We start from the raw sequence: 60,948 nt of genomic DNA on the forward strand, positions 1-60,948 counted from the left end.
ACTTGGATGTTAGACCACAAACTATCTTTTACTTAGAGGAAAATACTGGCAAAACTCTTTTACCCATAAATTTAAAAGACATCTTCAATGAAATGAATCCAATTACAAAGAAGACTAAGACAAGCATAAACCTATAGGACTACATCAAATTAAAAAGCTTCTGCACAGCTAAAGAAACTACTACCCAAACCAAGAGACCCCTCACAGAATGGGAGAAGATCTCTACATGCCATACATCAAACAAGAGGCTAATAACCAGAATATATAAATAACTTATAAATCTCAACAACAAGACAACAAATAACCCCATCCAAAAATGGGGGAAGGACATGGACAGAATACTCACCACAGAAGAGATCCAAAAGACCAAGAAACACATGAAAAAATGCTCCAAGTCTCCAAGATTGTCAGAGGAATGCAAATAAAGACAACAATGAGATACCACTTCACTCCTGTGAGAATATTATACATCAGAAAAGGCAACAGCAGCAAATGCTGGAGAGGTTGTAGGGTCAAAGGAACCCTCCTACACTGCTGGTGGGAATTGGTCCCACCTCTGTGGAGAACAGTCTGGAGAACTCTCAGAAGGCTAGAAATGGAGCTACCCTATGATCCTGCAATTCCTCTCCTGTGTATATATCCTAAGGAGCCCAACACATCCATACAAAAAGATCTGTGTACACATATGTTCTTGGCAGCACAATATGTGATAGCCAAAAACTGGAAGAAATCCAGGTGTCCAACAACAGATAAGTGACTGAGCAAGTTGTGGTATATATATACAATGGAATACTACTCAGCTATATATAATGGTGACATCACCGTTTTTAGCCGATCTTGGATGGACCTTGAAAAATTCATGTTGAGTGAAATAAGTCAGAAACAGAAGGATCAATATGGGATGATCTACTCTCCGGGAGAAGTTGAAAAACAAGATCAGAAAAGAAAACACAAGTAGAACCTGAACCGGAGTTGGTGTATTGCACCATAGTAAAAGACTCTGGGGTGCGTGGGTGGGGAGAATACAGATCCAAGAAGGATGACAGAGGACCTAGTGGGGGTTATATGGAAAACTGGGAAATGTTATGCATGTACAAACTTGTATTTACTGTTTAATGTAAAACATTAACTCCCCAATAAAGAAATTAAAAAAAAAAAAAAGGACAAAGAGCCAGTTTCCAGGCACTGCTACTGGTTAAAATTGGGGACAGTACAAACATCAAAAAGTGGCAGTGGGACTAGAGATGGTTCACCCAACAGGGCACACACCTTACCTAGCGTGAAGGCCTAGACTTAAAGCCTAGCACCCCGCAGGAACACCATAGCACCAGGGGGAGCTCCATAGATGATGGAGCAGTGCAGTGGTATCTTCTCCCTTTGTCTCTATCTGAAACAGAAAGACTGAAAAATAATATCGACTCAGGGGCAGTGGAATCACATATGTCTGAGACCCTGAACTCTCTCTCTCTTACACACACACACACACACACACACACACACACACACACACCAACAGTAAAGATTATATATCGATATATAAAGTGTCAAAAACTAAGCTTGTCAGATAAAGAAGGGACTACAAAAGCTAGAAAAGGGCAAGAGACTGGCTCACTTAATGGTGTCCTATTTGGTCACGACAAGGCCACCCCATCACCTGGGGCCTGAGTCTGAGTATCCTAGGATTCCCCCATAGATACGATAGGCCTAGACCTGTAACAGACCCCACTCTTTCATCACTGGTTACTTCTATGAGAAATGCCATCATAAGCCCTCCTGTGGGCCTGTCCAGGACCTTGTCTTCACTATAAAGTAGCAATGGTAGGGACTGCCCCACTCTCTGAAGGGAGGCTGGGTCAGCCTACTCTGCCACTCAAGGAAGACTGGTCCTGAAATGAGTGCAGCCTAGAGTGTTCCCAGCTGTGACCAGACTGCAAGCTCAGATTGACAGGGACTCAGAAGTTATGCTGAATCCTGTGCTAAATATGAATATACATGGGCCCTGAGTCAGACTGATGTGTTAAACAGTTAATTGTACTTATGCATTTTCTTCAAATTTGGGAGCTACTCTCTACCCTAATCCAACTTTCTACTTCTATTCTCAACTCTGATGACATCTTCCCAGACAATATTTTTAGCCTACCTCCACATTAATTATCAAGCTCAGGCAAAAATCACTTAAGTCATGAACACACCTAAAGTAGCCTTCTGAGCTTCTTACCACCTAAAAATCTCTATTCTCACTTGTTCTGCTCCTACTTTCTGGTTCCTATTCATTAAACATTTTGTCCTGCTTCATAAATTACTGCCGTTCAGACAAGTTGCAGATCCTGAACTCCATGGGCAAACAATCTCACCAATGTGCCCCAGAACTTGACCTCCCCTGAGCCCTACCACAGTATGGGGAAAAGATAGAAATAGGCTGAAAGTATGTATCAGCCTGCCAATGCCCATGTCCATAGAGAAACAATTACAGAAGCTGGAACTCCTACTTTCTGTACCCCAAAATCAATTTTCATCCATATTTTCATCTCCCAGAGGGGAGAAGTATTAGGGGAAGGTGACTAGAGGACTCTGAAACCCAGTTCCATCAGGACCCAGCGAGAGAAGAGGAGAAAAGGCAGGGCATACAGAAGTAGTAGCAGTATAGGTGTGACTTAGAAAGGAAGAAAAGGCAGGGCATACAGAAGTAGTAGCAGTATAGGTGTGACTTAGAAAGGAAGAAAAGGCAGGGCATACAGAAGTAGTAGCAGTATAGGTGTGACTTAGAAAGGAAGAAAAGGCAGGGCATACAGAAGTATTAGCAGTATAGGTGTGACTTAGAAAGGAAGAAAAGGCAAGGGCATAGAAAAAAAATGGATACAGATGGAGGGGGAAAGAGAGAGAGTTATAGAAATAAAAGTCTAAGCGCACGTGGCGCAAAGCGCAAGGACTGGCATAAGGATCCCGGTTCAAGCCCCCGGCTCCCCACCTGTGGGGGCGTCCCTTCACAGGCGGTGAAGCTGGTCTGCAGGTGTCTGTCTTTCTCTCCCCGTCTTTCCCTCCTCTCGATTTCTCTCTGTCCTATCCAACAACATCAATAATAACTGCAACAATAAAACAACAAGGGCAACAAAAGGGAATAAATAAATAAATAAATAAATAAATAAATAAATGTCAACACATATCTGTGACCTTAGGAGAGCCACAGCAGTTTCCAATGGAGGGAAAGAGGTCACAGAACTCTAGTGGTGGGAATGGTATGGAATTGTACCCATTATTTTATAATTCACTAATAAAAAAGTACCAAATAAAATAATTCACTGAGAGAGAAAATAAAACAAGAAGTAAGCTTCTCCTTTTGCAGGCTAATAAGTATAGAAAGGATGATTTGGGGCGCTGAGCAGTAGTGCATCCAGTTAAACACACTCTTTAACAAGCTCAAGGATCCAGGTTCAAACCCCTACCCCATCCAGAGGGGGGAAGTTAAACAAGTGGTGAAGCGGTTTTGCAAGTGTATCTCTTGCCCTCCCTTTTTGTCTCCCCCAGTCCTCTCAAATTCTCTCTGTCCTGTCAAATGAAGTCATAAAATAGAAAGAAAAAAGAAAAAGATGATGATATATTTCAAGAATCACTATTTTGCAATCTCCATGAAATATAAGGCAAAGGTCATAAACAGATGTCAAAACATCTGTGGATGGGTTTCAGAGTCACAAAGTCTCTCCAGATGACTATTTACTCAGGGGAACATGCACAGCTCTGGAACAGTGGCAGCCTACACTTGGCAAATGGTCCCATTGAGCAATGGCAGTGGGTCTCCCCAACACACATTCCTGAGTGAAGCCCTCTGCACACATCACTGTTTATGTGGGATCCTGCCCAGATGCGTCTGTTCATTCCTTGGGAATCTAATCATGAAGAAATGGTGACAAATTCAGATTTTGGAACATCCCCCAAACAACTGGCCTAGCCAGACTTCTATAAAATCAATGTCATGAAAAGTGACAAAGAGGTCAGGGTCTGTTGAAAAAACTGAACAAAAATAATTATGTGACCAATCATTCAAGCCTAGGGGGAGAAACATCAAAATTTAAAGGTCTGAGATTTGGGAAATTGGGGCCAAGCAGTGGCACAACCAGTTGAGTGCACATCTTATCTTGTGTGAGGACCCAGGTTCAAAGCCCCCAGTCCCCACTTACAGGGGGACCCTTCACAGGAGGTGAAGTAGTACCACAGGTTTCTCTGTCTACTCCTTCCTTTTCATTCTCTGTTGCTACCCAAAAATAAATAACTGGGGAAATGAAATGACAACTATGAGCTGAGGGGGCCAGGTGTGGCCCACCCAGTAGGGTTCACGTAACCAGGTTTGAGTCCCATGTCCCCACTGACTAGGGGCAGCTTCACAAGCTGTGAAGCAGTGCTGTAGGCATCTCTCTTTCTCCCACTCTATCCCCGTTTCCCTATCAATTTCTGTCTCTATCAAAAAAATGATAAAAAAAAATTGGTCACCAGAAGCGGTAGGCACTGGAGCCCAGAGGTAACTCTATTGGCAATTAAAAAAAGGATAATTTATTAGAAATATTTGGAAACTCTTCCTTTTCTCAGATGTGATGAGATTTACATGAATCTCTTTTTCACATGCCTGTAGGACAGTGGAGTAAAGGCTTCCTGGGAAAGCATTCAAGTGGTTCAGTGAAATCAGAACATAAGGAGAAAAATGTGTAGTAGCCAGACATTCACAATTGGTGATTCTAAGCAGAGTCTGGGAGTACTCATCAAACCTTTCCTTTTGCTTTTCTGTGTGCTTGCCAGTTCTTTGAATTGAAGGAAGAGAAGATAAATACTGAGTTGATGGGAGTCTGGGCGGTAGCGCAGTGGGTTAAGTGCACGTGGCGCAAAGCACAAAGACCAGCACAAGGACCAGCGTAAGGATCGCAGTTCGAGCCCCCCCCCCCCCCCCGCTCCCCACCTGCAGAGGAGTCATTTCACAGGTGGTGAAGCAGGTCTGCAGGTGTCTTTTTCTCGCCCTCTCTGTCTTCTCCTCCTCTCTCCATTTCTCTCTGTCCTATCCAACAATGACGACATCAATAACAACAATAACTAAAACAAGGGCAACAAAAGGGAAAATAAATATACATAAAAATATTTTTAAATAAGCAAAAGAAAACCAGTTGAATCCTTTTGGCCATAATGTAAACTGAACTAGTGCTGTCAGAGAGTGAGGTGTGAGTCTTTTTTTCTTAATAGCTCATGTAGGTGATTCTGAAACAAAGCAGAGAATCACTGGTCTATGCTTCTGGCTTCTGCTACCTCCCAGAGAGGGGAGAAAAGAGAGGCTAAAAATTGCTCAAGCACAACTAACTAGCTCTGTTGGTGGTCCAAGAGTCCACCCAGTGATTCCTCAAGCCAATTATGCCATACTTGGTCTGACTAGCCTCAGAGGGTATTAAGATGGGATTCCCCATGGAGGAAAAAAAGGATGAGTCCTCCCTTTATGTATCATGGCTGCTCTAAGAAACCACTAAACTAGATCTTTTCAGGAACACAAAACTTCAGTGCACTAAACAAGCTGGAAGGGTAGAAGCAGGGAGCAGCCCAAGGAGCCACAGTGAGCACAAGGGGACTGACTCCAGGGAGCGGGGTACTCATCAACATCTTGTGACGTCAGCTACATGCCTGAGTCTGAGGTAACCAGATTCTGCCCCATATGGGAAGATGTCATTCACTCCTACAAAGCTGTCTGCTCAATGTTTATCCTAGGAAATCTGAGGAACATAAAAGCCAGACTGTGGGAAAACCATAACAAACGGGAGAACATTTCAACTGAAGAGCAGAAAGAATAGGCTAGAATGCCATACCGGTAACTATGAATCATTTTTATTGAAGGAAAAAAAAAAACTTTTCACTAGCAAAGATACTCATGAGTCCCTCTCCCTTATTATAGTGCTGGAGAGAAGAAGAGGAACAGAGTTGAAAATGGGAGAAAATGGGAGAAAGCCTGGACAATCCCCCAGGAATAGGGGAGAGAGCTGTAATCAGGTTTTCTGGGTTCCAAGTGGGTGGGCTAGTCAGGAAGAGAGCTCTATCTCTCAGGGACATAGAGAAGTTAGAGGGAACACCTAGTGACTGTGTTGTTCTGTCCACGTTCCCATTGGTTAACTCTCTTGGCAGTGGTGATCCCTTAGTAGATCTATAACCAGGCAGCAAGAACTCTGCTGAAAAACTCGATTGGATTCCTGGAGAGACAGTCCCTTCACCACAAGTGTATGTCAGTCTCTTCACCCACCAGCAGTGTACACTGCACCACCTCGCTTAGCCACAACCCTCTCCAGAATCTAGAAAACCTGTCAGTTGGTTCTCCAGGAAGTGGAAACTTAGAGCCTGACCCCCCGCCCCCATTTCTTGGTCAAAAAATAAACTCTCCTTCGTTATCTATACTGGTGTTTGTCTAGTCTTAGTCCTAAGAGGGGGAAGCACCCTGCAGGGTCTGCAGCAACTGCTGTAGACAGACCTTCACCTGTCTACTGCTGAAAAGAGCACTGACCAACACACCTCCAGCCACTCCGCTGACCACACCAAGTGCCAAGGTTAAAGCCACCTTTTTCTTCCACAGGGGGCGGTGAGGCCTGGAATAGTTGACCACATTCACCTCCAGGCCCTCATCTATTAACTTCTGCTCCTCAGTCAGGGACTGCTGGAAATTCAGATTCACCAGCTTTGGAGGAAGGACCCTCAGCCCAAAGTAGAGTCTCTTGACACGTCTCAAATTTTTCAGCAGTTGCACATCACAGCGGTAGGTCCCAGAGTCGGACTCCTGAGCAGACTCGAACTTCACAAAGTGGGAGCTGGCTCTGAAGGGCTTGAACACCTCATCATCGGTTGATATGATGCCCCGAGCGAGTCTCCAGGTGAAGCGGAAAGCCTCGCGGCCAACCTCCAGGATGTCTGTGCTCAGACAACTCAGCTCAAACTCCTGCCCTATGACGGTGGTGAAGTGCAACATCCCGCAGATCCAGTTGGTCAGACACTCCAAGCGCTGCGACAAACACTTCCTCCTCACTCCATCAGGGCCCACCTCACAGACGGTCTCCATCTTGTAGCCGAGACCACAGGTGACTGTGCAGGTTGTGGCATTGACAATGACTCTCCCCACAGCTTCCTGCAGCTTCTCAGGGATGGCCAGGGTTTGGGGTAAAGTCAACACTGGAGGCAGACAGAGCACCAGTGTCAGGCTCCAGAAGAAGAAATTTGAGGCCCAAGTCTTCATGTCTCAGAGACATGCCAGCACCCCAAGGTATTCCAGCTGAACCCTCTACGAAACCATTAACTCAAGTCCTGAACATGAGACAGTCTTCAAAGTTGAGAGGTATAATGCATGCATTGTAACAGTGCAACTTAATGAACAAAAGTTCCATCCGTATTAACAGGGGAGGACTCAAAGCAGAAAAATCTGAGTCACACCGGTTATTGTTCTATGTCTGCTTGTTAATGACCACTTAATCCATCTTCATTTTTTTTACCATGCCTTGACATTAAACCCACTTCTTGGGAAAAGATAAAGACTTCTCAAGTGAATTTACCTCACACAATGAAACTATCCTCTATTTCATCCTCTCTCCTCCCCTCCAAATTGAGGAACAAATCTAGAAGTTTCAAGACCCCAGTTACACCTGACCAAGTAGAAACTAATTACTACATTTTCTAAAGAAAAAAAAGGATGAACTTGAATTGTTACTCACTTTAAATACTCCTAAATTTCCATTAAAAGGTTATGAACTCTGGCCAGGGAAGCAGTGACTTCTTGCTCAACTTCTACTCCCTCTTCCATAAGTGAAGGATGCTCTGCCTATTTTGGGAAGGTCACTTTGAGCATCAGGCGATAAATTGTACATGCAAACATTTTGTAAAGTGTGAAATGCTGCTCCATGTGTAAGGAACTTAAAATAGAAATGAAAATGCATGAAAAGGGCCAAAAGTCTTTTTTAGAGTATGAATGTCTATCCAAGACAGGCAGCTCCTCTCCCCCTTCTAGGCACTCTGCATTCCCAAGGTCACAAACAGTATTTTTAGGGGGAGACAATGGGTAACCCTCTGTGCCTCTCAGCCTACCCCCTTTATCATGAAGAACAGAGATGCTCAACATTCACTTGGGTCAGGTTGCTAGGGAACAGCTATGATGTCAAAGGTGGACTGTCAGGCACAGAAAAGATTAATAAGCAAAGACATTTTGTGGTGATTAAAATCAAAGACTTGACTTTCTGAACCATTCTTTGGAAGGCAATGGGTATTCAGTGGACTTTTAATGCTATTCTAGGAGGGAAAAAAGGCAAAGAGGAAGTGGAGAGGGCAACTGCATTTATACTTTAAGACCCTCAGAAGGCAGGAAATATCCTCACATGTGCCTTTACAATCTCCAGGGTGCTGGCAGCACTGGGCTTTCTGCAGAGCAGTTACACTGATACTAAAATACTTTGAAGAGAAATACTTTGAAGAGAGTTCATTCCTGGGTGATCTTTTTGATTTAACAAAAACCTTTTGAAAATTATTATTACTATCATTATTTATGAAAGCGAAATAGAGAGAGACCAGAGCACTGCTCAGCTCTGGCTTATGGTGGTCCTGAGGATTAAGTCTGAGACATTGGAACCTCAGGCATGAATGTTTTGCATTAACACCAATTTTTTGCTTTAATCATTTATTGTCTACAGGCAGACATGTGAACTACCTGATGATAACCCTTACACACACCTTCCAGCTCTGCATTTTCAGACAGGATAAAGACTTAACATCAGCACAGGAAGTTGCATTTTTTTTTTCAGAGTCAAGAGGTTGGTGGGCTTCAGAAGTGGTTAGTGTCTATGAACAAACACATCATTTTTTTTTTTTTAATAAACATCCGATTTTATTTACAAAGCATTAAAGCTTCAGCAAGAAATACCCAAGGCTAAGTCTTGTCTCATACAAAACTACAGAACATTCAAAAACAAAACAGTGGAGGCAGAGGGTAATCCAAAAAAAAAAAAAAAATGAATGTGCATATACTGTACAATCTGAGAGATTTGAACTGAGATGAATAGGTTTTAGGAGAAGAGCTGAAAAATATACCAAGAGCATAAATACTTATTAGGAGCTGCTGCCAGAGACAATCTGACAGGACTTGATTTCCTCAGTTGCCAATTTAGAAGACAGACACACACATAGACCTCTGAACACCAAACCATGTACACATGGAAATTTGTGTACCAGCCTGCACAGCATTGCAGTGCATGGTCCAGAGAGATGGAATGGAAATAATCTCTGGAAAACAAAAATTAGTAAATTACCTACGTAGAACCATAGTCATTGGTCTGCTCTGAAAAATGAAATGAGCCCCAAGAAATAAGCACTTGAGGAAAGAGGAGGGGTATCTAGGATTAATTAGAGACAGTTTGTAAGTTTCTTGGGAAGTACTGGGTATGCTGGCTCTTATACATATGGGAGAAACAGGCTCTTGGTGATATGTTTTTTTTTAATGTTTATCCAAAAGGTAATCAACTGGTTTGTCTACCTATAGAAGCACCTCCTGCTGACAGATTTTTACCATCAGCACAGAGCTTAAACTCTCCTGTGAGAAAAGGTGCCCCAGACCAAGCACTTCCAGTGAGCTTAGTGCTCCCTGTGGAGAGGCCAGTCAAGCCCTTTCCAGACCTGGCTTTTTTATTTTGGATTTTCAGAGAATTTCAAACACCTAATATGCACAGCCATCCAATCTGCTATTTTATATAGAAAGAACAGTAAAGACAAAAAATTTTAAAAAAGAATTAAAAGCTAAGCAACCTTTCACAGAAAGGAAGTGAGTGAAAACATGGGAGTGAGGAGAAGGAGCACAGACACAAGACTGAGGGCATCTACAGCAATGATCTTTTTTTTTCATTTTCTTTTTCTTTTTTTTTCTTCTTTATCTTTGAACTATGTTGTTACAGCTTTGATTTTTGGACAGTTTTACTTCAGTCCTTGCATAGATTCCCCCACCCCAATAAAAAGGAAGCTTGCTGCGAGACACCTTGGTTTGTTTCCATCTCTGGAAGTCAGCACAGGTAAACCCATAGAAACCACTGATGATTCTTTGCTGGAGACAGATGAAATGCACTATCTTCAAAAACCATGATTAATGAGGCTGAACCACACTGGAGGGAAACGTACAGTGAAAAGCAAACAAGGACAATCCCTGATCTCTCACAGCCCAGCTTCTTGAGCACAATGTGGTTGTGTTAGGAGGAACAGGCTTTCCTTATCTTCCTTTTCTGAAAACTGGAAATCTTTCACACACTTTCTTTTCTGCCCACCCTTTGAAAACAATGTGGAAAATATAGGCACTATCTCATGAGAGGGTAAATCTAAAAATAGAAGGAAATGCAACCAGTTTTTCTAGGATATGAGTAGCAAATTTTCAGATTAAGAACCGATCACTCAAGGATACACAATGAAGACGGAAGACAAATAGGAGACGGGAAAAGGCAAGTCAAAATGGCACCGGGTACAATCGTTTGATGAGCAAAACAGGTATCTTTTCTCCAGCAATGTAAGTAAGCATTAAAATTCAAGTGAGTCAAAACTCCCATTCAATGTCTTCACAAGTCCTCATTCCTGAGAGCCTATTTGAACTTATGCTTGAAAGGAAAGGGATGTGTATTCTTCTTCCATAATTCACTTCTTCATTCAAACATAAAATTCTGTCCTTAAATTAAAGTCAATCTCAAATGACTGACCACAGTGTCCAGAAGCCACATGATGGCAAAGTAGGGAAAGAACGAAGAAACTTCAAGAGTCTTCATAACAGTTCTGAGATCGCTCCCCCTGCTAAGATTAGAAACAAAAAGACTTCTGTTAGCGTCAGCTTACATTTAGAAGGTCAGAAATACTGATGGATGCTGGATGATGCTACAAGCATACATGGGCTTTAAAATTCTCCCCTTTAAGTTATAACCAAAATCAACTCCCACCTATTCTGTGTTGAAGAAACAATCTAATCTCAAATTCCCACCCTAGTATTTTTCTTAGTATTGCCCCGAAGAGGTGATGGGCTGGGAATGGGGTGTGAAAAATGATCAGAGTCCCTCACACTTTCTAGGTTGCTCACCTTCTCCAAGATGGAATCTAAAAAAGTGCATTAAGTAGAGAAAAGCAAATTCTAGAGTACTGCACTCTCAAACTTCATATATTAGACTAATGAGTCACTCAGTGATTAACAGTGAACAACAAACCCTTTCCCAGAACCCCTGTTTTTAAGTGATATTCTTATCACTGCAAAATCCCAAATATGATGAAATGTTAATGAGAATTGTCCACATTTCTATGTGGCAACTGATGGGTAAATAAAACCCTAAAGAGTAAAATCAAATGAACACTTCCCTGATGTGTTCCATAGAAGCTGTTCAACCTCTGAGGGGCATCCTTAAATGGGCTGCTGTGAAATATTAACTAGGAGGTGTAAAAAGAGAACAAAGTGAAGAAAATCCTCCGAAATATCACTTGGAATGGAGGAGAACATGCCACTTGAAGGTAAAATGGTTTAAAAAAAAAAAAAACTGCCCAAGTTATGAAAAAAAAAAAGGACCCCCACTTATAAACTTTGCTTTTAAACTGACTTTTTAGTTAAAAGTTCACAGATGAAAATTGGAAATAAAAGTATATTCTGAGAACTGATTGAAATTATGAGGTACAAACACTCCTGGAATGCTACACCATTAAAAATCAAATTTAAACTTTAGTTTAAATTTAAGTTTAGTAGAATGTAGTTAGCAGCAAATTTGCTTAGCATCTGTTTCACTCTTGAATTTTTTCAAAAGTTTTGAGATAGATGAATCCACTCCATAAGTCCCAATTTCACCTTTAAGGCAAATTTCCGTGATTCTCCCCACAGTATATAAATAGACCATATAGTATATAAATAGACCAGTCTAGCTGAGGGGAGGGGAGGGAAGGGGATGGGAGGGAGAGGGAAGGGGATGGGAGGGAAGGAAAAAAATCCCCAGTACTAAAAACATCAGAAACAGCTCCCAATGAACAGCTTGTTGTTGGTCTTACCAACAGCTGCCCGGCCAGGGTGGCCTGAGGAAACGCCAGGTCTAGCTGGGATGGAGCTCAGTGGTGGAACAGCACATGCTTTGCATGTATTAAGTCTTGAGTTCAACCCCAGCACCAAAACCAAGCAATCAACAACCATACACTGGTTTTTAAGCATCACCTTAGTCAGCTAACAAGATCATACAGACTGAGAAGGAATATTCAACCAGCCAAGTGAATTTAGCAGGAACTCATAAATTAGTTTTTCAAAGAAAGGTACATCATCAAAGAAGTTGAAGAAACAGCCACGTGGGGGGGGGGATGGAGGGGAGGGGTCAGGGTGGGCAGAAGGTGAAGTCCTCACTATCAAGCACTTACAGCAATTGGATTCAGGTCCGGCTAGTGGGCTGTGCAGCAGACAGACAGCAGTGCAGCCAGACAAAGGCAACTGTGGTGCACATGCACCCCTGGAAGGGGTAACTGCCCTCCTGGGCCTCTGTCACCCTCAGCAGACCCAGGTGCACACTAGCTTCTTCATGCCCAATACCTCACAAGGCCTTTAGACCAGGTATGTGGCAGATCACAGTCTTTTCATCTTTACTGAAGCTTACAGCCAGGGAGACCCCTAGCTCTTGGGAAATCTCAAGCAGTCACAGGGCAACAAGGACACAGGTGGTCTGCTCCTCTCAAGTTCATTTCTGAGGGCCAGTGCCTGGAGATGATTCCAATAAGAGGCCTCTGATAGGCACGGCGAACTAGGTCAACCTGGCTTTTCCCAAGCTCTGGGTTCCTCTCACCAAGTGGCAGTGATGGGTCCTCACTCTCTTAGCAAACAGTCTTCGTGAAAGTGGGTCTACTGGCAACACCCAATACTAATCAGCTGTCTGACAAGGAAGAATTTTCTGTAGTCTGATTCCAGATGGCCAGACATTTCTAAAGTAATTTGTAACTCACACAGTCCTTCCCTGAAATGCATGCTCTCTGTTGCATTCACTAAGGCTACCTGGGGATTATTAACAGCTTCTTCAGGAACCAAATGTATATATTAACAGCTGTCATTCTATCTTGAATAGTAATGATCTATACCTAGAATCCTGCATAAAAAAATGTGGCTCTCACACGAAAATTTTGGGCAGAGTCCATAAAGCCTTAAGTCTACATATCTCAGCCTCAAGCACTCTAGATCAGGTTTTATTTCTTAATATTTGGAAAGAAAATCTGCAGCGATGGCATAATGCTTCTTATTGAAAATCTCCAAAATGGGAGAAAACACAAGACTGTCAAATTCCAAAGAGCTTAAATGAGCGGCCTCTGGGATCATGTGGAAATCTGCAGCAGATGCCAGGCTGCCTCAGCCTGCTCCGGGACACTCCAGCTAACCACAGGAGTCGATGAAACCCCATCCTCACCCAAAGAACCCTGCGCAAAAGACAGATACTATCTAAAATGGAGGTTTCTGATGGGCTCTCTGACACCCAGTTCCACCACTCTTCCCAGGCTGGCAGCCCTCACAAAGAGCCATACCACAGCACAGCTGGGATACAAATCTGATCCAGGCCTTCTGAGACGCCTTGGGACAAAGTCACAACACCCCTGCTAAAATCTAGTCCTGTTCTTTGGCACACTCTGAAGTATCTTATGATTTCAATTTTACTCGGGAAAAGGATAAGAAAATAAGCCAGAGAAGAAAAGAGAAAATGGGAAGAGAGATGTTTAGATTAAGTGGGGGATATGCAATGCGATGCAAGTAGTCACAAGAAGGCAGAGCAATCCACCTCATTGCTCTGTGTGTTGTCAGAAAATGTATCGGTCGGGCCTTAGTTTAACAGTCTCTGGGAGGCCATTTTTCCCATTTTTATTGCCCTTATTGTTATTGTGGTCATTGCTGTTGTTACCAGATAGGACAGAAAGAAATCGAAGGAGGAGGGGAAGAGAGAGGGGAAGAAAGTTAGACACCTGCAGACCTGCTTCACCACTCATAAAGCAAACTCCCCCCTTGCTGGTGGGAAGCCAGGGTCTCAAACCAGGATCCTTATGCCTATCCTTGGGGGTTTGCACCACGTGTTCTTAACCTGCTGCACTACCGCCTGGCCCCCATCTCTGGTCCTAAAGGATGAAGACTACAAAGGTTGCCTCTGAGACTGACCAGCTCAAGTATCTAAAAGAAATAATACAAAAACTAGCAATCTACCTTGAAGCTGTAAAGATACCAATTCCAGCCTCTGGTTAAGATTGGTAGTTTGTAGACAGAGAGGATGTGGAAAAAAACTCATAGGCTCTCGATATCCCTTCTTGTTTTGAAATGCTGACATGCTGAAATGCTAAAATATCTTCACAGAGCTCAAAATTTCACTGCCAAGAGTAGTCAGTATTTTGAGAATTTTAGGGAACGAAAGTTCCATTCCATTAGGAATGAGTAAACTTAACATTTTTATTCTGACTTTCATTTAGACATTGATGAAGACATATTCTCATTGACATGAGAAATACCTCTGCTGGACTCTGAGCTGTACTACCTAACAGTTCTTCACAAAAGCCCAAAGTGGGAAGTACTAGAGATACTCAGTTCCTATTGGTAACTACTTCAACTAAAAGCTTTTTTTTTTTTTAAAGAATTTATTTATTTATTCATGAAAAGATAGGTGTGTGGGGGGGGGGGACGGGACCAGACATCACTCTGGTACATGTGCTGCTGACCTTATGGTCGAGAATCCATTACTTTATCCACTGCTCCATCTCCCAGACCACCCTCAACTATAATTAAAAGTTGGAACAGGGAGTCGGGCTGTAGCGCAGCGGGTTAAGTGCAGGTGGCGCTAAGCACAAGGACCCGCATAAGGATCCTGGTTCAAGCCCTGGCTCCCCACCTGCAGGGGTGTTGCTTCACAAGCGGTGAAACAGGTCTGCAGGTGTCTATCTTTCTCTCCTCCTCTGTCTTCCCCTCCTCTCTCCATTTCTCTTTGTCCTATCCAACAACAATGACAACAATAATAACTACAACAATAAAACAACAAGGGCAACAAAAGGGAATAGATAAATAAAAATAAAGATAAAAAATATTTTTAAAAAAAGTTGGAATCACTGCATCAGAGAAAAGAAATAAAAATAAATTTTTTAAATGCACAACTGATGCACCACCAAACTCAAATTATTTTTTTATTCTATATATCTAGAGTCAAAGAAGAGAGAGGGACCAAAGTACCACTGCACCAAGGAGAATAAGAAGACAGACACCATTCATGGGGTTTCCTTCGGTGCTGTCCATGGTCATGGGAATTAAACCCATGAACTCACGTACAGTAAAGTGTGTGCTCTAGCCACTGAACTATCTCTTGGTCCCAGAAAATGTAAAATAATAAGAAAAGAAAACCCATTTTTAAAATTATATACTCACTAGCAAAAAAGAAATAACTATGTACTGTTGAATGTAAAACATTAATTCCCTAATAAAAAAAAAAGAAAAGAAATAACTATACATTATGAAGAAGCTGAGAGACTACAGTATGTAAATGGTTTCAGTATGTTTGGCCACATTTTAAATAACCCTGAAGCAATTCAGCACACTGAGCCAGGGAAATCTATTTAAACTTTAAATTATGTATCTTCTATCGTGGCATCAACTTGCATAAGAGTGGGTTATGGAAGGACTATTTCTATTTACAAATAGTTATTGAGCTACAATTTTCATTGGCAATGCTTGTGTAACTCTTTTGGGCTATTTAAAAATATATACAAGTATAGCCTTAGGTGAACTGAACGTAGAAGTGATAAGTAAGTATCAGTCAGACCATGAATATTGATGGTAAAAAATGCTAGTGCTCAGCAGTATGGTGTTGAACTGTGAAAAAAAGTCTAAACCTAGCAAACTGAAGTCAGAATACTCAAAATGATGAGAACTGAGTCTGCTTTAGCTTCATATCACCCCCTTGGATTAACAAATTTCAATTAAAATTTATAAGAAGGGGGAAAACTATGCACATCAATGATATTCATTAGTACTGACCCTGAGTCTACTTGCCTAGTCACAGAAAAGTACGAGCATTTAGGAGGGCTGGGCAGTGCACACCCAATTGAGCACACAAGTTACCATGTGCAAGGACCCCAATTCACTCCCCATCTGCATGGAGAAAGTGAGTTAAATAGGTCCGTAGGTATCTTTCTCTTTCCTCTCCTCTCAATTTCTCTCTGGAAAAAAATGGCCACCAGAAGCACTGGATGCACAGTTCTGACACCAAGTCCCAATGATAACCCTGGTGGCAAAAAAAAAAAAAAAAAAAAAGTTAAAGAATAAGAGCATTTGATGAACTAAAGTAGCACTTGTATATGAAGCAAAAAAAGTTTCCAAAACTCAACGTTTTAATACAAATGGACTCCAATTTGATTACTTTATTTTCTAAGATAACATTTTTCCTTTTTTAAAAATATTTTTATTTATTAGATAGAGATAGCCAGAAATTGAAGAGGGAAGGGGGTTCATAGAGAAGAAGAGAGACAGAGAGACACCTGCAACACTGCTTTACCACTCACAAAGCTTTCCTCCTGCAGGTGGGGACTAGGGGCTCAAACCCAGGTCCTTGCACATAGTAACATGTGCACTCAGCCAAGTGTACCACTATCTGGACCCTTGACTACTATATTTTCTAATTAAGGGATCGCTTAGCAATGACTCAAGTATTTATTTGGTAAGAAACTAAAATTATTTTTCATCTTCCAATAAACATCCTTCAACTACATACAAATGGGGAAAACCAATGTATTTCAAAAAGTGTCAACAAAATACATACAGATTAGTTTGCATCTTTATGGTAATCTTGTTTCAAAAAAATGAGATACCTCATCTTTTTCCTTAACATAATAGTACTGCTAACAAGTTCACTGCTGCTTTTAGACTACTAGGCAAGAGAAAAACACCTCTAAGGATTTGAACAGTTTGAAAAAGAAAGAAGAAATATAAAGTTAAATAGAGATGATATAAAGCAAACATATTTCTGGTCACCAGTCTGGCTCTTGCATTTAAGGCAAACAAAACAACAAGTCCAAGAGCATATACAAATGAAGAAATGAATTAAACCAGAGGTCCTTACCCTTTTTTGGGTCATGGGTTTTTCTGCCTCACAAAAGCATTTACATTATATTTGCATATGGCATCAGGGGAACACAGATTCCTTAAAACCAATTATGGACCCAAGGTTAAGAGCCACTGTATTAACTCAGATCTCACTAAGCCTGCCATTGACAGCAGCTTAAAGCTCAGAGAATATGTTACTAGAAGAATGGAAGGAAGAAAAAGTGCTGCAGTTAGTTGGCGTCAGGGGCTCTACAAAGCAAGGCCACGAAGCAAGCCAGACACTGCTTCCAATGTGTCCTTACCTGTCAAGGGCTGGCTGAGTTCCGCCTGCACTTTACCCTTCGCTGATCCTTCCAGAGGTAAACCTCTGTCCCCTTTGTAGAGTTTCGGTTTAAATGGAGAATCTTTCTCTTTACCTTTTGATCCTTTAGGCCGGCCTGCTTGCTTCTTCTTGGATTTGCCATCCCCCTTCACACCCAGTAGTGGATGGACTTCTGTAAAAGGACAGACAGGCATGGAAAGGAATCTACATACCCACAGTCTCATCACCCCAGCTCAAAAGCAGAGCACTTCTCTTATACCCCATATCCACTAGTACAAGGAGGAAAGTCTACTTAGTTTGTTGATTATAATAAAACTATGCAAGTGGTCACAAGATGAGAAAGAGTTGCTTGACCAAACGGGACACATGGCCCATAGGCTTACATCAAGCCACATAACCTCCAAATTTATAAGGCCCAAGCGATCATTGACACTTTATCACATCAAACCAGAACAGGAATGCTCACAAGTGAGAGCAGAAATGAACTGGGCTCGAGAATTAGACAGACCAGGGTAGGACTCTTAACTCCACTTCCCAAGACATTGAGCAAATAACACAACCTGTGAGAATCTCAATTTTCTCTGTAAAGCAAAGATAGTAAAATAACTTGTGGAACTGATGTAAAAGTCACCAGTGTAAAATAAACCACAAAACAGTGCCTGCAATAGAGTAATCACACAACTGATGGCATCAGGGAAATGTCCAGTGTAAACAACTGAGCTGTAATTCACTGACCAAGAAGGATGTCCATTAACACATATACATGCACAGCCCTACCCATCCTAAAATTTGCTGATAAAGGCTCCCATAGTCAAGCCGGAAAAGATGGGGGGAAAAAGTTTTCCAGGCCTAGCCATCAAATACATCAAATACAGCCACTTCTGTCACGTATTTCTCCTCTTACAGAGAAATTCCTATCACCCGCCCAAGCTGGTTTCCGCCCAGGAAGATCTACCTGCGAACAAGCCCTGGCCCTCTCAACTTACATTGAAAATGGATTCCAGAAGAATTTAAAGATGGGTGCTGTCTTTGTTGATCTCACAGCAGCCTATGACATGGTCTGGCACTGTGGTCTCCTATCAAGATCTCAAGATGCCTGCCTCCATGGGTGGCCAACACTATATCGTTTCTTCTCCAAAACAGAAGATTCTGGGTGCATCTGGGTGACAAGTCTAGCAGATGGAGACTTGTCTCAAGTGGTCTCCCCCAGGGCTCTGTTCTGGCTCCTACGCTATTTAATATTTACATCAATGACCTCCCAGAAACTTCTTCAAGGAAGTTCATCTACGCTGATGACATCTGCTGTGCAACTCAGGCATCCAAGTTCGACATCCTCGAGGAAACACTCACGAAAGTCATGTCTCTGATATCTGATTACTGTAAAAAATGGCGACTAATCCCTAGCACTGCAAAAACGGTATCATCTGTTTTCCATCTACACCATGCCTCGGCCTCACGTGAGCTTAATGTGCAGCTTGGCGATACGAGAATCCGGCATGAAGCCCAGCCAGTCTATCTTGGCGTTACTCTCGATCGCACTCTGTCATTTCACGAACATCTCATAAAAAACTGCAGCAAAGGTGGGCGCGAGGAATAACATCATTGCAAGACTGGCCAGCTCCTCATGGGGCAAGAGCGCTTCCACATTACGATCATCATCTCTGGCATTATGCTATTCTACTGCAGAATACTGTGCCCCAGTATGGTTCTGTAGCCCCCATGTCCACTTGGTCGATTCCAAATTATATTCCTCCATGAGGATAATTTCTGGAACCATCCATTCCACCCCGGTTCCATGGCTGCCAGTTCTTAGCAACATCGCCCCGCCAGATATTCGTCGGGATGCGGCATCATCTAAGTTCATTTCCCACATCTACGCTCGACCGGACCTGCCAATATACGCGGGTATCTTCGCCCACCCTGTCCAACGCTTGACATCTCGTCACCCAATCTGGTCCCCTACACCTACACTGAACTTCTCTGTTCCAGACTCTTGGAAACAGAGTTGGCAGTCAGCTGAGGTAAAGAACAAACACCTCATCACAGACCCCTGCAAGCGTCAGCCCGGCTTTGACCTAGCACGTTATGATTGGGCCCTCCTCAATCGCTATGGAACAGGCCATGGCTGGTGTGCCGCTATGTTCCATTGCTGGGGAGCCAGAGACGACCCGAACTGCCCCTGCGGCTCCAGACAGACTATGACCCACATAGTCAACGACTGCCACCTCTCCAGATTCAAAGGAGGTCTCAAAACTTTACATCAGGCTCAACCTGACGCTGTTGACTGGCTACGGAAGAAGGGCAAACGCTAGAAGAAGAAGAAGAGGGAATAAGGAGAAAAAAAAAGGGGGGGGGGAGAAGAATGGTATAAACAGAACTCTGAAACTAGTCAAAAGATATAAAAAGTATCATTCTAGGTATTTCTGAAGAGCAGATTCCTTCCTCAATTTAAAAGACAACTGAAATCATTACAAAGTTGTAAAGCACTACCAAAAAAAGAAGTCTCATGGGAAAAATCACCTTAAGGTAAAAATCATCCAAGCAGAAAATCACCAGCCTGCGTTGGAGCAGTGTCTACCAAGCAGTGGAGGGCGTGCCTCTTACCATCATTTGGTACTCCTTGAAGTTCTATATTGGTTGTTTTGGGTTTCTTCTTAGGTGGTTGGGACCCATCTGCTGAAGACTGCCTCTTCTTCTCTGAACTAGCCCCTTCATCCATCAAGGAGGTTTGGACTGCATCTGGTGGGGGGCCATAAGGATTTTCTTCTGGGTCTTCAACCTCAGGGGCAATGGGTAAATATAACAGAGCCTTTGAATCTTCCAGTTCTTCATCACTATTTGAAACAGGATCAAACAAGAAATTGGAAAAAAGAGGAGACAGTTGCTTAAACCATGAACCCCTCTCCCTCTAGGGCAGATTCACCTACACTACTTATAAGTGACAGGTATGAATCTAAAACTTTAAGAAAGCCAAGAAAAGTAAAAGGAAATGAAACAATATAATTAACAAAAATTCTATAGTAAAAACAAATGGCATAAGTAAACCATTTTAGTTTCTGAAGATTTTCTACAAAAGGAGGAGGGAGGGATTTCTGCACACTAAAGAGTTGTCTTCTTGAACTCTTAAAGGCGAGACAGCTCAAGGAACTGAAAAGGTCTGATACCAGAGACTAGAACTAGCCCTGACAGTGCTCACCTACTACAAAAAGCAGCAATGGGGTCCACACTGGTGACATCTACCTCTTCATCCTCAGCGGCATCAGCACCTGCATTTCAGAAGCACAGCAGAGGTATGAGAAAAAGAAGACTGCGTGGTCCAGGAGGTGGTGCAATGGATAAAGCACTGGGTTCTCAACCATGAGGTCCCGAGTTCAATCCCTGGCAGCTCATGTACCAGAGTGATGTCTGGTTCTTTCTCTCCTCTTATCATTCTCATAAATAAATAAATTCACATCTCCACTATAGAGCCTCTACTTTCCCCAGTCCTGGAACCCTTGGATAGGGCCCACTTTCCCGTATGCCTCTCCCAATCCATACCAAATAATATTGCATCCGCCGATCACAACCTAACCAACGCAACGATTGCCACCTCAACATGCTTCACCTCAGACTGTGTCCAGAGACTTCACGTGTGGAATGACAACCCTTCAGCTTCATTACTCGGGTGAGACCTTTCCTTTTATAGTACACTCTAATTTCATCTCAGGTGGTTCACTTTCTAACAAAGTCCTATAACCTAGATATACACCAGTTTCTGTGAGAGAGAGCTTATGTTCACACGTATCCGTAAACTACTGCAAAATATATTCCTGAAAGCAGAAGTGCACTAGAGTTTGCAGTGAGTACCTCCCTAACACTTCCTCTCCACTATTCCAAGCTTGGGATCCATGATTGCTCAACAAATTGTTTGGCTTCGTATGTTAACTCTCTTTTCAATCACCAGGTTCCAGATGCCACCAGGGTGCTGGCCAGGCTTCCCTGGATTGAAGACCCCACCAATGTGTCCTGGAGCTCAGCTTCCCCAGAGACATACCTTACTAGGGAAAGAGAGAAGCTGACTGGGAGTATGGACCGACCAGTCAACGCCCATGTTCAACGGGGAAGCAATTACAGAAGCCAGACCTTCTACCTTCTGCAACCCTCAACGACCCTGGGTCCATGCTCCCAGAGGGCTAGAGAATGGGAAAGCTATCATGGGAGGGGGTGGGTTATGGAGATTGGGTGGTGGGAATTGTGTGGAGTTGTACCCCTCCTACCTCATGGTTTTGTTCATTAATCCTTTCCTAAATAAAAAATTAAAAAAAAAAAAAAGAAAAGAATAAAGAAGATTACTTTTTTACTTGCAGCTTAATGACTTTCATAAACTGAAACTCAGGAGAAATGAAGGCAGGAGGCTAAGCAGTTTATTTTGGTTAATCATTCAATAAACAAGCTGAATGTTCACACGTTAAAGCAGTAACTGAGTGAAGCTGGGACTGGAAAAGCAGAGTAAAAGCGTCACAGTCTAACTGAGGAGACAAAAACAAACTGATCATTTCAATCCAGTACAGTAAGTGCTACAGTGAGGGCATACGCAATGTGCTAAGGAGATGGGAAAGAGAAACAACTTCAGTGGATGTGTGAGGTTTCACAGAACATAACTCAGTGGCACCAGTACAATCCAGAATGTCCTATATCCTCTGTGTTGCTATGACATTAAAACATATAAGCTATCGGGGCCAGGTGGTGGCGCACCTGGTAGAGTGCACACATTATAGTGCACAAGGACCCGGCTTCAAGTTCCTGGTCCCCACCTGCAGGAGAAAGCTTTGCAAGTGGTGAAGTAGTGTTGCAGGCATCTCTCTGACTCTCTCCCTCTCTATCACCCCCTTCCCTCTTAATTTCTGGCTGTTTCTATCAAACAAAATAAAGATAAAAAAAAATTTTAAGCATATAAGCTATCTAACATTAAATATGGCATGAATTACTCAGTGATCAATGTCACTGGAGCATATGAAATATCACACACAAAAACCTCACTAGACATAAAGCCACATGTTAGACATCTGGGTTAAAAAATTAAATTAAACACAAGTCAAACCTGAAATGGAATTGGAGTATTACACCAAAGTAAAAGACTCTGGGGTGGATGAGTGGGTGGGGAGAATACAGGTCCATGAAAGATGATGAATGACATAGTGGGGGTTGTATTGTTAAATGGGAATCTGGGGAATGTTATGCATGTACAAACTATTGTATTTACTGTTGAATGTAAAACATTAATTCCCCAATAAAGAAATAAATTATATATATAAAAAAAAATTAAATCTTTGTTCTCAAGGAACTTCCTATTTAGAAGAACAAAAAATAAGAAATATTCCCACCTTCAGCGGGAAGCAGTGCTGCAGGTATCTCTTACTCTCCCTCTCTATCTCCTCTTCTCAATTTCTGGCTATCTCTATCAAATAAAAATAAGAAGACCATATAATAACCAACATATATAAAGAGCTTGCCAAACTCAACAACAAGACAACAAATAACCCCATCCAAAAATAGGGGGAGGACATGGACAGAATATTCACCACAGAAGAGATCCAAAAGGCCGACACACACATGAAAAAATGCTCCAAGTCTCTGATTGTCAGAGAAATGCAAATAAAGACAACAATGAGATACCACTTCACTCCTGTGAGAATGTCATACCATCAGAAAAGGTAACAGTAGCAAATACTGGAGAGGTTGTGGGGTCAAAGGAACCCTCCTGCACTGCTGGTGGGAATGTAAATTGGTCCAACCTCTGTGGAGAATAGTCTGGAGAACTCTCAGAAGGCTAGACATGGACCTACCCTATGATCCTGCAATTCCTCTCCTGGGGATATATCCTAAGGAACCCAACACACCCATCCAAAAAGATCTATGTACACATATGTTCTTGGCAGCACAATTTGTAATAGCCAAAACCTGGAAGCCACCCAGGTGTCCAACAACAGATGAGTGGCTGAGCAAGTTGTGGTATATATACACAATGGAATACTACTTAGCTATAAAAAATGGGGACTTCACCATTTTCAGCCGATCTTGGATGGCCCTTGAAAAAATCATGTTGAGTGAAATAAGTGAGAAAAAGAAGGATGAATATGGGATGATCTCACTCTCAGGCAGAAGTTGAAAAACAAAATCAGAAAAGAAAACAGAAGTAGAACCTGAAATGGAATTGGCGTATTGCACCAAAGTAAAAGACTCTGGGGTGGGTGGGTGGGTGGGTAGAATACAGGTCCAAGAAGGATTCAGAGGACCTAGCGGGAGTTGTATTGTTATATGGGAAACTGGGGAATGTTATGCATGTACAAACTATTGTACTTACTGTTGAATGTAAAACAATAATTCCCCAATTAAAAAAAATAAATCAATTAAAAATAAATTTAAAAAAAAAGAAAGAAAAGAAAAAAACAGAAGAAGAAGAAAGAACAGAAGATAAATAAAAGTAACAGGGCTGGGCTGTGGTGTATCACCTTAAGTGCACATAGTGCACAGCACAAGGACCCATGCAAGGATCCCGGTTCAAGCCCCTGGCTCCCCATCTGTAGGAGGGTTGCTTTGTAAGCAGTGAAACAGGTCTATAGGTGTCTTTCTCTCTCTTCCCATCTCTCTCAACTTCTCTCTGTCCAAACCCCAGCGCCCAGTGATAACCCTGGAGGCAAAAAAGGAAAAAAAGAAAGAAAGGAAGAAAAGCAACAATGGGTGATGGTGCTGTGAATAAATTAATGGACTCTCAAGCATGAGATCCTGAATTCAATCCCTGACATTCTATGTGCTACAGTGACCTCTGGTATTCTTTCTCTATAATAAATAAAACCTAAAAAAAAGTATCAGGCCAGCGGTGCTGCAACTCGCCGGCTGCCCTGTCATGACCGACCCTCAGGAGAGGGGCTTCGTTGCACTGTGTACTCGCCACCCGTGAACAGACAGGTGGACTCAGACATCAACTGGTGCCTGGCACAAAGTGTGATAGCTGTTGGACTGGGTGTTGCAACACTTGCATTTGCAGGTCGCTATGCATTTCAGATTTGGAGACATCTAGAACAAGTAATCACAGAAACTGCAAAGAAGATTTCAACTCCTATTCTTTTGTCCTACTACAAAGGAGGATTTGAACATAAAATGAGTAGACAAGAAGCTAGTCTTATTTTGGGTGTAAGCCCATCTGCTGGTAAAGCCAAGATTAGAACAGCTCACAGAAGAATCATGATTTTGAACCTCCCAGATAATCCTTACTTAGCAACCAAAATAAATGAAACAAAAGACTTGCTAAAGGGAGTCGGGTGGTAGCGCAGCAGTTAAGCGCAGGTGGTGCGAAGCACAAGGACCAGCATTAAGGATCCCAGTTCAAGCCCCTGGCTCCCCACCTGCAGGGGTGTCGCTTCACAAGCAGTGAAGCAGGTGTCTGTCTTTCTCTCCCCCCTCTGTCTTCCTCTCCTATCTCCATTTCTCTCTGTCCTATCCAACAACGAAGACATCAATAACAACAATAATAATTACAATAATAAAAAAAACAACAAGGGCAACAAAAAGGGAAAATAAGTAAATTTTTTTTAAAAAAAAAAAGGCTTGCTAGAAGCAACCACCTAAGCACTGACTAATGTTCACATATCACTCTGAAGGGAAAAGGGTAACTTGAAAAATCAAAGTCCTGCAAACCTGTACTGATCACAATCAAAAGCTATATAATAATAAACAATTAATGATCTGTCTTTAAAAAAAAAAAAAGAAAAAAAAAGTATCAGGCCAGCAAAATAGCTCACTTGCCATGTGCCCCTCCCCAGGTTCTGGTCTGATCCACACTGAACTGAAGGAAACTTTTGGTGCTGTGGTATCTTTCACTTTCTCTGCCTCTTTGTCTCTGTCTCTCCATATGAAAAAGTCATTCTAGAGTGGTGAAGCCCCAGTGATGGCAACAAGTAAATAAAAATTTTTAATTAAAAAAAGAAGTACCGTGGGGGCAGATAGCATAAAGGTTATGCAGAGACTCTCAAGTCTGAGACTCCAAAGACCCAGGTTCAATCCCCCACACCACCATAAGCCAGAGCTGAGCAGTGTTCTGGTTGGGGAAAAAAAAAAAAAGTAGTGCTTGCAGTTCAAACACTTCACAAGCAGTGAAGCAAGTCTACAGGTCTCTCTCTCCACCCCCCTCAATTTCTCCCTGTCCAATGGATTCATAGTGTGCTGGCACCAAGCCCCAGTGGTATCCTTAGCGATGATTAAAGAAAAAAATTAAATAAAAAAATAGCAATGAACATGATTACCACCATGACAGAAAACAGCGCATGACTGGCTCATGGCGGAGGTACTAGACTAAGTGCTTTCCATGTATTTGGGGGCCAGGTGGTGGTGTACCTGGTTGAGCCCACATGATAAAATGAATTATCACATTTATTCCCCAAAGCCCTAAGTGTCAGGTCTTTATTCCTTCTATTGTACAGAAGAAGAAATTCCAGTTTAGAGAAGAAGTATTTGGAGACCAGGCCGTGGCATACCTGGTTAAGTGTACACATTACACAGTGTACAAGGACTAGGGTTCAAGTCCTCCAGTCTCCACCTACAGGGGAACAGCTTCACAAGCAGTTAAGCAGTGGTGTATGTGTTTCTCTGCCTCTCTCCCTCTATATTTCCCTTCCCTCTAAATTTCTCTTTGTCCTATTACATAAAATAAAGTTAAAAAACTTAAAGAAGTAACAATACCAATGGAGTACCCAGTACATGTAGGTGCTTTGTAATGCTATGTGTATAGCCTACTTTAATGATTATAAGATAATCAGGAAACTAAATGGTAAGAGGTGCCTGAACCTTCATAATACCTAAGTAAGGTTTTAGTCAAGAACGGTCAAATAAAGATTCTCAGAACACTGTCAAATTGGGGAGTTAGCACCATCTACAACAAAACAGATTTTCATACTTGAAGCACAGAAGTCCCAGGTTCAATACCACCATTAACCTGACTGGAGCAGTGCTCTAGTTAAAAAACAGAAACAAGAGTGGGGGAGATAGCATAATGTTATACAAAGATACTCTCATATGCCTGAGGCTCCAAAGTACAAGGTCCACCCTCCCCCCAACCAGAAGCCAATGCTGAGCAGTGCTCTGGCTAAATGTCTTTAAATATTTTTAAAATTAAAAATAATTACATGTTTAAAAAGAAACTTGTAAGTACTAAGGTTAATTTTCAACACTAAAAAAAGAAATACTGATCTTTTTTTTTTTTCCCCAATAGGAAACACTATCTTCAGTTGAAAATATTGGGAACGGGTGGTGGCGCACCTAGTTGAGCGCACGTGTTACAATGTGCAAGGACCTGGGTTCGAGCCCCAAGTCCCCACCTGCAGGGGAGTCGCTTCACAAGTGGTGAAACAGATCTGCATGTGTCTATCTTTCTCTCCCCCTCTGTCTTCCCCTCCTCTCTCCATTTCTCTCTGTCTTATCCAACAACAACAACAATAATAACTACAACAACAGAACAACAAGGGCAACAAAAGGGAGTAAATATATATATAAAAAGAAAAATATTACCTGTCTGCTCAGGTTCACTCTTATCTTCATCTTCAATATCAAATTCTGATTCTCTTTCCTCATATTCTACATTTTCATCCAACTCTTTGAAATCCGGTGCAAATGCACTCCAATTTTCCTAAACCACAAACAAATGACACTACTTACAAGAGGAAATAAATCTAGACATTAGTGATACAAATGAAAGATTTGAACATAAGAGACTGAGAATTCTAAGATCAAATTTGGGGGATAATAAAAATTAAGTATTCATGTGTGTTACTGTCTTAAGGGGGCAGGACTAGATAGCATAATGGTTTTGCAAAGACATCTTATGCCTGAGACTCCAAGATCCCAGTTATATGCCCTGTATCACCATCACCCAAAGCTGAGCAGTGCTCCGGTTAAAAAAATACACACACGCACACGCACAAACACACACACACACCGTCTTAAGGGACTTCTATGGGCAGGAGTATATAGCATAATAGTTATGCAAACAAATTCTCATGCCTGAGTCTCCAAAGTCCCAGGTTCAATCCCCCGCACAACCATAAGCCACGGCTAAATATTACTGTGGTAAATAAAAAAAAAAATTTAAAAGATTTTTATGTTAAACCTTGCAAGTTAATAAGTCATTTCTCCATTATCTTCTTTAATCTTTTTAAGATGCAAGTTTGATGTAGAGTGTTAAATTTTCTTATGAATACATCCATCACAAATATAAAGATGGACAAGACAAAGTCAAGATGTGTAATGGGCACTGAGCTGAAAATGTGAAAAATACACTAGACTTTCTAAAGGGGGGGCAGCTGGTGGCACACCTGGCTGAGCACACATGTTACAATGTACAAGGACCCAGGTCAAGGTCCCCAGCTTTAGGAGGAAAGCTTCACAAGTAGTGAAGCAGAGCTGCAGGTGTCTCTAACTCCCTCTCTCTCTCCCCCTCCTCCTCATTTCTGGCAGTTTCTATTCAGTAAATAAAGATAAAAAAAAAAATTTGGTTCTCTGACCCATCTTGGACAGAGCTAGAAGGAATTATGTTAAGTGAACTAAGTTAGAAAGATAAAGATGAGTATGGGATGATCCCACTCATCAACAGAAGCTAAGAAGATCTGAAAGGGAAACTAAAAGCAGGACCTGATCAAATTGTAAGTAGGGCACCAAAGTAAAAACCCAGTGGTGAGGGGTAGACATGCAGCTTCCTGGGCCAGTGGGGGGTGGGAGTGGGCGGGAGGGATGGGTCACAGTCCTTTGGTGGTGGGAATGGTGTTTATGTACACTCCTAGCAAAATGTAGACATATAAATCAGTAGTTAATTAATATGAGGGGGGAAATCGATTGTATGTCTCAAAGTTTCTCAAAAGACAAACTGAATCTTTTTAATATATAGGCTATGTATTTGATATGCGGACTCTCTCAAAAGCCTAGACCAAGTAGATTAGAAGCATCCAATAGCACAGCTATATACAGGATACTGGATACTGTACAGCAAACCATAACAAAGGGACTTTTCAAAGTTAACCCAATTAACAAATAATGTGATGATAACATTAACTATCGATTGTCTTTTTGAACCCTAAGACAGCAGGAACCTCACATCTCCACTATAGAGCCCCAGTCTTCCCCCAGTCCTGGAACCCTTGGATAGGGCCCACTTTCCCGTATGCATCTCCCAATCCAAACCAAATAATACTGCATCCGCCGATCACAACCTAACCAACGCAACGATTGCCACCTCAACATGCTTCACCTCAGACTGTGTCCAGAGACTTCACGTGTGGAATGACAACCCTTCAGCTTCATTGCTCGGGTGAGACCTTTCTTTTTATAGTACACTCTAATTTCATCTCAGGTGGTTCACTTTCTAACAAAGTCCCATAACCTAGATATACACCAGTTTCTGTGAGAGAGAGCTTATGTTCACACGTATCCGTAAACTACTGCAAAATATATTCCTGAAAGCAGAAGTACACTAGAGTTTGCAGTGAGTATCCCCCTAACACTTCCTCTCCACTATTCCAAGCTTGGGATCCATGATTGCTCAACAAATTGTTTGGCTTCATATGTTAACTCTCTTTTCAATCACCAGGTTCCAGATGCCACCAGGATGCTGGCCAGGCTTCCCTGGATTGAAGACCCCACCAATGTGTCCTGGAGCTCAGCTTCCCCAGAGGCACACCTTACTACGGAAAGAGAGAGGCAGACTGGGAGTATGGACCGACCAGTCAACGCCCATGTTCAGCGGGGAAGCAATTACAGAAGCCAGACCTTCTACCTTCTGCAACCCTCAACGACCCTGGGTCCATGCTCCCAGAGGGCTAGAGAATGGGAAAGCTATCATGGGAGGTGGTGGGTTATGGGGATTGGGTGGTGGGAATTGTGTGAAGTTGTACCCCTCCTACCTTATGTTTTTGTTCATTAATCCTTTCTTAATAAAAAAATTTAAAAAAAAATAAAAATTTAAAAAAAAGAAAAAAAAATTGGTATAAAGACAATGTAGAAATTGTCTTTGTACCAAATCTTTCCATCAAAAAACAGAAATCTAGACGCATGAAACTTAACAAAGTAGTAAGAATCACATACAAAAGAAAACAGTATCACCTTAGCTTTCTAGTCTTAAAGCAATTAAACCAGAAAAATACTTACTACTTGATTCTGAGCCCAGATTGATACCACACCACTAGAGATGGATGCTATGATGGGCCGAACAGGATGCCACTAAATGTTAATGAAGAAAAGAAAAAGATGTTCTAAGAACAGACTGAAGGTTTTCTGCACAATGTAAGTAACAGCAGTAACTGCCCACTCTACTCACAGCAACGTCCAGCAGAAGTTCTCCTCTTGTGCCGTGGAGAATCTTTACCAGGTTGCCAATGCTCTTCTCCCAGATGTACAGGGCATGCTGCCGGGCTGAACCCGCCACTATGTACTCCCCATCCCCAGAGAAACAACATTTCTTCCATGGGGTCCTAAGGGACAAAGAAAGTACCCAGGGGTAGAACTGGGTGATAGCTGGCCCACTGGGGTGCACACTGCACCAGGTCTGAGGACTTAGGTCCCAATTCGCAGCTGACATATGGGAAGCAGCACAAAGAGAGAAAACGTCCTTTACAAGTGGTGGAGCAGTGCTGTGGTGTCTCTCCTCTTTCCCCACTTTGTCTCTCTTCCTCTATCTGGAAAAAATAAAGCAAAGGGTCCACCAGAAGTGGTGGAATCACACAGGTACAAAGACCCAGTGAAGGCCTCGAAGGCAGGAGAAAAAAAAAAAAAGTGCTCAGGAGAACTGGAATCTAGCCCATGAATTATCACATATTCCTGTTGTGACACATACCGATTTACCAAATCCTGTAATTTCTGCATGGGTTCAGGCTCTCCATCTCTTCCACAGGTTAAGATTTCTCTGCCATCATACACTCTGATAATTCGATCTGCTGTGTTAATTAAGAAGCAACTATACAGAAAGGATAAAAACATCACACCAAAGGTCAGAAATCTGTTCCTGATAACATTTCCTATTACTAACATTTAATAGAGCATAATACACTAGAATAGTTTTTTTTTTATCTACTTATCATCTTCCAAACCAAAATACCACCTGAAGTAAGACAACACCTTACATTTCCTTTGGGTCCCTCACTATTTCTCCTTTGCTGACCCCATACTATTTCTGTTGATATTTCTTTAAAAAAAAAAAAAATTGAGATCTGTTTCTCTCCTCTACTCTCCCAGATCAACTAGGAATACCAAAGGAGACCACCTGGGGCTGCAACAAGACAGGACTAGAACGACTTCAGGAACCCACCAAATCACCAGTAAGTGCAAATCCTTGTGGCTAGTGGACAGAGTGGAGCCCAGGGAGGAGATTAAGTGGCTGGTAACAGTTTGTCAGTTGAGATACCACCTCCAATCTGTTCCACCAACAAGGGGATGGGTGAAGGGAGGAGAGACTCACCAAGTGCAACTCTCAGTCTCCATTGCTACTGCCCTAAGAATCTGGAGCAATCGCAGGGAGGGACACCAAGGGACAGAGTACTAACCAGGAAACTCAGGAGAAGACTTGTACCTCAGTGGCATAGCAGTGGGGCTGTGAAAGTCTCTTTGCATAACCACTGGATTATCTCTGCCACACCCTGCTTTATCTCTTGGTCAGGAGTCAGTGATTAAACTAAGAAGCCTACTTATAGTTTAAAAGTCCTCAGGCTCCCATAGCCTACAGGGAAGAAAAAGCAAAAAAGTCTTTTAAGCCACTGAGCTCCAAATCAGGGAAAAAATACTATTGAAACAACTATTAACTTCCACCTTCCACCACTGTGAACCCTTTAATTACCTTACTTAGACACAAGTCAATCTAGGCAACAGTGATCAGTAATTTTAAAAGTACTGAAAGAGGGAACTCATAACATACTATATAGAATGGTTTAAACAACAAGAAGAAATATTAGAGAAATGAACCAGGACAAGAGTCCAGCTAAAAGCCCCCCAAAAGGTGAAGCACAAAATAATGAGGCCAACATCCAAACACTAGCTAAGGAAATAATCATAGGAGTGAGTAAAAAGTTTGAAAGACTTGTCATTAAAAATACAGAAAGGGAGTCGGGCGGTGGCGCAGTGGGTTAAGCGCATGTGGCGCAAAGCGCAGGGACCGGCATAAAGATCCCGGTTCGAGCCCCCGGCTCCCCACCTGCAGGAGGTCACTTCGCAAGCGGTGAAGCAGGTCTGCAGGTGTCTTTCTCTCCCCCTTTGTCTTCCCCTCCTCTCTCCATTTCTCTCTGTCCTACCCAACAATGACAACAATAACAACTACAACAGGCACAACAAGGGCAACAAAATGGGGAATAAATAGCCCCCAGGAGCAGTGGATTTGTAGTGCAGGCACCGAGGCCCAGCAATAACCCTGGAGGCAAAAAAAAAAAAAATACAGAAACAACAAATGAGACTCTGGAAAAAAATACTAATTATCTCAAGGTTATTAGAGAGCTGAAAGCTGAAATAGCTGAGCTAAGAACACAACTAGATAAGCAACATAAAACAGTATCAGAACAGGGTAACAAAATAGATGAACTCCAGAAAACAGTAGAGGGGAGAGAGAATAGAATCAATGAAGCTGAAGACAGAATTAGCAAGACTGAAGACGAATTAGAGACAACTAAAAAAGAAGTAACAGATCTCACAAAGAGATTAAGAGATACTGAAAACAAAAACACAGTCCTATAGGATGACTTCAAAAGAAACAATATACACATTATTGGCTTACCAGAGGAAGAAAGAGAGGGAGAGGAAGAAAGCATTCTTTAGGCCATAATAGCTGAAAACTTCTCTAGTCTAGACAACATCAAAGACATAAAGATTCAAGAAGCCCAGAGAGTCCCAAACAGAATTAACCCAGACTTAAAGACACCAAGACACATCATATTTAGAATGAACAGGAATAAGGATAAAGAAAGGATCCTGAAGGCTGCAAGAGAAAAACAAAGAGTCCCGGAAGATGGCGGACTGAGAAGCTGCTAGTGGTTTGAGCTCTGACCACATCTTCTGGAAACGGTAGGATTTTCTGCCTTTAGTAGGCCAGTCAATAAGGGTCCTAGCAGTGACACCAAGGAGATGACTATAACTTAATTTGGGTTAAAAAATAGAATAGAAAAAAAGGGGACAAAATTTTTTTCTTTTAAATTATTAAGCATACCTCTGCCCCCCCCCCCCATAACCAGTCCCTGGGGACCAGCTCCTAGCAGGCTCCCCTGCTGAGCTTCTTTCATTACCAAGATTCCTGTCCCACCAGGGAGAATCATTCATTCTAAGTCTATACCCTTCTGAAACCTCTGGCCTTTTTCCTTTCTAAGTAGCCAACCCTCCCCACCTCACCCCGCATAGCTAACTAAATAATTAAAAATAAATAAATAAAAACTCTTTCCTTTCACCACTCTTTTATGACTGTTCTTTTTCTTATCTTTTTATTTTTCTTTCTTTTTTTTTCTTTTTCTCATTCTTGTCATCCTTTCTTCCTTAATCCTACAGCTTCCAAAGCCACAGGCCCCATTCCCCACACCACCAAACAGTGTGCTTTTTTGAATTCACTGATACACATTTGGGAATTATTTTGGGGAAGAATTCTGACTCGGAGTGGACTCTCACTGCCAGTATCTCTGCTCAACTTCCCTTCCTCTTTTAGCTACCCCTAGAATATACAGTGGATAGTAGATTTGCATAACTGTCTATTTCAGCTATCCTTCTCTAGTCCTGAGGGTGTTTTTTTTTTTAGTTTTTTTTTTCTCTTTCTTAACAATCAGCTGCCTCTGATCACGAGGTTTGAGGTAATCTGGGACAGGGTTTTTTTTACCCTGCTCTATTTTATTATTAATATTATATAAAGGCATATATCTTCCCCCCCTTTAGGTTGATCAGAATTAAATCTTAGGGTATCTTTCATTGCTAGGGTAGTGGGCATCTTATCTATTGTGGGAGGAACTTGTCTCGTTACTCCTACCTCCTCTACAGACTCTCCCCTTCCTCCTCCTCCTAGCTAATTAAAAAAATTAAATTAAATAAAATTAAAATTAAAGTAATCAAAAAAAAGCTTTCTTTTCACTGCTCTTTAATTACAGCTCTTTTTCTTATCTTTTCTATTTTCTCTCTTTTGTTTCTTTTTTCTTTTTTTTTTTTTATCTTGTCATACACTTCTTCATTCCTTCTTTGCCTTTCTGAATTTGTGAATTATTTTGGGGAAGAAATCTGACTCAGAGTGGACTCTCTATGTGTGTATCTCTACTCTACTTCGCTTTACCCACTTGTTACCCCTAGAATATACAGTGGATAGTAGATTTGCATAACTGTCTATTCTTGCTATCCCTTCTTTCTTTTCTCTTTCTTCTTCACTGGGATTTGGTTACTATTTATTCACGGACTGGAGAAGTTGTTTGGCTAACTGGTAGTGATTAAACTGCTTCAATACTTGCTTCAGTTGCTACTGAAATTCCTGAGGTTGGTGAGTGCAATTATCATAAAGGTATTTAGTACAGTGTTGCTTGTACTCAAGACACAACAACTGAGGAACAACAGAGCATAAAAAAGAAACACATAAATCAAAAAAAAGGGTAGATCAAAAACAAATAAAACTGCTACTCCAATGAATGAAGACAAGAGCCCAGAAGAAACTACAAATTAGCCAGAAGTAACCATAGATAAGAAAAGTATGCAAGCAATAATAAACTTATTAACCACAGAAATGAAAACAACATTGGATGAAAAGAATGGCAGTATTAGGGAAACCACAGTTGAGACCCCCAAGGAAAATACTGATTATCTTGAGGCAATTAGAGAACTGAAAGCTGAAATAGCTGTAATGAAGAAAGAAGCTAAGGCAAGGGAAAGCAGACTAACAGAAGCAGAAAACAGAATTAGTCAGACAGAGGATGAGTTAGAGAAAACTAAGAGGTGAAAGAGCTTAAAAAGAGATTGAGAGACACTGAAAACAACAACAGAGACATGGGATGATCTCAAAAGAAGTAACATTCGTATAATTGGCCTGCCTGAGGAAGAAAGAGAAGGGGAAGCAAACATTCTAGAGGAAATAATAGAAGAAAACTATCCAGACCTGAATAACAGAAAGGACATCAAGATTCAAGAGGCCCAGAGAGTACCAAACAGAATCAGCCCAGACCTGAAGACACCAAGACACATCATAGTCACAATGAGAAGAAGTAAGGATAAAGAAAGGATCCTAAAGGCTGCCAGAGAGAAACAAAAAGTCACATATAAGGGAAAACCCATAAGATTATCTGCAGACTTCTCCACTCAAACTCTAAAAGCCAGAAGAGAATGGCAAGATATCTATCGAGCCCTGAATGAAAAAGGGTTTCAACCAAGTATAATATATCCTGCCAGACTTTCATTCAAACTAGATGGAGGGATCAAAACCTTCTTAGACAAACAACAGTTAAAGGAGGCAACCATCACCAAATCGGCCCTGAAAGAGGTTCTAAAAGACCTCTTATAAACAAGAACATCACTATAATACTTGCAATATATCAGAGCAAACAAAAAAATTTTTTTTGAACAATGGCACTACAATACATAAAATCCATAATATCAATAAATGTCAATGGCTTAAACTCATCCATCAAAAGGCACAGGGTGGGGGGATGGATCAGAAAACATAACCCAACCATATGCTGCTTGCAAGAATCCCATCTGTCACAACAAGATAAACACAGACTTAAAGTGAAAGGGTGGAAAACTATCATACAGGCTAACGGACCACAAAAAAGGGCAGGAACAGCCATTCTCATCTCAGACATGATAGATTTTAAATTAAATAAAGTAATAAAAGATAGGCAAGGACATTACATAATGATTAGAGGATCAATCAGCCAAGACTTAACAATTATTAACATATATGCACCCAATGAGGGACCATCTAAATACGTCAAGCACTTACTGAAAGAATTTCAAAAATACATCAATAGTAATACAATAATAGTGTGAAACTTCAATACCCCACTCTCACACTTAGACAGATCAACAAAGCAGAGAACCAATAAAGATACAAGAGAATTGAATGAAGAGATCGACAGACTAGACCTCTTGGACATTTTCAGAGTCCTGCACCCCAAAAACTTGGAATACACCTTCTTTTCAAATCCACATAACACATACTCAAGGATAGACCACATGTTAGGCCACAAAGACAGCATCAATAAATTCAAGAACATCGAAATCATCCCAAGTATCTTCTCAGACCACAGTGGAGTCAAACTAACATTTAACAACAAACAGAAAATTATTAAAAGTCACAAAATTTGGAAACTAAACAACATACTCTTTAAGAACTAGTGGGTCAGAGATTCACTCAAGCAGGAAATTCAAATGTTCCTGGAAACAAATGAAAATGAAGACACAACCTATCAAAATATTTGGGACACAGCTAAAGCAGTACTGAGAGGGAAACATATAGCCATACAATCACATATTAAACAACAAGAAAAAGCTCAAATGAACGACATTACTGCACACCTCAAGGACTTAGAGGAAGAGGAACAAAGGAACCCTAAAACAACCAGAATGACAGAAATCAATAAAGTTAGAGCAGAAATAAACAACATCGAAAATAAAAGAACCATACAAAAGATCAATGAAGCCAAATGTTGGTTCTTTGAAAGATTAAATAAAATTGACAAAACCCTAGCCAGACTCACCAAACAAAAAAGAGAGAAGACTCAAATTAATAGAATTGTAAATGATGGAGGAGATATCACAACTGACACAACAGAAATCCAGAGAATCCTGGGAAACTTCTATAAAGAACTATACGCCACCAAGCTAGAGAATCTGGAAGAAATGGAAAAATTCCTAGAAGCATATGCCCTTCCAAAACTGAACCAAGAAGAACTACAAAATCTAAATGCACCAATCACAGACAAAGAAATTGAAACTGTTATTAAGAATCTCCCCACAACAAAAGCCCTGGACCAGATAGCTTCAGAAACGAATTCTACAAAACTTTCAGGAAACAGTTAGTACCAATACTTCTTAAGCTTTTCCATAAGATTGAAGAAACAGGAATACTCCCTTCCACCTTCTATGAAGCCAACATCACCCTGATACCAAAAGCTGATAGGGACAGAACAAAAAAGGAAAACTACAGACCAATATCTCTGATGAACATAGATGCCAAAATAATAAACAAGATCTTGGCCAACCAGATACAACAACATATCAAAAAGATTGTTCATCATGACCAAGTAGGATTCATCCCAGAAATGCAAGGCTGGTTCAACATCTGTAAGTCAATCAATGTCATTCACCACATCAATAAAAGCAAAGCCAAAAACCACGATTATCTCAATAGATGCAGAGAAAGCCTTTGACAAAATCCAATATCCCTTTATGATCAAAATACTACAAAAAATGGGAATAGATGAGAAATTCCTCAAGATAGTGGAGTCTATATATAGCAAACCTACAGCCAACATCATACTCAATGGACAGAAGCTGAAAGCATTCCCCCTCATATCAGGGACTAGACAGGGCTGTCCACTGTCACCGTTACTCTTCAACATAGTATTGGAAGTTCTTGCCATAGCAATCAGGCAAGAGAAAGAAATAAAAGGAATACAGATTGGAAGGGAAGAAGTCAAGCTCTCACTATTTGCAGATGGATATGATAGTATACATAGAAAAACCTAAAGAATCCAGCAGAAAACTACTGGAAGTTATTAGGCAATATAGCAAGGAATAGGATACAAAATCAATGTACAAAAATCAGTGGCATTTCTTTATGCAAACACTAAATCTGAAGAAGACATCCAGAAATCACTCCCATTTACTGTTTCAGCAAAATCAATCAAATACCTAGGAATAAAGTTGACCAAAGAAGTGAAAGACTTGTATACTGAAAACTATGAGTTGCTACTCAAGGAAATAGAAACTGATACCAAGAAATGGAAAGATATCCCATGTTCATGGATTGGACGAATAAATATCATCAAAATGAATATTCTCCCCAGAGCCATATACAAATTTAATGCAATACCCATCAAAGTTCTACCAAGCTTCTTTAAGAGAACAGAACAAACACTACAATCATTTATCTGGAACCTGAAAACACCTAGAATTGCCAAAACCATCTTGAGGAAAAGAAACAGAAATGGAGGCATCACACTCCCAAACCTCAAACTATATTATAAAGTCATAATCATCAAAACATCATGGTACTGGAACAAAAATAGGCACACAGACCAGTGGAACAGAATTGAAAGCCCAGAAGTAAATCCCAACACCTATGGGCATCTAATCTTTGATAAGGGGGCCCAAAGGATTAAATGGAAAAAGGAGGTTCTCTTCAATAAATGGTGCTGGGAAAACTGGGTTGAAACATGCAGAAGAATGAAATTGAACCACTTTATCTCACCAGAAACAAAAATCAACTCCAAATGGATCAAAGACCTAGATGTCAGACCAGAAACAATCAAATACTTAGAGGAAAACATTGGTAAAACACTTTCCCACATACACCTCAAGGACATCTTTGATGAATCAAACCCAATTGCAACGAAGACTAAAGCAGAAACAAACCAATGGGACTACATCAAATTGAAAAGCTTCTGCACAGCCAAAGAAACTATTAAACAAACAAAGAGACCCCTCACAGAATTGGAGAAGATCTTCACATGCCATACATCAGACAAGAAACTAATCACCAAAATATATAAAGAGCTCAGCAAACTTAGCACCAAAAAAGCAAATGACCCCATCCAATAATGGGCAGAGGATATGAACAAAACATTCACCTCAGAGGATATCCAAAAGGCTAACAAACATATGAAAAACTGCTCTAGGTCACTGATTGTCAGAGAAATGCAAATTAAGACAACACTAAGATACCACCTCACTCCTGTAAGAATGGCATACATCAAAAAGGACAGCAGCAACAAATGCTGGAGAGGTTGTGGGGACAGAGGAACCCTTTTACATCGCTGGTGGGAATGTAAATTGGTCCACCCTCTGTGGAGAGCAGTCTGGAAAACTCTCACAAGGCTAGACATGGTCCTTCCATATGATCCAGTAATTCCTCCTCTCCTGGGGTTATACCCCAAGGACTCCATAACACCCAACCAAAAAGAGGTGGGTACTCCTATGTTCATAGCAGCACAATTCATAATAGCTAAAACCTGGAAGCAACCCAGGTGCCCAACAACAGATGAGTGTCTGAGAAAGCTGTGGTATATATACACAATGGAATACTATGCAGCTATCAAGAACAATGAACCCACCATCTCTGACCCATCTTGGACAGAGCTAGAAGGAATTATGTTCAGTGATCTAAGTCGGAAAGATAAAGATGAGTATGGGATGATCCCACTCATCAACAGAAGTTAAGTAAGAAGATCTGAAGGGGAAACTAAAAGCAGGACCTGACCAAATTGTAAGTAGGGCACCAAAGTAAAAACACTGTGGTGAGGGGTAGACATGCAGTTTCCTGGGCCAGTGGGGGGTGGGAGTGGGTGGGAGGGATGGGTCAGTCTTTTGGTGGTGGGAATGGTGTTTATGTACACTCCTAGTAAAATGTAGTTATATAAATCAGTAGTTAATCAATATGAGAGGGGGAAAATTAATTGTATGTCTCGAAGTTTTTCAAAACACAAACTGAATCTACTTCCCCCAGTCCTGGAACCCTTGGATAGGGCCCACTTTCCCGTATGCCTCTCCCAATCCATATCAAATAATATTGCATCTGCCGATCACAACCTAAACAACACAACGATTGCCACCTAAACAACACAACGATTGCCACCTCAACAGGCTTCACTTCAGACTGTGTCCAGAGACTTCACATGTGGAATGACAACCATTCAGCTTCATTACTCGGGTGAGATCTTTCCTTTCATAGTATACTCTAATTCCATCTCAGGTGGTTCACTTTCTAACAAAGTCCCAAAACTTAGATATACACCAGTTTCTGTGTGAGAGAGCATATGTTCACACGTATCCGTAAACTACTGCAAAATATATACCTGAAAGCAGAAGTACACTAGAGTTTGCAGTGAGTACCCCCTAACACTTCCTCTCCACTATTCCAAGCTTTAGGTCCATGACTGCTCAACAATTTGTTTGGCTTTGTATGTTAACTCTCTTTTCAGTCACTAGGTTCCAGATGTCATCAGGATACCGGCCAGGCTTCCCTGGACTGAAGACCCCAGCAATGTGTCCTGGAGCTCCGCTTCCGCAGAGACCCACCCTACTAGGGAAAGAGAGAGGCAGACTGAGAGTATGGACTGACCAGTCAACGACCGTGTTCAGCGGGGAAGCAATTACAGAAGCCAGACCTTCCACCTTCTACAACCCACAATGACCCTTGGGTCCATGCTCCCAGAGGGATAGAGAATGGGAAAGCTATCAGGGGAGGGGGTGGGATATGGAGATTGGGTGGTGCGAATTGTGTGGAGTTGTACCCCTCCTACCCTATGGTTTTGTTAATTAATCCTTTCTTAAAAATAAAAAAAATAAAAAAAAGAATAAAAAAAAAAAAAAACGAAGAGTCACCTACAAAGGAAAACCCATAAGATTAGCAGCAGACTTCTCCACACAAACACTACAGGCCAGAAGAGAATGGCAAGATATCTATCGAGTCCTCAATGAGAAAGGCTTTCAACCAAGAATACTGTATCCTGCTAGACTGTCATTTAGACTAGATGGAGGCATAAAAACCTTCTCAGACAAGCAACAGTTGAAGGAATCAACTATCACCAAGCCTGCCCTGAAAGAAGTTCTGAAAGGTCTCCTATAAACAGTCTGACCACCATAAACAGCCCATCTATCAGAACACTCTAAAATTCTACAGTAATGGCGTTAAAATATATGCAATCTTTGATATCAATAAAAGTCAATGGCCTGAATTCACCTATTAAAATACACAGAGTAGGAAGATGGATCAGAAAATACAACCCATCAATATGCTGTCTATAGGAAACCCACCTATCTCAACAAGACAAAGACTTAAAGTGAAAGGATGAAAAACTATCATACAAGACAATTGTCCACAAAAGAGGGCAGGAGAGGCTATTCTCATATCAGACATGACAGACTGTAAAATAGATAAGATAAAAAATGATAGGAATGGACACTACTTAATGCTCAGAGGATCAGTCAATCAAGAAGACTTAACAATTAGTAACATCTATGCACCCAATGAGAAGTCATCTAAATACACCAAACTTCTACTATACCTACAGCAATATATTAACAGCAACACACTCATAATAGGGACTTCAACACCCCACTCTCTCAACTTGACAGATATCCAGGCAGAAAACCAATAAAGACATAAGGGAGCTAAATGAAGAGATAGATAAACTAGAACTATTGAACATTTTCAGAGTCATTCATCCCAAGAAACTGAAATACACATTTTACTCAAGTTCACATGGGTCATTCTTAAGGACAGACCACGTTAGGTCACAAGACAGCATCAGCAAATTCAAGAGCATTGAAATCATCCCAAGCATCTTCTCAGACCACAGTGGAATTAAACTAACACTTCACAGTCAACAAAAGATTGGCAATAGTCCCAAAATGTGGAAGCTCAACAGTATACTCCTTAACAACTACTGGGTCAAAGAGGAAATAAAGGAAGAAATCAAATTGTTTCGAGAGTTCAGTGAAAATGAAGACACAAGCCATCAAAATATTTGGGACATAGCTAAGGCAGTACTGAAAGGGTAGCCATACAAGCACACATGAAGAAACAAGAAAAAGCACATAAACAACCTGATTGCACATCTTAAGACCTAGAAGAAGAAGAACAAAGGAACACTAAAGCAACCAGAAGGACAGAAATCACTAAAGTTAGGGCAGAAGAAGACCACAGAAATGATCAACGAAAGTAAATATTGGTTCTTCGAAACAGTGAACAAAATCGACAAACCTTTAGCCAGACTCACAAAACAAAAAAGGGAGAAGACCCAAATAAATCAAACAGTAAATGAAAAAGGAGATATCACAACAGACACCACAGAAATTCAACATATCATGCCAAGGCTTCTATGAACTATATGCCACCAAGGTAGAGAACCTAAAAGAAATGGACGATTTCCTAGATACCTTCCAACTTCCAAAATTAAGTAAAGAAGAAGTAGATAACATGAACAGGCCCATCACAGTTAATGGAATTGAAACAGTTATCAAAAATCCCCCCAAAAATAAAAGTCCTGGACCAGATGGTTTTACAAATGAATTCTACAAAACCTTCAAAGAAGAACTAATACCTCTACTTTTAAAAGCCTTCCAGAAGATTGAAGACACTGGAATACTCCCTGCCAGCTTCTATGAAACCAACATCACTCTGATACCAAAAGCAGACAGGGACACAACCAAAAAAGAAAACTACAGACCAGTATCTCTGATGAACATAGATGCCAAAATATTGAACAAAATTCTAGCCAACCGGACACAGCAGTATATCAAAAAGATTGTTCATCATGACCAAGTGGGGTTTATCCCAGGCATGCAAGGTTGGTTTAATATACGTAAGTCAATCAATGTGATCCACAACATCAATAAAAGCAAGACCAAAAACCACATGGTCATATCAATGGATGCAGAGGAAGCATTTGACAAAACCCAACATCCCTTTATGATCAAAATACTACAAAAAATGGGAATAGATGGAAAATTCCTCAAGATAGTGGAGTCTATATATAGCAAACCTACAACCAACATCATTCTCAATGTTGAAAAACTGGAAGCATTTCCACTCAGATTAGGTACTAGACAGGCTATCACCATTACTATTCAACATAGTGTTCTTGCCATATCAATCATGAGTCCCTGTTCGTCTGTCTCCCATCAGTGAAGCTCAGCCCGACACCCTATGACCCTGCAATTCCTCTCCTGGGGATATATCCTAAGGAAGCCAACACACCCAACCAAAAAGATCTGTGTACACGTATGTTCTTAGCAGCACAACTTTTAATAGCCAACACCTGGAAGAAACCCAGGTGTCCAACAACAGATGAGTGGCTGAGCAAGTTGTGGTATATATACACAATGGAACACTACTCAGCTATTAAAAATGGTGACTTCACCGTTTTCAGCCGATCTTGGATGGACCTTGAAAAAGTCATGTTAAGTGAAATAAGTCAGAAACAGAAGGATTGAGTATGGGATTATCTCACTCAGGCAGAAGTTGAAAAACAAGATGAGAAGAGAAAACACAAGTAGAACCTGAACTGGAATTGGCGTATTCCACCAAAGTAAAAGACTCTGGGGTGGGTGGGGGGAGAGTACATGTACAAAAAAGATGACAGAGGAAAACTGTGGAAGTTGTATTGCTATATGGAAAATTGGGAAATGTTGTGCATGTTGAAACTATTGTATTTACTGTCAAATGTAAAATAATAATTCCTCAATAAAGAAATTTAAAAAAAAGGAAATAAGAAATAAATAAATTTAAAAAAAAAGAAAGAAAGAAAATAGGGGGACTGGATGGTGGTACATCTGGTTGAGTGCACACGTTATGATGCGCAAGTACCTAAGTTCAAGCATCTGGTCCACACATGCAGGGGGAAAGTTTTGTGAGTGGTGAAGCAGTATTACAGGTGTCTCTCTGTCTCTTTCTACCCCCTCCCCAATTTCTGGCATTCTTTATCCAATAGATAATTTCTAAAAAATTCAGAGAGATAAAAGTTTTAAAAATTAACTTAAAAAAATAAATAGGTAAGTCAGCACAGGCTCACTCACCTTCCCTTCCGGGCAAACTCTATGGACTTAATGGCTGTGGTATTGCTTGTTCCAGTTGTTACTCTGAAGGAAGCAACAAGATCCTGAGAATCTGTTTTGAGGACCAAAATCTAAAGTTTAAAGGAGGAAAAAAAGATGTTAAGTGCTCTGATAATTTATAGTAATTAGGCCTGGCTTCTGTTTCTAGAACTAAGCAGAGACTATATAATAATATAAGCATCGTGCTGGAGAGATAGCATAATGGTTAGAGAAAAGACTCTCACGTCTGAGGTTCTGAGGTCCTAGGTTCAACCCCCAGCACCACCACAACCCTGTGAGCAGTGGTGGCACATTGGATAAAGCACTGGACTTATAAGCTTGAGGTTGTGAGTTCAATCCCTGGCAGCACATGTACCGGAGTTAAAAGCTCTAGTTCTCTTCCTCTCTCCTATCTCTCAAATAAATAAATAAATAAATAAATAAAATATTCTTAAAATAAATAAAAGGTAATAATTAAATAAAGAATGAAAATATGCTTATATCTAGGGCCAGGTGGTGGTGTACTAAATTGAATGCACATGCTATCATGCTTAGGACCCAAATTTCAGACTCTGGTCTCCACCTGCAGCTGGGAGGTTCATGATGAGAGAAGCAGTACTAGGTGTCTCTCTCTCTCTCCCTCTCTATGCTTCCCTTCCTTTCTTGATTTCTGTTCAATGAAATAAATAACAAATAAATGAAATATAAACACAGTATTTAACACTATTCACAATGTTCCAGAAATGGAAGTAACCTCACTAGCTATCAATAAGTAATTGGTTAAACAAAATATGGCAGACAAATGCAATGGATTATTATTGTCTCGACAAGAAAGGAAAAACTGGCAGTATAATGAGAACAACCCTTGAAGACATTATAGTAAATGAAACAAGCCAATCACAATAATAATAATAATAATAAAAAGATACTGTAGGAGTCCATGTTTTTTGTATAAGGTATTAGGACAGCCAACTGCTTGGGGGCTGGGGGCAGCAAGGGCTAGCAAGCAATGCTCAAAGGCCTGTCTCAACTGTGCAATAGGACAGTGGGTCTGGAGAAGATGGTGGTGACGGCTGCACGACAGTGTGAATGTGTTTAATGCCATGAACATCCCACTTAAGAATGGCTGAAATGGTTTTAAGTGGATCTTACAACAATTTTTTTAAAATGCCACTCTAAACTACCCAAGATATGACACTAATCCATGTGCTCCAGTTAAAAACAAAAAGCAAGGTGACTATTAAACTGCTAGGCTTACCTTGCCTTTGGCATTTCCTGTATAGATATATTCCCCTCGTCTATCAAAAGAGGCAACCACATTCAAATCCGAGTCATCATCCACTGGCAGAACGACATGCCTGGAATCTGAAAGGGTCAACATGACAGGAGCAGATTTCATGGGACACACTAGAACCTTGTTCCTGTTTTAAGAGAGGAATAGGAAGACACTGGTTACTGCCTGGTGTCAGGCTAAGTCTCTGCCCTTTCCCTGGTTCCCATCTTCGTCCCTTCTTCCCTTTGCTCAGGCAAAGTTAAAATAGTAAAAGATGCCTAACATCTAAATGTCTAATAATTGAGCACGACACAGGTTTGAACCCAGCTCCCACCACATTGAAGGAATTGCTGTGTTCTTTTTAACTCTCTCTGCCTATCTCTACTTAAATTTTACTAAACAAATATGAAAATGAAGCCAGTTAGTAAAATATGAAATAAAGTGAAAAAACAAAATACTGATTAACATTATGTAAAAAATAGGAACTTCTAGTATGCAAAAATGTTTATAGACTATGAAGTGCTTGTACACTAGAAAGCATTATATAATTTAATTTTTTTTTTTTTTTTGCCTTCAGGGTTATTGCTGGGGCTCAGTGCCTGCACCATGAATCCACTGCCCCTGGAGGCCATTTTTTCCCCTTTGTTGCCCTTGTTGTAGCCTTGTTGTGGTTATTATTATTGTTGTTGATGTTGTTCATTGTTGGATCGGATAGAGAGAAATGGAGAGAGGAGGGGAAGACAGAGAGGGGGAGAGAAAGATAGACACATGCAGACCTTCTTCACCGCCTGTGAAGCGACTCCCCTGCAGGTAGGGAGCTGTGGTCTCAAACTGGGGTCCTTATGCCGGTCCTTGCACTTTGCACCACGTGGACTTAACCCACTGTGCTATCGCCCAACCCCCTATAATTTAAAATTTATACTTAGAATTCAGGGGACTGAGTGGTGATGCACCTGGTTAAGTGCACACATTACAGTATGCAAGGATCTGGGTTTAAGCCCCCAGCCCCCATTTGCAGGGGGAAAGCTTCACAAGTGGTGAAGCAGGTCTGCAGATGTCTCCCTCCCTCCCTTATCTTCCTCTTCCCTCTAAATTTATGTCCTATCAAATAAAATAAAGTTAAAAAATATTTAAAAAGAGAAAATTCAGAGCAATGAAAACAGTGTTATGTCAGATATAGAATGGAAGCTAGCTTTATTTCCTCCAATGGAGTTTTAGTAATAAATGATTTACTTTAACTAAAGAAATTCAAATAATTTAGAGGTAGAGTAGAAAGGGATCCCAAGTCCAGAGCCTGTTATACTTATTTCTACCTTTACTGATTTTCAAAATCTTAATCCTAGTCAGTTTAAATTATGCAAATATCACATATAATACATATTCATTAGTTTTTAATTTGTAAAAATTTCTTTATTGGGGGCTTGATGATTTAGTCAACAGTAAAATGCAATAGTTTGTACATGTGTGACATTTCTCAGTCTTCCACATTTCCATTCAACCCCCACTAGGGCCACCTCTGCCATCAAGTTCTAGGACCTGAACCCTCCCCCCAACCCTATGCACATCACATACAATAACTCTCTTTTTAAGATCTACTAGGTATAGCCAACCTATATAAAAAGGCAGTTCTTGCCGTCTAAAATCTTCAACTGCTGTAATAAGCATATTCAAATAGAATTAGACATCCCCTCCCGCCAGGGAAGAAGAATTCAGATTAAACATACTGATCACGTGGATGATACTGGACTTTTAAGATGGGGGAAGGGAATCGAAACCTCTGGTCGCAATCGCCTGAAAGAACATCCCATTGTGACACTATGTTATCAGTGGAAGCACTCACGAGCTTATGACCATCTCTACTCCAGCTGAGAAGAAAAAGTAAAGGGGGCAGTTAAGCTTAAGGATAGCTAAATTGAAGTACATCTAAGTGCAAGTACATCACACCACTCTTACAGATAAGCATGCATATGGGAGTCACACATATTGTCCTAACTGCATGAGTCAACAATTTTGTCTTTTACATACACCCAAATCCACAAGCTCTTCCAAATAAGCATATAAGTATATAAGAATACTTTGAGGGCTGGCTGGTGGTGCACTTGGTTGGCTGCACACATTACCATGCACAAGAACCTGGGTTCAAGCTCCCACTTCCCACTTGTATGGAGAAAGGAAGTTTCATGAGTGGTGAAGTAGTGTTGTAGGTGTCTCTCTCCACCTCCTCTCTCCATTTCTCTGCTCTATCAGATTTAAGAAAAGTAAAATAAACAAAATATTAAAGAAAAAAAAAAGAATGCTTTTATGACTTCTTTTTTAAACCAGAGCACTGCTCAGCTCTGGCTTGTGATGGTGCTGGGATTGAACCTGAGATGTAAGATCTCCAGGCACTAATCTTTACATAACCACTATGCTATCTCCCTAGCCCTTCATGACATCATTTCTAGTAATAGATGCTCTTAATAGTTCAGGATAAAACTAACAGTGATGTACTGAAATACATAACAGACTCACACATTTTAAGAGTCTAGAGGCGAGGGAGATGGCTCAGGGGTAGAGAGCCTGCCTTGTATGTGTGAGGCCGTCAGCGCCGTCCCTGGTACCACATGAGAGTGACAAGGACAAAATCAGTCAGCACTTGGATGGAGGAAGTGTTCTGGTGTTCTCTTTCCCTCCCCCTCACTCTACTTAATTTGCTCATTAAAAAAAAAAAAAAAAAAAGTCTAAAATCAGCTAGTTCACGTATCAATGTAACAAAAATTAAGTTTTCCTCCCTTGGGGTTAGGGAAGCATAAGCTAAGCTTTCCGAAGATGTCCCAGAAGTACCACCATTAACTATATCATAAAGGTAAGTATCTGCTGTTTAAACTACAGGGCTCACGGGATGTAGTTCAACAGACGCTGTTGACTGGCTACGGAAGAAGGGCAAACACTAGAAGAAGAAGTAAAGCACATGCCTTGCATGTGTGAGGCCCTGAATTTGATTCTTGCATCACATTTCTAAAATAATAAATTAAGAAATTATCTTTTCCTGCAAAGTATAAGCAAATACCCTGGACATTATTATTATTTTATTTTTTAACCAGAGCACTATTCAGCTCTGGCTTATGGTGATGCGGGGGACTGAACCTGGGACTTTAGAGCCTCAGGCATGAAAGTCTGTTTGCATAGCCATTATGCTATCTACCCTCCGCCTTCTAGACATTATTTATGAAACAAAGACTTTGAATGGACAGGGAAGACAGACTGACTGGAGCTTGCAGGGTATAAGACATGAAACCCTGGTGAGTTTGTTGGCTTTTCTTTTTACTTCACCTATGCTGGACCAGATGATAGAGAAGTCAGCAACCCAGTAACACCAGTGGGCACACTGTGGATAGTACTGGGAAGTTCTGTGGATGGTGGAGTAGTGCTAAGGTGTTTCTCTCTCCTTGTATCTGTCTATTCCTCTATCTTCTCCCCTTCCCTCAGAAAAGTAATGAATGAAAACTTGGGCCTCAGAGACTACTCAGCAGTATGGCAGATGTACAAGGACCACAGTCCATTCTCTGGCATCACAATCAATCAATCGATCAATCAATAGAACATGAGTAAAACAATCAGACTTATGCTCAATCTATACAGTCTTAGATAAGCTATACAATTTTTCTGAGTTCTAATCTCTTCGTTTATAACATCACAGTAATGATAACTACAAAAGAATTAAAATTAAAACATAAAACTCTTGGCCCAATGTCTGGCATATAATGAATGCCTCAAAAACATATTTTTATTGGGGATAAGATAAACATATTTCCAGACTTGAGTGTTCAAAAGTAGAGAAAAGCAGGGGTAAATGAAGGAAGTGGATATGGGGGAAGGAAAGTTAAGCTCTTACAAAGGACTTTAATGCCTCTCTTGCACCAGTTCTAAAACTAGCAATCATGTTTACCCCGTTGGAGGATCCTTCTAGAAACAATGCAAACCTACAAGAGGCTATGGATTCTGTTAACTTGAGAGTTAATAAAAAACACATGAAACAAAAAACCAAGTAGTGCCTCCATGATGGGTGGGAATGAGAGTAAGCCAAAACTCATTTACACTGTAGTAGGGAGTTCAAGGATAATTTCTGAAAGCAATAAACTTAAAAAAAAAAAAAGTAGTATACTTGCTATTGAGAAATGTAAAATTAGAAATGTGAAAATGCTGAGGACACAGCATAATGGTTATGCAAAAAGACTTTCATGCTTGAGGCACCAAAGATTCCAAGTTCAATCCCCAGCCCCGCCATAAGCCAGAGCTGAGCAGGTCTCTGGTTTCTCTCTGTGTGTATCTTTCTCTCTGTATCTTTCTCATTAACAAATAAAAGTATGTTTTTAAAAATGTGGAAATAAGTATCAGAAGAAACAGACCAAAAGAAATATTATAAGTACAGGGCTGTGGGAGACAGGATATTGGTTTTATGAAAAGACTTTTGGTGCAGTGAGGGCTAGTATGCAGGACTTGCATAAGGGAGGTCCTGGGTTCGATTTCTGGCACCAACAGCCAGAACAGAGCACAGCTCTGGTAAAAAAATAAACAAAAAGATGTTACATATACTAGGAACAGGAGAATACTAGAAGTGGAAAGAAACAAAGGACAGCTTTTGTCACTATTCTTACAAATGTTCTAGCACAATCTGACCACAGAACAGAATGTTGGCTATGATTCCTTTTCTCCTTAGATGCTTCTGCATTGTAATTACCTTCCTCACATAAAGCATCTATTTTTGTTATAATGGAGGAAAATCTTTTTACTTTTTATTTCTTATTGGCTAGAAACAGAAATTGAGAGGGAAGGAGGAGATAGAGAGGGAGAGAGACAGACACCTGCAGACCCGCTTTACCACTTGTGAAACTTTCCCCCTGCAGGTGGGGACCAGGGGCTTGAGCCTGTTTTCTTGTGCACTGTAATGTGTGCACTTAACCAGGTATGCCATCACCTGGCCCCAAATGGAGGGAATCTAATCTTACAAATTAAATTATGAACAGACTGACCAATAAAAGGGGTAGTCTCATTCGTTGTTTTTTTCAATTACATACTTCATAATCTCAAAATTTATTAGTATTTTCTCACATCTGATAATTCTACACTTTCCAAAGAACAGATGGGTCTTAGTCCTGAGCTTACAGTCCTAAGGATCACTTAGTTCCTAGTGACCACTCCCATCCAGGGCTTGGATTTCTTCTGCAGCATCCCAAGAAGCAGGTGAGGAGGCCAGGCAAGGCGAGTACGACTGACAAGCCATTTGCTCGCCGTTTCCAGCAATTCGGGTCAGAGCTCTCCTCTCCGCTGGTTATCATGAATTTCCCTCTGACCTCTGTTCACTTCTTACTCTTCTACTTCTTGCACCAATTTTTTGATATACATGTAATTTTTTTAAGTATTCTATTTATTCATAAGAGAGCTAGAACAACACAGGTCCCAACCTTCCTGTGCTTGTTTCAAGCCCATTTGCTTGTGCGGCACCCTCTGCTTGGGGTGGGGACCGGCAAAATCTACTCCTATTACAAGCTTGAGATAAGAGACGATAAAGCCTCTCTTATTCTCCAGTCCATTTGATCAATTCCTCCTTCGCCTCCACTAAGTCTCAAATGCAAATTTTGTTTGGGAAGAAAACAAGATTTTATGCTTTATCATATGTACCGGTATGCACTTGTACCTCCCTCTAGTAATCAAGAATTTCTCCTCATGCTTGTGTACCCAGGGCCTAACAGTAGCTGGTGCGTAAATTCTTGTTCAAAGTGTGCTGATGAGTGCTTCAGCAAAAAAAAAAAAAAAAAAAACAACTTCAGAGAAAAACTGTACAAATACATGAAATAGTCATGCAGCAGAGAAACAAACAAAAATGTAAATGGTTCATTAAAATCTGGTTTATCCAACAGAAGATATAAAGTCGTAAAAAGTTTTTAGAGACTATGTGAACAGGAAAATACCTGAATGTTAGTTAGGCAAAGCACAGCACATTCACTGTTTCTAAAAACTATCTAACATATCATAAAATTCATATAGTAGTAATATCCACATGGGGGAAATACTGGAGATACTATTCCTCTACTTTGTTGTATATTCCAAAATTTTCTAAATAATGATATATTTTATAGAGAATTTTTTAATAGAGATAGAAATTGAGAGGGAAGAGGGAAAGGAAGAGAGAAACACCTGCAGCACAGCTTCACCGCTTGTAAAGATTCCCCTGTGGGAGAATTTTTTTTTTTTTTTTTCAAGAACAAGGAGCCACTCACTGTCCTAATCCAACTTTCTAGCCCCTTCCTTTACTCTGACTATTCTCTCAGACTATATCCTTATCCAACTTCAGGCTAGCTATCAAACTCAAGCAAAATCACCATAGTTGTATGCCCCCAGGAACATGCCTAATATGGACTTCCTAGCTTTCTTCTACCGTAAGATCCCTAATCTCATCTGCTCTAATCCTACTTTTTGGTTCCTGTTTATTAACTATTTTGTCTCAACTTAGGTCATGTCACCTTCCCGACACCAAGTTACAGATGCTACCATGACTCCATCCCGACTTCTCTGGGCAGATGACCTCACCAGTGTGTCCTGGGTCCTCTCACCTCCAGAGCACCGGCCCACTAGAGAAAGACAGAAACATGCTGGGGCTATGGATCAACCTGTCAATGCCCATGCTCAGCAGAAAAGCAATTACAGAAGCCAGAACTCCTACCTTCTGCAACCCCAAAACAATCATGGCTCCATACTCCCATCGGGGGAGAAATGATAGGATAAAGATAAGAGGGCTCTGAACTCCAGCTCCGCGGGCACCCAGAGAGAGAGAAGGAAAAGGGGAGGGACATACAGAGGTAGTAATGCTGTCCTGAGTGGCTTGGAAGGGAAAAGAGGATTGGATCAGAAAAAAAAAAAAGAAAAAAAAAGGGCGGGGAGGCAACTATGTATAAATGTGGACAAATAGTTGTAGAGATGATGATTGGCCCATGTCTTCAACCTTAGGGCAACTGTGGTGGACTGCAGTGGGGAGACTGAAGATTCAGAACTCTGGTGGTGGGAATGGTGTGGACATGTAATTTTGTAAAATAAAATTAAAAATTAATTTAAAAAAAATTTTTTTAAATTCCCCTGTGGGTGGAAACCAAGACTTGAAGCAGAGTCCTTACACATGGTAACATATGCGCTCTACCTGATGTACCACCACTTGGCTCCAATGAAATCTTTTTTTAGTAGTTAGAAATTCTAAAATTACATTACTATGATGGTTGTAAAACTCTAAATAAAACAGTGAATTGTATAAATTATTTGGGTGAATTTTATAGTATGCCAAATAGATATGCATGTGTGTATGTGTATGTATGATGTGTGTGGATGTGCAAGCATGTATGCTAAAAATTATGAATCACGATCCAGGAGGTGGGTAAGGCAATGGATTCTCAAACATGAAGACCATCATGAGCTGGATCACTGGCACAGCATATCAAGAGACCAGATGTAAGAGTAATTTATATGTATTAATTACATATGCATCAGTAGTAATTAATATGTATTTTTTCTTTTCAAAGTTTTTTTTAAGAATTTTTAAAAAATATTTTTTTTATTTATTCCCTTTTGTTGCCCTTGTTGTTTTATTGTTGTAGTTATTATTGTTGTCGTTGTTGGATAGGACAGAGAGAAATGGAGAGAGGAGGGGAAGACAGAGGGAGGGAGAGAGAAAGATAGACAGACACCTGCAGACCTGCTTCACCACTTGTGAGGTGACTCCCCTGCAGGTGGGGAGCCAGGGCTCGAATCGGGATCCTTGGTCCGGTCCTTGTTCTTAGTGCCACCTGCGCTTAACCCTCTGCGCTACAGCCCGACTCCCCAAAGTTTATTTTATTTTAAAGGGAAACACACATACACAGAGTGACCAGAGTACTGCTAAGCTCTACCTTATTAGTGGTTTGGGGGAATGAACCTGGGATTTTGGAGCCTAAGGCAGGAAAGTCTTTTTGTATAACCACTAAGCTGTCTCCTGCACCCTGGTAATTTATATTTTTTAATATAAATTAAAAACAGCAGGTTTAAGTTCAGTATATTTGAGTGATTTCAGCTGAATATATTTAACAGGAAATTCTAACAATTACAATTCAAGGAAGGAATGTGTTTGTGACGATTAAAATTGCTGGAATTCAAGAACTTGGAAAAGATGTCTAGCTCCTTTCCTAATCAAGATTTATTTTACTTTTTTTTTAAAAAGGCTTGTTTATTTATGTCTTTTTTAATTTGATATTAATAGTTTGTTAAAAGATTGTAAGATTACAATGTATAGTTCTACACCACACCCACTATATCCCCACCATTCCACCTCCCAAAGATAACTACCATAGTTCTCATACGATTTAGCAACAAAGGGTGGAGGTAAATAGTATAATGGTTATGCAAAGAGACTCTCATACCTGAGGCTCTAAAGTTCCAGGTTAATCGCCCAAACCACTATAAGCCAGAGTTGAGCAGTGCTCTGGTAATAAATGAATAAATAAATAATTGACTGACTGATTAATTGATTGATTGATTGATTGAAAGATCCAAACGCCATTCAGGCATGTGCAATACTACTAGCACCAGGGATTAAATTTAGAGTGTCACAACAGAAGTCCTTTGCTGTACTAGCTGAGCCACCTCCCTGGCTATCAGACTTTATTTTAAATGAAAAATCATTATTGCAAATACACAACATCTACAGTCTGCAAATACCTCATTTCTTTATTGTTACATTCTCAGACACAGACTGATACAAATCCCTATTACACTGAACTTCTCCTTAGAAAGGTGCTTAAAAGACAGTAATGGATTCTCAAGGTCTTCAAGGGGTAAAACTCTACTCCTAATGTCACAGTACTTGAGACACTAAATATTAAAATTTCCACAATAAGCTAACTAATTACAAAGCCACCATTCACCCACCCGCTATTTGACATATTGATATTAAAAGTCCTTACCATAAAGAACAGACTGGATGGATGTGTGCACTGATTATTTTAGCAATGCCTCTTGTCAAGAAATCCCAGATGACAATCCGGCCATCATTACAGCCAACTGCAAGCAGTGTGCCCCACCTGTTAAAGGTGCAAGTAAGGGCCATGCTGATACAATCCAAAGTCCCATCAGCTTCCTAAAAATTAAAACAAACACAAGAACATACACAATAACACCTAGGCATCAAAATTATTTCTTAAATGTTCTCTGTTATCTACTATATTTCTTTTGAATGTAAATTATAATGCATACCAAGCTAATATCTATGTAACTTAACAGTATATCTCAACAGCATAAAATTATTAAATTAGTATGAAAAAATACTTACAAAAGCTATCAGGATTTTGGAAAACGAATGTGATCGATACCTTATATTATCACTATGGCTTTAACACTTTCAAAGACATTAGAAAAAGCATGAACAAATTCATTAAAGCAGTTGGCTCTATAGCAATTAATGCTGGAACACATTCCAAAAATAGTAACACTTTAAAAAAAAAAGCTCTGGAGTATCTTACACGTGTAACATTATGGATGTCAAATTGTTTTCTAATTAATATCATTAGCAGCTATACTGAAAACATTCCAGGTATCACAAACTATTTTTAAATTTTAAAAAGTGAAGTACATTTATAACGTGTAACATTGACCAAAACTAGAAAGGCACTTGGGAAAATCTCGGCGTACATTTGTGAGAAGCTTTTGTCAGAAATGAACCACAAGATTTACATTATGGTACAATTTCCAGCCAACACTGCCTGTCTACTCTTCCCTTAACTCAAAAACTAAACATTTAGTCCCTTTTTATAGCAAAAGATAAGTCAATACTTACTGCTACTATTATAAAAAAAACTAAGACAAAACAAACAAACAAGAAAAAACAAAGAAGGTATCCAAATGCGTATTTCACTCAAACAGAAAAGACAGCAAGTTACCTTATCATACTTGGAAAAAAAAAAAAGACAAAAACACAAAACTCTTACCTCTGGATAGTTCTGCCCAAAGGACTCTGCAACAAAACAAAGAGAGTTGGTGGGCCCCGTGCAGCATCCCAGTACCCCTACAGCTCATGAAAGTCACACCATGTGATGGAGAATGACACTCTTTCTAGGGCTCTAGGAGGTGACAACTATTTTCACTAATATATCAAGATGGTGCCTTTTTTTTTTTAACTGTTATCTCTTAAGTGTTCTCCTGAGACTATGGCCTGTGACACTGCAACAGAGTGAATGTGTGAACGCAGAGACATGACAAGCCAGCTAACCTCTACTTAGGCAAATACTGAAGAGATTGGCAAAAAAGCAAAATGATGCCCTTCTCCCTTCTCACTAATTTTTTTCCTTTAGAAAATAGCTATTTTCCACATACAAAAAATTATTTATGGTGTGTGTGTGTGTGTGTAGCAACAATGTTGGAAGGGGAAAAAAATCGCACATACAAAAGAATAAGGTATCAATAACTTGGGATACTAGGGGGCCAGGTAGTGGTGCGTCCAGTTAAGTGTACACAGTACTATGAGCAAGGACCTGTGCAAGGACCCAGGTTCAAGCCATGTCTCCCCACCTGCAGCAGGGACATTTCACAAGCAGTGAAGCAGATCTGCAGGTGTCTCTTTCTCTGTCCTTCCCCTCTCAATTTCTCTCTGTCCTATCAAATAAAATGGAAAACAAAAAAAAGGCTGCCAGGAGCTGTGGCTTCATGGTGCCAGCACCAAGCCCTAGCGATAACCCTGGAGGCAAATAATAGTAGCAATAGTAATAATTATTATTAATGGAATTATTAATAATAATTTGAGCAAAATTCTGGCTAGAAGCCTTGCAGGAGTGCCAAGCCGTTTCCTCAGAAAATGCTCAAGACCACTTGCTGATTTCCCCTCCTCCCATTATCTACCAGTTATGTTACAACTAGATGACTTGGACTTGGTTTTAAAGATAACAAAGAAGGGCTGTGGGTGGGCAGGGGGAAATATGTCCAAAGATGGGAGTGCCAGAGGAGACAGGCCCTGGAGAGGCTTAATTTATACATGTGATAATTAAAAAAACATGACTTTTAAAGCAAAGTACACATTCACAAAACTGAGCACAAGAAAAAACCCTTGAACTAGATCAAGGACTAAAGGAAACACAGAAAGAGTATTAAAAGATCTATTAAAAACAAAGAAATATTTTTTGCATGCTGACTCAAAAAAAAGAGTAGCCTTATGGAAAAGAAACCTGACAGAACCTACTAAAAGTGCAGTCGTCTTCTCAACAGTCCCTCAATGGAAATCTAGTATTCATATACATGAACGAGGGACAAAATACGAGGTAATTTAAAGTATTCATCTTAGTGGCAAACACCAAACTGAAAGTAGGGTAAGCTCCCGTAAGAAAAAGAAAAAGGGAATCAGGCGGTAGCGCAGTTGGGTTAAGTGCACGTGGCACAAAGCACAAGGACCAGCATAAGGATCTGGGTTCCAGCCCCCAGCTCCCCACCTGCTGGGGAGTCGCTTCACAAGCAGTGAAGCAGGTCTGCAGGTGTCTATCTTTCTCCCCCTCTCTGTCTTCCCCTCCTCTCTCCATTTCTCTCTGTCCTATCCAACAACAACGACATCAACAACAATAACTACAATAATAAAACAAGGGCAACAAAAGGGAATAAGTAAATAAATAAAATCTTTTTTTTAAAGGCTGAATGAAATGAAGCAAGGGCAGGAGATAGCACAGCAGTTTTATACAATGGATTTTCATGCCTGAGGTTCTGCCATCCCAAGTTCAAAGTCTGGCATCGGCATCAGAGCTGAGCAGTACATGATCAAAAAAGGGAAGAATGGGGATGGGCAGTGGTGCACCTGGTAGAGCATGCACGTTACGGTTCATGAGGACCTGGGTTTAAGTCCCTGGTTCCCACCTGTAGGGGGCAAGTTTCATGAGCTGTGAAGCAAAGCTGCAAGTGCTTCTTTCCCTCCCTCTCAATTTCTCTCTATCTCTATCCAAATAATAGTTTCAGAAAAATTTATAAAAACAGAGCCTGGCGGTGGCACACCTGGTTATTTGCACACACATTACAATGCTCAAGGACCCTGGTTCAAGCCCCAGCTCCCCACCTGCAGGAGGAAAGCTTCATGAGTGGTGAAGCAGGGCTGCAGGTGTCTGTCTCTCTCCCTATGTCCCCCTCTCTTCTCAATTACTCTCTGTCTCTATCCAATAAATAAAAATAATTTTTAAAAAAGATTTATAGTTATATGGAAAACTGAGAAATGTTATGCATGTACAAACTATTGGATTCCCACAAAATATTCATTGGTTATGGCTTATTATATATAGTTACTGATACTTCTTTCCTCTAGCTCTGTGTATGTATCCAGGGCAAGGAGGATCCAAACCTTGATAAATGGGCAAATCAATTTAATGAACTCAACAAAATCTTAACAGGTTAGGATAAAATAGAAGATCCTGGCGGGAGTCGGGTGGTAGCGCAGCAGATTAAGCATATATGGCACAAAGCACAATGACCAAGGATGAGTGTAAGGATCCCAGTTTGAGCCCCGGCCCCTCACCTGTGGGGAAGTTGCTTTACAAGTGGTGAAGCAGGTCTGCAGGTGTCTTTCTCTCCCCCTCTCTGTCTTCCTCTCCTCTCTCCATTTCTCTCTGTCTTATCCAACAACAATGACATCAATAACAACAATAATAACTACAACAATAAAACAAGAGCAACAAAAGGGGATAAATACATAAATATTAAAAAAAAAAAGAAGAAGATGATGATCCTGGGTATGGTGTATTGTACCAAAGCATAGAACACTGAGAAAGGAGAGAGAAAGGGTACAGAGGGAGGGGCAGTGAGGTTCTGTTATATTTTGGTTAAGAAGGACATATGTTGGGGGTGAAAGTGTTCTGCAGATACCCATCATGAGAAATTGTACTCATGTGTCAACAACTATACTGTAAACCGTTAACCCTGCTCCCAATAAAGTGTAATAAGTTAAGTAGGATAAGAAAAAGAAGGTCGCGGGAGTCGAGGGGGTAGCGCAGCGGGTTAAGCGCACATGGCACAAAGTGCAAGGACTGGCGTAAGGATCCCAGTTGAGCCACCTGCGGCCCACCTGCAGGGGAGTCGCTTCACAGGCGGTGAAGCAGGTCTGCAGGTGTCTGTCTTTCTCTCCCCCTCTGTCTTCCCCTCCTCTCTCCATTTCTCTCTGTCCTACCTAACAACAACGACATCAACAACAAAAATAATAACTACAACAACAATGAAAAACAACAGGGCAACAAAAAAGGAAAATAAATACTTTTTAAAATTTTTTTAAAAAAAAGAAAGAAAAAGAAGGTCCCACCTTCAGGGGGAAAGCTTCATGAGTGGTGAAGCAGGGCAGCAGGCATCTCTTTATCTCTCCCTCTCTAACTCCCCCTTCCCTCTCAATTCCTTTCTATCCAATAGTAAGTAAATATTTAAAAAGCAAAAAAAAAAAAAAAAGAAAAAGAAAAAAGAAAAGAAATGAGAGGAGGAGGAGCTACAGAACTTGGAAAAAAGCAAAGATTGTATTTTGCAGAAACCTTTACGTAAATACGTATGCTGTAGTGAAAGTAAGTTTGAAAGAATCTTAACTATGTATCTTCAATGCACTCTCCTGACACAGCAAGGGCTCAAAATATGAGCACAGAAGTAAAATCAGGATCTTGAGGACCCATGTTAAGAAGACACTGTCATGTTAAGAAGACACTGTCATGTAGCCCCATGACAATAACAAACCTATAAGTCAGTATTTCCACAATAAAGTGATACTGAAATTTAAAAAAAAAAAAAAAAAAACAGTCTCACAAACACATCACTTCCACTCTTCATTTTACCTGAAAGCATTACTGTTCTAACATTCAGTCATTTTCCTTGGGATTTATAACTTTTATACCCAGTCTTATTTTTAATCGTTCATATTTCCAACACTAAATATTCTTTCTTGTGCCTCACTTACATGAACATTCTGTATCACTTAAAAAAAAAAACAAAAGCGGGGCCGGGTGGTGGCGCACCTGGTTGAGCGCACGTGTATGTTACAGTGCTCAAGGACCCTGGTTGAAGCCCTCAGTCCCCACCTGCAGGTGGAAAGCTTCAGGAGTGGTGAAGCAGGACTGCAGATGTCTCTCTATCTCTCTCCCCTCTCCATTTCTGACTATTTCTATCCAATAAATAAAGATAATAAAAAAAATTTTTAAAAACCAAAACAAAAGCCTCCTCCCCATGACTATTTTATTTGATACCAATCTATCTACCATCTTTTCTCCCTTCCTAAGTCTCTTTAAAAATGCATTTAATTGGGGGTCGGGCGGTAGCGCAGTGGGTTAAGCGCACGTGGCGTGAAGCGCAAGGACCGGCATATGGTTCCCGGTTCGAGCCCCCAGCTCCCCACCTGCAGGGGAGTCGCCTCACAGGCAGTGAAGCAGGTCTGCAGGTGTCTATCTGTCTGTTCCCCTCCTCTCTCGGTTTCTCTCTGTCCTATCCAACAACAATGACCACAACAAGGGCAACAAAAGGGGGGAGGCCTCCAGGAGCAGTAGATTCATAGTGCAGGCACTGAACCCCAGCAATAACCCTGGAGGCAAAAAAGAAAAAGAAAAAGAAAAGCATTTCATTAACTCTTTGCTCTACTTGATTTCCTACACCTCCCTAAAATCACTATTATCTAGTTTCTTTTCAAATTGCTAAATATAACCAAACTTCCCTGGGCAAAGCAGAATATCCCTTTCTGAACCACTCTATAGCAGCGTGTATGTAACATACCACAACAACCTCTATTCTACCTTTTCATGGAAGCACTCAAAAGTGTGTCCAGCTAAGCAGGGAGATTCGGAGCAGTAGTGCACAGGTCTTATGTTTATGAGTTTTGATCCCTGGCCTCACCAATAGCCACGTTCAGCAGTGCTCTAGCAATGAAAGAAAAAATATGTCCAGGTCCTAGTAAGTACTATACAAATATTAGCTATTACTATCATTTTCTTCTCTCAGCTTCTAAATAAATGCAACTGTCCAAGATTCAGGTGTGTTCCTTCCTGCCCCTCCCACTTCCTCCCTCGAAACTGTCATCTTCTCACAAAGTTACAAGCCCCTGACAATTGTTCAAAAATTTCACTTCAAGCCTCACTTCCTCTGATTTCCTCCTCAACAATCTAATAGGACTTGAGAGCCCGTGGTCCTTGTAAATGAAAAGCATGTCACAATTTATCTGTCCCTACCATACCCCGTCAGACCTGGAAGTGGCAATGCCTTGGGCTGCTCTCTGCCTGGGCTGAGGCTGAGCTGAGGCTGAGCTGCTCCCCGAGCAGCGCCTGATGGTGCAGAGCAGCACGGTGGTCCCCTAGCTGCAGCCAGAGCCCCTTCCCGCCCAAGCTCCCTCCTTCCCGGGACTGAGAGGTTCTGCGAAACGCAGTCACAGCCCTCCTCACCCAGCAGCTCGAGGTTCATCCCTGAGAAATCTGGTCTCCCGGTCTCAGCGCCAGCAACGACACCTTCTCGCCAAGCTTCCTCCAAGACCTGGTCTGTGTGCAGGGCGCTGCAATCACCGGGACCAGCTCCCGAGGCTTTCTGACTTAGAAGACCCCGCGACTTCCGCTTTTCAGCCCCGCCTTCCTTGTGCGTTTCAAGCAGGCTGTCCACGTGTCTGCCTAACCGAAAGGAAGAGCACACGTCCTCTCTGAATAATTTTATGATTACATTGTTTAAAGAATAAGATGCTGTCCTCACTGGGTACTTTACGAACTGCGAGGATTTGAGCCTGTTCTCCCCCCGGATCGCGAAAGTGAGCGCGAGATTTCAGGCATATCGTTAGACTATGAGTCCTAGCTCTGTTGTGTGTTCTGCAGCGCGGTCCGGGCCGTCTGCCGGGAGCGCGCAGGGAAGGTTCCGGGCTAAAGGTCAGCCGCTAAGTGAGGCCGCAGCTGTTCCCAAGGCGCGAATTCACCTGCCGGAAAGCCACTGAGTCCACAGTAGTGTAAGTGTGCTAGACCTTTCTCCAGCGTTGCCCAGGATACTGAAAGTGAAACGAGAGGGGACTGGAATTGGCTGAAACTCAGGACCGTGATGAGACACAAGCAAAATTCTACACACATAAGCGCCTTTCGACTGTGTATGCTGTGGGCTAGTGCAAAGAGAGAGTGATGCAGTCGCTGCAATAATAATAATAATAATTATATATATATATATATCAAATCAGAGCCCCGTACTTTAATGCCAGCAGCCCTGGCACGCTTGGAAGTATTTATACTCTGTGCCCGTTTTCTGATGTGTAAAATGGGTAAGATACGGAATTAATTGTGAAAGTTAAATAGATTAGCACACAAAGTATTAGGACGGCAACTGCCAAGTCTATGTCTGCTCTTTGTTACACTTTTCCCCCCAAATTATCTCCCTTCATTAAGACTAGTGGGGTAAATAGTAGCTCCAGTTGACGAAATACAGTAACTGAGACTTAGAAATAGCAGACAGGTTTTATTCCTCCACGTTTCCAAAGCA

General features: G+C 41.0%; 2 protein-coding genes across 6 annotated transcripts; both read right to left on the minus strand.

The window, feature by feature from the left end:
• Window positions 1–6,281: 6,281 nt before the first annotated feature.
• On the minus strand, window positions 6,282–10,333 carry TMEM81 (transmembrane protein 81). Its single transcript, XM_060178695.1, has one exon. It carries the CDS (start codon window positions 7,241–7,243, stop codon window positions 6,437–6,439), a length of 807 nt encoding a protein of 268 aa, XP_060034678.1. The 5' UTR covers window positions 7,244–10,333; the 3' UTR covers window positions 6,282–6,436.
• A 168-nt stretch (window positions 10,334–10,501) lies between these two features.
• Window positions 10,502–60,054, minus strand: RBBP5 (RB binding protein 5, histone lysine methyltransferase complex subunit). Of its 5 annotated transcripts, none has more exons than XM_060178693.1 (14): window positions 59,883–60,054; window positions 54,447–54,472; window positions 53,427–53,599; window positions 46,185–46,325; window positions 44,446–44,608; window positions 43,170–43,279; window positions 30,268–30,387; window positions 29,752–29,905; window positions 29,583–29,654; window positions 26,955–27,072; window positions 20,608–20,677; window positions 20,016–20,245; window positions 17,506–17,583; window positions 10,502–10,815 (listed from the first exon to the last, which is right to left on the minus strand). In XM_060178693.1, the coding sequence occupies exons 1-14, from the start codon at window positions 59,899–59,901 to the stop codon at window positions 10,787–10,789; spliced, it is 1,503 nt and encodes a 500-aa protein (XP_060034676.1). In that variant the 5' UTR covers window positions 59,902–60,054; the 3' UTR covers window positions 10,502–10,786. The 5 variants fall into 5 exon arrangements, with proteins under 5 accessions (XP_060034676.1, XP_060034673.1, XP_060034674.1 ...); XM_060178690.1 differs by having other exon boundaries at window positions 17,392–17,583; XM_060178691.1 differs by having other exon boundaries at window positions 17,392–17,583; window positions 54,447–54,578.
• Between the last annotated feature and the right edge of the window lie 894 nt (window positions 60,055–60,948).

This window comes from Erinaceus europaeus, chromosome 19, assembly GCF_950295315.1.
Source record: "Erinaceus europaeus chromosome 19, mEriEur2.1, whole genome shotgun sequence".
In the NCBI taxonomy this organism is placed as follows: domain Eukaryota; kingdom Metazoa; phylum Chordata; class Mammalia; order Eulipotyphla; family Erinaceidae; genus Erinaceus; species Erinaceus europaeus.

What these genes read in the sequence shown, in the direction of transcription:
- TMEM81 (XM_060178695.1), bottom strand. Translation starts at nt 7,243, where the DNA reads ATGAAGACTTGGGCCTCAAATTTCTTCTTCTGGAGCCTGACACTGGTG.
- RBBP5 (XM_060178690.1), bottom strand. An exon ending in ATTGCTGCTTTTTGTAGTAG is followed by an intron (nt 20,246 to 20,607) that starts GTGAGCACTGTC and finishes TGTTTCAAATAG; the next exon opens with TGATGAAGAACTGGAAGATT. An exon ending in ACTCAGCCAGCCCTTGACAG is followed by an intron (nt 10,816 to 17,391) that starts GTAAGGACACAT and finishes TTCTAATCTTAG; the next exon opens with CAGGGGGAGCGATCTCAGAA.